At 34.5% G+C, this 72,089-nt stretch overlaps 1 protein-coding gene and 3 long non-coding RNA genes across 5 annotated transcripts; 1 reads left to right on the forward strand and 3 right to left on the reverse strand.

The window, feature by feature from the left end:
• Positions 1 to 12,487: 12,487 nt before the first annotated feature.
• On the reverse strand, positions 12,488 to 15,497 carry LOC112751044 (uncharacterized). The gene is made up of 4 exons (XR_003176417.3): positions 15,334 to 15,497; positions 15,188 to 15,241; positions 14,928 to 15,079; positions 12,488 to 12,789 (listed from the first exon to the last, which is right to left on the reverse strand). It is a non-coding gene; the product is annotated as an uncharacterized lncRNA (long non-coding RNA).
• Positions 15,498 to 23,644: 8,147 nt separating this feature from the next.
• LOC112751821 (uncharacterized) lies at positions 23,645 to 28,468 on the reverse strand. The gene is made up of 3 exons (XR_003176548.3): positions 28,074 to 28,468; positions 24,179 to 24,383; positions 23,645 to 24,050 (listed from the first exon to the last, which is right to left on the reverse strand). It is a non-coding gene; the product is annotated as an uncharacterized lncRNA (long non-coding RNA).
• Positions 28,469 to 51,921: 23,453 nt separating this feature from the next.
• Positions 51,922 to 56,233, reverse strand: LOC112800805 (uncharacterized). 2 transcript variants are annotated; one of them, XR_011862086.1, is made up of 3 exons: positions 55,166 to 56,233; positions 54,942 to 55,029; positions 51,922 to 52,576 (listed from the first exon to the last, which is right to left on the reverse strand). It is a non-coding gene; the product is annotated as an uncharacterized lncRNA (long non-coding RNA). The 2 variants fall into 2 exon arrangements; XR_011862085.1 differs by lacking the exon at positions 51,922 to 52,576 and having other exon boundaries at positions 54,788 to 55,029; positions 55,166 to 56,220.
• A 6,812-nt stretch (positions 56,234 to 63,045) lies between these two features.
• On the forward strand, positions 63,046 to 67,983 carry LOC112800817 (ERAD-associated E3 ubiquitin-protein ligase HRD1B). The gene is made up of 8 exons (XM_025843221.3): positions 63,046 to 63,219; positions 63,676 to 64,214; positions 65,283 to 65,459; positions 65,588 to 65,737; positions 65,814 to 66,022; positions 66,461 to 66,623; positions 66,835 to 67,114; positions 67,512 to 67,983. Exons 2-8 carry the CDS (start codon positions 63,682 to 63,684, stop codon positions 67,656 to 67,658), a joined length of 1,659 nt encoding a protein of 552 aa, XP_025699006.1. The 5' UTR covers positions 63,046 to 63,219; positions 63,676 to 63,681; the 3' UTR covers positions 67,659 to 67,983.
• Positions 67,984 to 72,089: the final 4,106 nt, after the last annotated feature.

Here is a 72,089-nt window from a genome sequence, read left to right on the forward strand (position 1 = left end):
CAAATGCAATTACCTGAGAATAAATGCGGATAGTCCGTTCGCATCTCCGACTCAAGTTCCCAAGTATGTTCCTCAACACCGCCTCGACTCCAAGCCACTTTGACTAATGAAACCTCTTTTCCACGCAACCGTTTGACACTAGTATCATCAATTCTGACTGGAGCCACTGGAAGCGTCAAATCTTCCCTTAACTGAACCGACTCAGGTTCTAACACATGGCTAGCATCAGGAGTGTACTTCCGAAGCTGTGACACGTGAAACACGTCATGCAGATTTGAAAGATGAGGTGGTAGAGCCATCCGATACGCCACCGGTCCAATCCTCTCCAGGATCTGAAATGGACCAATGTATCGAGGATTCAACTTCTTTGCCTTAATTGCCCTACCTACTCCCGTAGTCGGAGTAACCTTAAGGAAAACATGTTCTCCTTCCTCAAATTCTAAGGGCTTTCGCCTCTGATCGGTGTAACTCTTTTGACGACTCTGCGCCGTAAGCATCCTATCACGGATTTTCTTGACTTGTTCAGTAGTCTCAGCTATCATTTCCGGCCCCAACAAGCTTTTCTCTCCAGCTTCATACCAACATAGTGGAGATTGACATTTCCTCCCATACAAGGCCTCATACGGAGCCATTTCAATGCTCGCATGATAGCTATTATTGTATGCAAACTCCACTAATGGCATATACTGATCCCAACTCACCGGTTGGTCCAAAACACAAGCTCTCAACATATCTTCTAGTGTTTGGATCGTCCTCTCAGATTGACCATCTGTTTGAGGATGGTAAGCCGTGCTCAAGCTTAATCGGGTTCCAAAAGCTTTCTGAAATGCACCCCAAAACCTTGAAGTGAAACGAGGATCTCTATCAGAGATTATAGTAGCAGGTACACCATGAAGTCTCACAATCTCCTTTATGTATAACCGTGCTAGCTCCTCAAGGGTGTAAGTCATACGAATGGGTAAAAAGTGAGCTGACTTCGTCAGTCGGTCCACAATCACCCAAATAGCATCAAAACCAGCCCTAGTCCTTGGCAATCCCGACACAAAGTCCATTGCAATACTTTCCCACTTCCATTGTGGAATCTCTAAAGGTTGCAACATCCCGGAAGGTCTTTGATGTTCAATCTTTACCTTTTGACAAGTTAAGCACTTTGAGACATATTCCGCCACATCATTCTTCATTCCCGGCCACCAGAACATTACCTTTAAATCATGGTACATCTTAGTACTTCCCGGGTGAATGGAGAATCCGCTTTTGTGTGCCTCCTTTAAAATATCTTGCCTCAAAGTGACAACATCCGGCACAATGATTCTACCCTTGAATCTCCATAACCCATCTTTTTCTTCCGACACTCTCCACCGTTTTCCTTACTCAATAGCCGGTAACACCTTCCATAACGCTTCATCATTTTGATGAGCCTTTAGGAGTTCGGACTTAAAGTCACTTGAAATTTCTAATCGGCTCAAACACAAAGTTCCGGATACTTCTCGAGCACCAATTTTCAGACTCTCAAATCCCTTGAGCAACTTCTCCTCTTGAAGCATCATCCAAGCCGCATATAATGACTTCCGACTCAACGCATCCGCCACTACGTTCGCCTTTCCCGGATGGTAATGCAACTCAAAGTCGTAGTCCTTCAACAATTCCATCCACCTTCTCTGTCTCATATTAAGCTCTTTCTGATCAAAGAGGTACTTCAAGCTCTTATGATCAGAGAAAACTTGGAACTTAACCCCATAGAGGTAATGCCTCCACACCTTCAAGGCAAACACAACTGCAGCGAGTTCCAAATCGTGCGTAGGGTAACTAACTTCATGAGGTCTCAACTGTCGTGAGGCATATGCCACCACATTATGATGCTGCATCAGCACGCACCCTAGACCCTTCAATGAGGCATCACAATACACCTCAAATGGCTCATTCGGCTCGGGTAACACTAACACAGGTGCAGTGGTCAACTTTTTCTTCAATGTCTGAAAGCTCTCCTCGCACTCAGGAGTCCAAACAAATGGAGTGTCTTTGCGGGTTAACTTTGTCATTGGCAAAGCTATCTGTGAAAAGCCTTTGATAAACCTTCGGTAATAGCCAGCTAAACCCAGAAAACTCCTTATCTCCGTCACGGTGGTTGGTTGCTTCCAATCCATCACAGCCTCCACCTTAGTTGGATCTACGGCTATTCCCTTCTTACTCACCACGTGACCCAAAAACTTCACCTCACTCTTCCAAAACTCACACTTAGCCAGTTTTGCATAGAGTTTCTTCTCCTTTAGAATCTGCAACACGATCCTCAAGTGTTCCGCATGCTCTTCTTCAGTCTTGGAATAAATCAGTATGTCATTAATGAAGACAACAACGAATTTATCCAAAAACGGACGGAAAACTCTATTCATGTAATCCATAAACACTGCAGGAGCGTTCGTCAACCCAAAAGACATTACAGTGTACTCGTAATGACCATAACGAGTCCTGAAAGCGGTCTTAGGGATATCCTCACCCCTCACCCTTATCTGGTGATAACCGGATTGCAAATCGATCTTGGAGAAAACTCCGGCTCCTTGTAACTGATCCATGAGATCATCAATTCTCGGCAATGGGTACTTATTCTTTATTGTAACCTTGTTCAGCTGCCTGTAATCCACACAGAGTCGCATACTCCCATCCTTCTTCTTTACCAGTAATACTGGAGCACCCCACGGAGAGACACTAGGTCGTATAAAATTCTTTCCCAATAAATCCTCTAACTGAGACTTTAGCTCGTTCATCTCTAACGGTGACATCCTATAAGGAGCACTTGAGATTGGTCCCGCCCCAGGCACCAATTCAATAGCAAACTCAACCTCTCGGTTAGGTGGAAACTCATCAATATCATCGGGAAACACTTCCGGAAACTCACACACAACCGGAATCTGCTCCAACCTTTGATCATCACCCGAAACACCCGCGGCTAACAACAGGATACCCTGACATTCAACACCAGAACAGTTCACCATCATCGAATTCAAATAATAATTATTCACCACGACCGGCCCTTCAGTATCTTCCGGCATAAAGTACACCGACTTTGTAGAACAATCTAGCAGAACATGGTTCTTAGATAACCAGTCCAATCCCAAGATAAGATCAAGACCAATCATCGGTAAGCAGATTAAATTATGAACAAAATCACGCTGCTTGAACCTAAAGGAAATTTCCGGGCATCCTAGCCTAGTTACCATGGCTTCATGGGTAGCATTATACACTCTTAGATCATAACCTAAAGTTACAACCTTCAGTCCTAACTCATGGGCTTTCTCGAATGCAATGAATGAATGTGATGCTCCCGAATCAAATAAAGCATTTAAGGTTTGACCAGCTATTTCACAGTTACCTCTGATGAGTGTCTCAGATCCCTCAGCTCCTACAGCTGAAGTGGTGAACACCCGACCAGTCTGTTGTGCTTTCCCAGCACCTTGTTTTTGCCTCTTAGGACAACTTGCGGCTTTATGCCCCGCCTTTCCACAAGTGTAGCACAAACCCCATCCGGCCTTGCATGGTGCTCCCGGATGGTGACTCCCACATCTAGTACAAGCTTGATCATGCTGAGGCTGCTTCCCAAACTTCCTCCCTTGGGAGTTGTTGTTGTTGTTGGGCCTCTTGAAAGAGCTTCCCCTCTTGAAAGACGGACCTCTAGGTGCAAAACTCTTCCCTCAGTTCTGTGGGAATGATCCTCTGTGAATCCCTTTCTCGGCAGTTGCCCTTTTCACACACTCTTCAGCAGCCCTACACTTGTTTACCAGCTCGGAGAAGGTCCTAATCTCCATTGGTCCCACTGAACTGAAAATATCACTCCGGAGTCCTCCTTCATACTTAACACACTTCCATTCCTCATATTCCACCGGAGTCCCTTGGCACATACGAGAGAACCTGAACAACTCCTCAAACTTGTCAGTATACTCTAATATGGACATAGTACCCTGCTTCAGCTGTAACAATTCAAGTTCCTTAGCCGTCCTAGCAGAAGTCGGAAAGTACTTCTTATAGAACTCCTCTTGGAAGACATTCCAAGTGATATAGTCATCACCCTGCTGCAGAAGGCGTCGGATACCTTGCCACCAATGCGACGCTTCACCGACAAGCATATAGGTAGCAAACTCGACACACTGTCCTTCAGGCACCACTTGTGCTTGCAGTGCTCGCTCTATAGCCTGAAACCACGTATCAACCTCAGTCGGACTAGTAGTTCCCTTGAACTTAGGCGGATTAACCTTCAAAACGTTTGCCAGTGTCATCGGGCCCTGAACTCCACCTCCATCATTACCATGGTTGTTCATCTGTTGGCCAAGAGCCTCAGCAGTGGCTTGCATTGCAGCAGCCATGTTCTCCAATGCAGTCATAAAGTTCACCGGGTCATTAGGGTTATTCTCCGGTGCACAAGTATTCATACGACCTCTCGCACTACCTCTACCGCGTCCACGAGGCGCCATCTGGTTCCTATACATACCAAACAATCGATATTAAGTTGATCAGTCTCAATATCGGAAGTCTAGTACTTCAAAGTCCCAAATGCATGCTCATGAACGTTTATGCCAATTATATCAAGCAGATATACTAATAGCACATAACACACACACAGAGAATGCACAGAAGCATAATCAGTCCATCCCTCAGGCTCTACAGGAACGAACTGCTCTGATACCATAATGTAACACCCTACCATACAGAGTCTTATGCTTAAGTCATAATTCAAAGATGGCAAGGTATTACGACCTCTAAAATAAAAATTTAGTACGTATAGTAGTATGAATGATTGATTATAACTAGGAGCCTTTGTAGAAAAAGGGATAAACAAAAACCGCAACTCAAAAGCGCAACACTCCGATCGATAACGTAACGAACAAGGATAAACCAACGTGAGATTATATATATACAAAGGAGTGTCAAAACCAGGAATATCAAGACTCAAGATCCGGCTGCGAAGATAACCGATCCGAGCATAACAATATATACATATGATATAATAAGGAAAACCCCAAAGGAAACCCAAAGGGACACAAATACATAAATCCTATTCTCCGAAATTCTCCCATAAGAGGAGTCATCACAGTTTGTATTATTTAATGGAGATAAAAGTATCTAAGCAAAACATATAAACCAAAACATAGCCCCGAGAACAAAGGATCTTCGCAAGTATAGAAGTCTCCAGCATGCCTCAGCGGGAAACCTCACGTCCTGCATCTGAAAACCACAAAATCAGCATGGGTGAGAACCAGAGGTCCCCAGCATGGTAACAGCTTCCACATATATAATACATAATAATGGAGGAAAGCCAAAGGCAATCCTAGAACTTCCTCCAGATAATATCAAAGCTTATAAACAAGCTAAACCATAAAAGGGCATCTGACTAAAGATTCTTCAGTCTAACTAATACTTCCCTTTCCAATCCCTTCAAACCTCCCAACCACCAGCAGGATATAATGTAGCAAACACAGTTATATCAAACAAGAAATGTACAAATAGGAACAAGTAAGACATTTAGACAATTAGCAAGTTATATGCAGTCAAATAGGCAATCTCAAACAATTCATATAGTATGCATATGATGAATGCCTGTCCCTAGTGGCTGATGATATCATCTGTCGGTTATAGAGCCAACCCGACAAGTCCTGGTAGCTAACCATTGGACTGTCCCTCTGTCATGCATCCCCAACTCGAGTCATACTCATCATAAACTTGATCATAATCATGATCTATATCCATCACCCTCACTGGTGAATATTTACGGGGGCGAGCTCATCCGGGTCTTTCACAGTGCCCGGCCACACTTATGACATAGGGTCAAAAGAGCTTCGAGTCTCAACCTGGAGCACGTGGTGGCTAGCCACTGCTACTACCCAGGGAAACTCGTATCTCCGATAGTGGAAGTGCAAATCACAATTATCAATAATTTAGCATAAACATGCATGAATTCTCATCCATATCAGCCATCCGGCTCACGGTTAAATCCATAACCAGCCAATATTCATAGCATACACAGCTATTCCGGCTCACTGTTCAATCCAGAACCAGCCAATATTCATAGCATACACAGCTATTCCGGCTCACGGTTCAATCCAGAACCAGCCAATGTTCATAAACAATTACGGCCCTTCGGCCAATGGCATACAAGCACTTCCACCACCATCCTCCACATCTCACATAATCATCAATGATCCTCATTGATCATTCATTTTCCCTTGCTTCACTCGCAAGTTACCACATTCACTAGCCTTTCTTCTCATAGCTAGACATATCATAATGATTCAAGATATAAGTGGTGAGATCGGAGGCTTAGAAGTATGAAATTTGGCTTTTAAAACTCAAAAATCAACTTTGGGATGAAAACAGGTCCGCGTGTACGCGCACTCCACGCGCACGTGTGGATGGCCTCAAAAACTCATCGACGCGCAAGCGTCATGCACGCTAACGCGTGGATTAAAACTTTGCCAATCGGCGCGTACGCGTCAACCACGCGTACGCGTGGGTGTTCTCGTGCCCCAGGCACAACACTGGCACAGTTATGGCATAACTCTCTGGAAAATGGCTGGGCATCAGGTGCAGCACAATCGGCGCGCCCGCGCACATCACGCTCACGCGTGGATGGCATTTTCAGGAAGAACGGCGCGCACGCGCCAAGTGCGCCCACGCGCAAGGGGTCATTCTGCTAAAAATTTTCTAAGTTAAAAGCTGCAGAATTCACCAATTTAAACCCCAATCTTCCAACGGACATAACTTTCTCATTTTAAATCGTTTTTCACCCGTTCTTCGAACGGCATGGACATCCCGGATCCAATTTCATTTCTAAACAGATTTGGCACAAAACAGAGATCCGTAGTCCAAGTTATGTCCCACCAAAGTATGCCCAAAAATCATATTTTTCATAAAAACCACAAAGTGCCATTTTCAAAACAAGCCATTTCCAACTCTTTTCTAAATCAATCAAAACATGCCATTTTCATCCCTTTTTCTTGAAATCAATCAAAATACATCAATTTCAACATCAAGCCTCCTCAACTCACACATTGACACTTTACCACAAATTACAAAATCACTATCTCATCATTTTAACCCACTTCACCCAAGTGGCTCAAACTCAAACATATTGACATATCATATACTCTTCCTCATGCCAAATCCAACAACACCAATCCCAATAATTCATTATTATACACAATCAACATCATGCCCACCATAAACATGGTTCAACCCACAATTCAACCATAACCAATCATCAAGCATATATCACAACATGCATATTTCTCATACATCATACCACCAAGGCATCATTAATCATCATCACATATATGACCACATCACATATCTCAATCATTCAACAACATCAACCATTCAATGCCTATCTTAGGGCCTCTAGCCTAAGTATTTCCTACCACATTACATATTAGATACGGGAAACCGAAACCATACCTTAGCCGACTTTCCCAAGCTCCACCGGAGCACTTCCAAATCACTTATCCACAAGCTCTCAAGGCCTCACACCTCCAAGAACAGATTTTTCACCACCAAGTCCTTTCCAAGCTTTTCAAAATCACCAATCAAGCTCCAATATCCACACATACACAACCTAAGCCACAACCATCATACCCATACACAACATCTCAAAACCCAAGCATCATAAAACAACAAAATACACTAGGGTTGAGAATCTTACCACACCCAAGATCCAAGGAGACAAGATTAACCTTCTCCTTCAAGAGAGTTGGGTCCTATAACATCAAAGAACCCAAAATCTCAACATTTCACCCATGAAACTCGAAAATAAGGGCTGAAATTTCGAACAGCAACACGTGGCTTACCTCAAGATTGGTTGTATGGGTTTTGTAGAGCTCTCCGCGGTGAACGTGTGGCCACAAACGGAGCGGCAATCGGAGCTCTAGATCAAAAGTTATGGTGGTTTGAAGATCAAGTGAGAGAAAGAAGTTGAGAGAGAGTTCTTCCCTTCCTCTCCACCATTTCAGCGTGTTTGAGTGTGTTGTGAGGAGAGAGAGTGCTGAAAACTAGGGTTTTGGTTAAGTTATGTTGGGCCAAGGGCCCATTTTGGGTCCAATTGGCCCGGTTTGGCCCGTTTGGTCCAATCTTGGTCCGAATTCTATAAAATTGGTACCAAAATTCTCGTCTCAATCTCCTCTACCACATTTAGCCATAAAAATCACATTTTAGGCTTTCTAGAATAAATTCTCATTTATGGGTTAATTAGCCGTTAATTAACCGGGTTTTACAAATGTGATTCAAAAGCGGTGGTGGAGAGCATTTTGAGTCACAAGGAGAGGACGGGTTCGGGTTCAGCGCTATATCATAGAATAAGAACCCTTATCGATGGAGACTAGGAAATTAGATTCACACATATCTATCGAGAAGTGAATAGATATGCAGATTGGCTTGCTACCCATAGCCTGAAACAGACCTGGAGATTAGATACTGGAACTCACCTCCACCCTTGCTTAGTTCCATAGTTGTTGATGATGTTTTTGGGACTTCTATGCCTCGTAATGTAATCGTTTAGTTTTTCCTTTATCCTGGACTTTTGGCCCTCAATCTACCAAAAAAAAAGTATTCAATTTTAAAATTTTTAAAAGTAAAATTAAAGCTACAATAAAGTTTATGGCTTCTAATATGTAATTTGAACAATTTACCAACGAATTAAAAAAAAAAACAAAACCAACAACCCAAAATCAAATCAGATTTGTAATCACTCAACATAAACATATATACTTCATGTCCAAAAAAAAAACACATACACTTGAACTGTCTATTATTATTCCTCTCCCATAGTGCTTCACCTTACTTCATCCTCTCAAAATTCATCTCCTCTTTATTGAATATTTTATTATTCCCAATTTTCCATATACACCAAATAACAGCGAAAAAAATCATAATAAAATAAAAAAATATCGATACTTCTTTCATAATTTTATATATACATAAATAAATACGTATATGAATAAAATATCAACATGTATATATCTTAATAACAAGTAAATATTTTTTTCAACAAATTATCAACGTGCATATAATGGTAGAGTAATAAAATAAATAACCCAGCCACACACATATATATATATAATAAAATACTAAATATTTATATATACATATCAATCAGCCAATTTTAATTCTGTAGCATGTTTAATATACACCAACAAAAAAAAATTAAAAATCAGATTATGCATCAAAACATGTCATACCTACTCTTTATATTTTGTTATAATTTTTTCCCTGTTATTTGGTGTATATAAAAAATTAGGAATAATAAAATATTCAATAAAAAAGAGATGAACTTTGAGAGGATGAAGTAAAGTTATATATGCACTAGGGGAGAGGAATGAAAATAGAATAGTTCAACAACATTGAACAAAGTAGGTGTATATGTTTATGTTGAGTGGTTACAAATGTGATTTGATTTTGTGGTGTTGGTTTTGTTTTTTGTTTTTTTTTTTTTCATTCGTTAGTAAATTATTCAAATTACATATTAGAGGCCATAAATTTTATTACAATTTTAATTTTTTTTTTGGTAAAATTACAACTTTAATTTTACTTTAAAAAAATTTAAAACTGAATACTAAACCTGCATAATAAAATTCTAAAAACTCTTTTTCTATTGTTTTCAAAGCCTTTTTGTAAAAACATCAAAGCTCATCAATGACTAAGTCCAACACCCAATAACAATCCATTATTAACTTTAATCTCATTCAGTGTCATTACGATAATTGTCTATTATTAATCTCAATTCACTCACGTGATGAAAGTTGGACAGCTCCTGCACTAGTTTTTATTTTTACTGTTTTTGACAGAAATGGTCTCTGAGAGAGACACTTGTCAATTTTTAGTAATGCCAGTATCATTCTACACATATAGAAAAAATTCATGCTCTACATGATAGAATTCACCTTTTATTCTCTCTTTTTAAGGTTTTGTTTGGTTGGAAGGAAAAAAATAAAAAGAAAAGAAATAGAAAGGAAAGAAGAGAAAGGAAAGAAATTGAGTGGAATTTTATTTTTTTAGATATGTTTAGATGAAAGGAAAATGAGAAGGAAGAAAATAGTATATAATGTTATGAAAAGACAATTTTATCCTTAGATATTTTAAAATATATTAAAAATAAAGGGTAATATTGGAATATTGATACAAAATATATTTTCCTTCGATTTTTCATCCATTATTGGAGGGAAAAAATTTTCAATGGGTCCCACCCATTTTTTTACACTATTCATTTTTTTCCTTTGACTTTTCCATTCAACCAAACAAAGGGAAATAGTTATTTTCCTTCCAATTTCTTTCCTTCCTATTTCCTTCCTCCCATATTCCTCTCAAACAAACACACCCTTAGGGTTTAATAGACAAGAGATTTCTTTTTCACCATACTCTATCAAAAAAATGTTTCACCTGAAAGTTCTCTCTAAAATCCCAACCTTCCAAATATTATAGAGTAAATGACAAATAGGTCTTTGACCTTTTTTTCGCGAACATTTTTGTTCCTGATCATTGAAAAATACTTTTAAGTCCCTAACGTCCTTAAAAGTTGGACGGATCAGTCCCGTCGTCCGAATGCCTCCATTAGATCTAACGGAAAAATTTGATGTGGCTCCCATAATGCTTATCATGCGTACGCGTCGCCTGACAGATTTCCTCTCACGCGTATGCGTGTATCGCCATGAATTCAGCAAATCTTTATTTCTTTATGAATTCTCCACTTTGCATATTTTTTTTTTCATTTCTTTCAAGCTATTCTTGCCTTCAAAAACTTTAAATCACTCAAACAAACATATTAAGAGATCAAATGAGAGAGAAGTAAGAATGATACAGCCTCTACATGATTAAAGAAAGTTATAATGATGAAGCTCTCAAAGTTAAAAGTCACCGTTACTAACATTTTTTGTGGGCTTTTTTTCTTTTTTTATTTTGGGTCATCATCATAGCCTTGCATTGCGAGTTTTGACATCAAAATGTTAATTTAGTATTCTTTTATATCGTACTCTTATTCTAGTACTCTTAATAATCTTATTCTTAATATTATTTTAGAATCCAACGTTTATGATTATATTATTACCTATAATTAATTTTTATTTAATTTGTCTTTTTAATAGATCATAATTTATATTATAAAAAATTATACTAAAAATAGTACACGAGAATTACAATTATAAAATGGAGTACTAAAAATAATAAAAATTAAATATTTATCTTGATAATGATGGAAATAAATCTAAAAATTTTTTATGATATTTTTATATAGATATTTTTAGTACTCTTAGTACTCTTTTTTAGTATGCTATAATTTTACTATTATTATTCTATACAAAATAAATAGGTAAAAAATGTATATATACAAAAAAATAAAAATTCTATAAAGAATAATAATATCCATGAGAGAGTACTAGAAAAAAATATTATAAAAAATAACAAAATTAATTATATGAAAAATAAAGGACAAAATTGAGAGATAGAAAATAAATTTATTATATGCGTGAGGTGCGTGACGTGATAGTAAAGAGATGGAGTTCAAACCCCCCTTTCCTTAAGGATATGAACGGTAGCCTTAACTACCAAACTAACTTGCTTGTTATTAGTATATATGCAAATTAAAATACATATTGATATATTTCAGCGAATAGTTTACTTCTATTTAATTTATTTTTATTTTAATTATAAGCTCACTCATTCTTAAATTAATTATGTTTTTATTTAATAGTAATTATAAACTTATTTATTATTTTTTTCATATTTATATAATATCTATTAATATTATTTTTTAATAAATACTTGTAGTATATAATAGTATAATAGATATAAACTAATTAATAAATTATTAAAATTAAAAAATAATAGTTATTTTAATATAAAAACAAAATAAAAATATTTATGATAGAGTAAAATTAACAAAATACTTATTGTTTCTGTTCCATGTTGTTTAGAATAGTTAGATATTTTTAAAATAATAGTAAAAATATGTATTTTAAATTTTTAATTCTAAATTTTTGACTATATTTTGTTTTTTATTTACATAGGATTGGGTCAATCGGTTTAACTAGTAATCTACCGGTTAAACCAATAATCCAATAATCCAATAACTTAATCGGTTCAATCACCAATTTGATTTTGATAACTATACTTTACTCAATATTTTATTATAAAATTTAACGTTCAGAAATATTAGAATAGCAGTGTAACACCCTACTATACTAAATTTTATGCTTAAGTCATAAGACTGAGATAGTAAGGTATTACAACCTCTAATAATAATAATAATAATAATAATAATAATAATAATAATAATAATAATAATAATAATAATAATAATAATAATAATAATAATAATAATAATAATAATAATAATAGAAAAATAGATACTTAACTAGGAGCCTTGAAAAACGGGTAAAACAAAATCGTAAAATAAAAAGCGCAACGCTCGGGAAATCGAATTACTTGCCTGCTAAGAAACCTAATAGGAAATAAAAAAGATAAACAAGAGAGTAAAGGAAAGTCAAGGAAATATCATAGCTAGCTCCTGACTCAGCCTGCGAAGCCAAGGCTGGCCGGAGAATATATATATACATACATATACAGATATCTCAAAATACCCAAAATACTGAAGTAAAGTCCTAACTCTCCTGTAACCTCTACGAGGAACAAAATAACAAGTTTCTTGGAGAGCAAGCTAGTAACTAAGTACATAAATACATAAACTGATAAACCAAAACATCCCAGGGACTACTCCGCTTGAAGATCCAGACGCCTAGCGAGGAGCCTTTCGACTTGCATCTGAAAAATAGCAACACAGTATGGAATGAGAACCGGAGGTTCTCAGCATGGTAAAAGTGCCACGCGCATAATAAATAAGGTCCTGAGAATTCCATAGGCAATCCTAGAACTCCATTATACAATTATCCAACTTAATTACTAAACAGAAGCTATAACAAGGGTAGGTATTCTAAATCTACTTAACTTACTCAATTTCAATCCTAATCTAACACCAAACCATTTCTCCTTTTCTTCCATCCCTCCCTCATTCACAATGCAACAGAGACAAGCAACCAAACAAGTTCACGCACAAGTAATGAGCAGATAGTACAAATAGCAAGTATAGCAGGTAGCAGGTGATATTAATCAATTAGGCAAACCCAGAAAATGCATAGCAATCAAAGCAAACAAATGCATATGATGCATGCCTGTCCTATGGCTGATGGGACCCATCTGTCAGTTATCCAGCCAACTCGACAAGTCCGAAAACCTTAGATTGTCCCCCCGTTGCGTATCCCCAAGAGTCTATGTATAGAATTCACATAGATTCATCATATAATCACTCAATGGGGGTTATCCATACCCGGAAATTTATACGTGCCCGGTCACCCTTACGACGTAGGGTTAACAGAGTATCGAGAATCAACCTGGAACACGTGGTGGCGAGCCACAGTTTTTACCCAGGAAAACTCGTATCTCAGATATCATCATTCATAAGTCATTTCATAATCATAATCATTATTTAATCATTCATCAAGCCATGGTAGGTTAACTCCTTTTATCAACAACTTCCCTTTCACATTTTTCATCATCATTCCCTTATAATTCATTATGTTTACCCTTTCTGGGTCCTGACCAAACCATTTATCAACCTCTTCTCAACTTTTTTAATATCAATTAATCTTAAAATCAACCTAACTTTAACATTAAATCATTCACATAACACGAAGATTAATCTTTGACTTCTCAGACCCATGACTATCACTAAGAAATCCTCGACACTCTATTTTCTTTTCTGTTTTTAATATAGCAAATAAACTCGGAATTATGCAAGCTTTATGTCCAGGTGTTCATCTTGAAATAAGATTTCTAACAAACCAAAGATCATAATTTTCTAATTTCTCTAGTCTCAGGAATAAAGGAAAAACCATTACTGCTCTGCAGTGCATAAAACCAGAAAAATAGCAGCAGCATGTGATATTCAAAATTCAATATAAAATCCAAGTTAAATCCAATGACTTTAAAAATTAATTTAAATCAACTTTACTCATCCAGGTTTTGTTCTCAATTAGTTCTGAATTAATATCATTTTTAATGAAGAAGTTACATTACCTGGAAGTTAAGTAAAAATGAGTCAAAATCTGTTTTAGAAACCAACAAGCTTAGTACCTTTCAATTTGAATAACTTTTATTACAAAATTTCAATTAAGCTAAATTTTGGTTTGGAAACTTCTAACTCATGCAGAAACAAGTGTGTCTTAGTTTCAACCCAATTGCTATTCAATTCTAAGAGTTACAAGCATTGGAAGTTGATGCATAGCTTGCTGAAATCTGTTTCTTTTCAGCTTTGACTATCAACATTCAAAAATTCACGACTCCCAATCCTTAATTCTTAAAATTCTGAAGTTTTAGATAAATAAAGCAAGTTAATCAAATTTTATAACAAAATTGGTTTCTCTCCAAAACTCAACTCGTAGAAGTCGCAGCAAGATAAACAAGTTGCTGCCATGTCTGACCTTTTCTGCTGCAGGACAGATATAACAACCTAACTTTAAAAATTTGCCATAAATTGTATATTTAACAAAAAGGTCCCAAATTTTTCAGTTTAGTTCCTTATATTCCCAAGTTTAGCCCAAACTTAGTCTCATGCAATTCCGCTCATTACATAATTAGTTACAGCATCTGCAATACCACCACAACACAACTCTACATCCTTATTAACAAACACCAATCCTAATCCATCATTAATAAATATAAGAGCATACCATTAATAACTTCCACACCTCATAATTCCAATATATACCCACCAACAAATCTATTCCAACAATATTACAAGGCTAATCATTAAATACAACAAACAATTCAACTTATCCTATAGTTCATCTAACCTAAGTTTTCACAACACCGTAAATATTAAACGTGCGAAACTTAAACCATACCTTGGCCGATCACTTAGTTCACCAAAGGCAGCCTCACAACTCAAAATTACAGCCCCTCCAAACTCAATCAAACAGCCCCAAAATAAGTCTTGGTCACCAACAAACCTCCAAGTAATCCCAATTCAATTCCAATGCATAACCACCCACTTAACCTACACTTAATACATATATATATATATATATATATATATATATATATATGTTCCAATTCAGTTCTCCATTACCAAAACAAGATTGAGCTAGGGTTAGGGTGTTCTTACCATACCCATATGCTCAATAGCTTGAGCCCACAAGTTCTGGAAGCTAACTTGAACCTAGAACACAAAAATTGGACAAGATTCACCATAGGTTTTCAAGTTTACCAAAGAAAGAGGGGTAGAGATTCTGAACCTAATAGGAGGTTTACCAGTAAAATTATTCAGATAGAAAGGTAGAGCTCGACGCGCTGAGAGCGTGGCCGCGAATGGTGCAGCGATCGGAGTCCAGACAGAGGAGTTATGGTGGATCAAAGGTCGTGAGGGTTGAGAGCTCCTCCTCCCTTCCCCAATTCTGTTTGTGTTCGCTGGATGCAATGGGGAAGGAGAGCTACTGTTTTGTTTAAATGTTTAGGTCCGGTTGGACCCACAGGCCCGGTTTGGACCCCGGTTCAACCGGTTCAGCCCTTTCGGTTTAATTTTGGGCCAAATTATCGAAATTGATATCAAAATTTTCGTTTTGACGAACTCTATCCTATTTTAATATCAGTTTTGTGTATTTAATTTTTCTAATTAAAATTTGATTTATTGACTAATTATTTACCGATTTCAGTGAGATTTACAAGCAGTATACTACTAAAATACACTAGTATATGTAAAAGTCTTCTTCTCCATTTAATCTGTAATTTTAGAATTTTGATACACAACGTTTCGTTTAAAAAAGAACTTAACATTTAACACAATCGCAAATTGCACATAAAATTTTATAACAAAAAGAAAATAATTCTTTTAGTTTCCACAATTAGTTGTGGCCTAAAAACTAATATTCCAGGACAGGACGGAGTTAGATAGTAGTTTTGGTGAAGAATTGGCATATTTGAGTTAATTTTAAATAAAATTATTTCTTTAGCTTATAAAATATTAAAACATTGATACCTTAATTATAAAAGGATATTATAGTGTTTCAATAGGACGCGATTAATTTACTAAGAAATTAATTATATACTATTATTATTTTTTAATAAAAGCTATTAATATAATAACGAGTTGAATATTAAAACACTTAGACTGTTATAAAATAACTAAATAAATAAATAAGGAAGAGGTAATAAATAAAATAAAGAAATATAATTAGAGAAAGAGAGAAAAAAGAGTGTTTTATTACTTTTGTTGTAGACTTGTAGTGTAAAAAGTCTCTGTCTATGTCTCTATTTATACATGGGTAAGGCTTTACTTTTTCAAACTATATTAAATACAATCATCCTTGAGAATGGGCATCCACATAAGATGTGATAAAGCATTCTTATCATAACACGCCCTCTTGGATGACCATTTAGGATTATTGCCTCATTAAAACCTTACTAAAGAAAATCCAATGGAAAAAAATTTTAGTGAAGGAAAAAGAGTACAATATCTTTTGTGATGGGGACTGCCTCATTAAAAACCTTGTCAAGAAAAATCCAATGGGAAAAAAAACTTGATCAAGGAAAAAAGAGTATAGTCTCCCCCTCTTGCCGACATCATTTAATGTCTCGAAATCGGCGCATCCCAATCTCATGTATCAATTTTTCAAAGGAGGATTTTGGGAGTGACTTTGTAAATAAATCTGTCAGATTATCACTTGAGCGGATTTGTTGGATATCAATTTTCCTTGATTTTGAAGATCTTGAGTGAAGAAGAATTTGGGAGAAATATGTTTTGTTCTATCACCCTTGATATATCCGCCTTTAAGTTGAGCAATACGTACTGTATTATCTTCAAACAGGACAGTTGGAGCTATCTTATGGTCAATCAGTCCACATGATGACAGAATATATTGGATCAAACTTCTGAGCCAAAAACACTCGCGACTAGCTTCATGTATTGCGAGTATTTCAGCATGATTAGAGGAGATTGCAGCAATCGTCTGTTTCGTGGACCTCCATGATATAGTTGTTCCACCATATGTAAACAGATATCATGTTTGAGATCTCCCTTTATCTGGATCAGACAAGTAGCCAGTATCTGCATAGCCAATTAGTTGTGACTTGGATCTATAGGGATAAAACAATCCCATATCAACCGTTCCATGAAGATATCGAAAGATTTGCTTGATTCCACTCCAATGTCTTCTGGTTGAAGAGAAACTATACCTTACTAGTAAATTCACCGCGAATGATATGTTAGGTTGTGTATTATTAGCAAGATACATTAGCGCTCCAATGGCACTAAGATATGGTACTTCAGGACCAAGGATATCTTCATTCTCTTCCTTAGGATGGAATTGATCCTTTTTCACATCCAAAGATCTTACGATCATTGGGGTACTCAAGGGATGTGACTTATCTATATAAAATCTTTTCAAGATCTTATCTGTGTATGTTGTTTGATGAATAAAGATCCCATTTTTTGTATGCTCGATCTGTAGGCCGAGACAAAATTTAGTATTTCCAAGATCTTTCATCTCAAACTCTTCTTTTAGAGTTTTTATAATTGTTGGAATCTCTTCAGGAGTTCTAATGATATTTAAATCATCAACATACACAGCAATTATAATGAATCCAGATGCAATTTTTTTTATGAAAATACGCGGGCAGATATCATCATTCTTGAATCCATTTTTGGCCAGATACTCAGCAAGACGATTATACCACATTCGTCCAGATTGCTTTAGACTGTATAAAGATCTTTGTAATTTGACTGAGTATAACCCTTGTGAATATTCATTGGATGGTTTAGATATCTTTAGTCCTTCAGGAACTTTCATATAGATATCTCGATCTAATGAGTCGTATAAGTAGGCTGTTATCACATCCATTAAATGCATATACAGTTTATGATATGCAGATAAACTGACCAAATAACGCAATGTTATCGCATCCACTACAGGAGAATACGTTTCTTCATAATCTATACCGGGCCTTTGTGAAAAACCTTGTGCCACAAGTTGGGCTTTGTAGCGGACAACTTCATTTTTCTCATTTCATTTTCTCACAAATACCCACCGGTAGCCAACAGGTTTTACATCTTCTGGTGTACAGACTACAGGTCCAAAGACTTCATATTTTGCAAGTGAGTCTAACTCAACCTTCATGGCTTCTTTCCATTTTGGCCAATCATTCCTTTGTTGACATTCTTCGACTGATCTTGGCTCAAGATCCTTACTTTCATGCATGATATTTAATGCCACATTATATCCAAATATTTCATTGACAATTGTCTTATTTCGGTCCCATTTCTTTTCTGTAAAGACATAATTTATCCAGATCTTGTCATTTTCACAATTTTCAGGTACCTGAACGTCTTCTGGCGTTAACACTATATCAGAATTTTGGACAACTTCAGGTGTCTCTACTATATCTTTTTCAACAGGAATAATATTTACCTCTTTTTTCTTTCGAGGATTTTTGTCTTTGGAACCGACAGGCCTGCCATGCTTCTGGCGTGTATTTACGTCAGTGGCAATTTGTCCAACTGGGACATCAATTCGAATTGGGGCATTTTTCACTGGTATATAAGATTTGGTTATCCTCTTTGTATCAAAAACTGCATCAGGCAATTCAGTTGCTATTCTTTGCAAATGTATAATCTTTTGAACTTCTAGTTCACATTGCCCTGATCGAGGATCTAAATGCATCAACGATGATGCATTCCAATTAAGTTCCTTTTTAGGAAGCTTATTCTCTCCCTCTAATGTTAGAAATTTTGATTCATCAAAATGATAATCCGCAAATCAGGCTTTAAATACATCTCCAGTTTGTATCTCAAGATACCTCACTATAAAAGGAGAATCATATCCAACATATATCCCCAATTTTCTTTGGGGTCCCATTTTGGTGCGATTAGGTGGTGCAATGGGAACATATATCGCACACCCAAATATCCTTAAATGGGAAACATTTGGCTGCTGGCCAAAAGCTAATTGCATAGGAGAGAACTGATGGTAACTCGTTGGCCTCAAACAAATAAGTGCTGTAGCATGTAAAATAGCATGCCCCAAACCGAGGTTGGGAGATTTGTTCTCATAAGTAAGGGTCTAGCAATTAATTGGAGGCGTTTAATAAGTGATTCTGCTAACCCATTTTGTATGTGAACATAAGCTATTGGATGTTCAACACTTATTTCATTAGCCATACAATAAGCGTCAAATGCTTGGAAAGTAAATTCACTAGCATTATCAAGACGAATTGCTTTGATTAGATTTTCTGGAAATTGTGCTTTTAATCGAATAATTTGAGCCAGTAATCTCGCAAACGCCAGGTTGCGAGAAGATAATAAGCACACATGTGACCATCTCGAAGATGCGTCTATTAGCACTATAAAATATCTAAAAGATCCACATGGTGGATGAATAGGTCCACATATATCACCTTGAATCCTTTCTAGGAATTCAAGGGACTCAAATCTAATCTTTACTTGTGATGACCTTAAAATTAACTTCCTTTGAGAACATGCAGCACAACAAAATTCACTAGAGTTAAGAATCTTCTGGTTCTTTAGTGAATGTCCATAAGATTTTTCAATAATTCTCCTCATCATGGTTGTTTCCGGATGACCCAATCTATCATGCCAAGTTATGAATTTATTTGGGCTAGTAAACTTTTGGTTTACAATGGCATGTGATTCAATTGCACTAATCTTGGTATAATACAACCCAGATGAAAGTGAGGGTAACTTTTCTAATATAACCTTTTTATTTAAATCATGAGTTGTGATACATAAATACTCATGATTTTCCTTATTCATTGTTTCAATATGATATCCATTTCGGTGAATATCTTTGAAACTCAACAAGTTCCTCAGAGACTTGGTAGATAATAGTGCATTATTTATTATAAATTTTGTTCCTCCGGAGGAAACAAAATTATAGCTCTTCCGGAGCCTTCTATCACATTGCCTGAGCCAATAATAGTATTAACATATTCTTCTTTTGGCACAAGATGGGTAAAATATATAGTACTTTTAAGAATAGTGTGCGAACTTGCACTATCTGCAAGACAAATATCTTTAGAATATGTCCTTGCCATTTTTCTTCAAAAACAAATTATAATAATAGTAAAATGAGTAGAAGTACATGCACAGTAAAATTATTCACATGAATACTTAACAAACACATATATCAAACTATTCCATCATTGATCAAATAGCCAATATTTCCTTTAGAATCCTGAAAGAAATTAGATACATCATAATGAGTGGTAGAATTTTCATCATTTGAAACAAAATTTGTTTCCTTTCCTTTGTCATCCTTTTTCAAAGATGCTTGATAAAGATCAACTAGGTGCCTTGGGGTATGACAGGTACGTGACCAATGACCCTTTCCACCACAACGGAAGTATTTATCCTCAATTGATATACTTTACCCATTGTTTTTTTCTTTATCCCACTTCTGGTGAGATCTTTTCTTGTGAATATAGTTTTTTTCCTTCCATAATTTTTCTTATTATCAAAATCTTGCCATTTATCTCTTCTGGGGTTATAATTTGCCGCATTTGCTTCAGAAAAAGGGGCGGCACCAGCTCGGCGCACTTCATGATTTCTTAAGAGCAACTCATTGTTGCGTTCAGCAACAAGAAAGCAAGAAATTAGCTCAAAAATTTTTAAATCCTTTTTCTTGATACTGCTACTGCAGAAGCACATTCGAGGTATGGAAGGTCGAAAAAGTTTTCTCTAATATATCGGGTTTGAGGAAGTATCACCGTCTTTTGATGATTGTACCTTTCTTCAAGGTCTTTCCACAGATTTGCAGGATCTTTTAATGTGGGATATTCATTTTTCAATCATACGTCAATATGACGACGAAGAAAAATTATGGCTTTGGCTATATCTTTTTGGGATGTATTATTTTCATCCTTAATGGTATCTCCAAGATCCATTGAATCAAGATAGATTTTAACATCTAGTATACATGATAAATAATTATTTTCAGATATATCAAAAGCATTATATTCAAGATGAAAGAGATTCGACATAATAAAAATTTGTTACCTGAAGTCTTCCTAAAATTTCATTAGAGCTTTGTGCTGATAACGTGTTATAAAATAACTAAATAAATAAATAAGGAAGAGGTAACAAATAAAATAAAGAATATAATTAGAGAAAGAGAGAGAGAAGAGTGTTTTATTGCTTTTGTTGTAGTGTAAAAAGTCTCCGCCTATGCCCCTATTTATACATGTGCAAGACTTTACTTTTTCAAACTATATTAAATACAATCATCCTTGAGAATGGACATCCACATGTGAAGTGATAAAGCATTCTTTTCACAATATAGACTAAAGTAATATTGAATTTTCTATTTTGACTAACAATTTGTCAATATTTTGCGTTGTTTAATGACAAAATTAAAAATTTATTATATCTATTATATATTTCTAATTTTACAATTAAAATGTGCCACATGTCACTTTTTCATTGTAATTGGAATTAAATTTTTTCCTCCAAAATTAAGGAATTCTTCCCTCTTCCATATTAATTTTATAACCAAAATGTGCCACATGTCATTCTCTCATTGCAATTGAAATTAAATCTTTCCCTGTAAAATTAAAGAGTTCTCCCCTCTTCCATACTAATTTTACAACCAAAATGTGCCACATGTTACTCCCTCATTACAATTGAAATCAAATCTTTCCCTCCAAAATTAAAGAGTTCTCCCCTTCTCCCTTTTCCTTTCTCTATCTCTCTTATTTCTTCAACCACTCTATCTATTTTATATATTATTATTAATATCAATGACTAATTACTAATTTGACAATCAAAATGTGTAACATGACATTCTTTAATTGAATTAAAATTAAAATTAAAATATTAAAATTGAAATTGAAATATACCTATATTATGTATCATATATTACTATCTAATTTAATAATCAAATGTGTCACATGACACTCTCTTATTAAAATTGGAAATATTTTTTTCCAAAATCAATAAATTTTCTTCCTAAATTATTTCATCTACCTCTCTCCATTTTTCTATTTCTCTCTATCATTGTTACTCTATATATAATTTATATTTTATATTAATAATTTTGACAAATCAAAATATGTAATCCGATATTTTTTATTACAATTAAAATAATTTTCTTCCAAAATTAACAAACTATCACTCTCACTCTCATTCTTCATCTTTATCTTTCTCTCTCTTTTCTTTCATTCTCTATTTTTTCTACCTTTCTGTTCTGTAGAAAACAAAATTAACAAAATAATATAATTCAAATAAAATTATTATTATTATATACATATTTTCTTTAGTTTTAAATATTCACCACTTATCTTTCTAATCTATATTTTCATTTTTCTTCTTTCAAATATTTATTACATATAATTTGAAAAGAATACTAATGTATAATTAAACGTTAGAATCAAAATTCAATTGTTTTAAAAAAATTAATTTTAAATTAATTTTATAACTATTAATATAACTTTTTTATGCTAATATCTAATTATATTTTTATATACATAGTGAAAAAAATATTATTTTTAAATAACAAGTAAAAAAATTAATTATTTCTATTCGTACAACAGACTTAATACTTAATTAAATATAAAAGTATATACGTTAAATTGTTTCAAATTTTAGATAACGAATATTAAAATTAATTGTTAATAAAAAATTAGATATTTTCATATAAAAATAATAACTATAGATATCTTGGTCTTCTTAGTTAGAGACTTTTGTCAATATACGACTTTTTTTCGTAAAAGTAATTTGATTTTATAAATTTTTTGTGTCATGCATAATCTATACTATTAAAACAAAATAGACTATAATTTTAAAAAATATATATTCCCATAATATTATTATGGATAAAAATACTAGTATAAGATTATGCAACGAACTTTCCCACCTTTATTTGCAAAATCGATGAAAGCGGGAAAATTATTTTTTTCAGAAAAGCATCTCAACTTCTAAGTTTAAATTTAAAGTTTATTTAAGAAACTAAAAGTATGTTTAGTTTATATTTTTATTTTTATTTTTAAAAATTTATAAAGAAAAAATAATACGTAAAATATAAAACAGAATTATATTGTTTGCAATGTTTTTTCTTTTTTTATAAAATTTAAAAATATAAAACAATGAAAATAAAAATAAAAAATAAAAACAAAAACCAAACGCTTAGAAAGCGGTTTGAAAAATCTTTTCTCTAATAACTAAAATAAAATACCGCACAAAGCTATCGTTCTTGAAAAAAGGTGGGGACACAAATTAAAGGTAGGATTTTTTTATAATACAATAAAAAATTAATTTTCAAAAAAAATAATTTTCACTTTATTTGCAAGAATATAATTTTTTTTTTATTTTTGGAGTATGTAACGACTCAATTTTGACATATCATAATTAATACTAATTATTTAGGTGTTATTTATTGTGTGGACACTTAATTCTAGACTCCAAATTTTATTATTAGGTATTTCTAGAAGTCTTTATCGAATTAACGTGATTAATAAAATCGTTTCTGTTGTAGTGTGGTAAAGCATTGAAATAAATCTTTCGCAAATTCATAATAATAGTTATAATAATATCACAAGATAGATAGACATATAAGGATAGACAAAATACATAACATAGGTCGAAAGACATGCCAAATATCTAAAATACAAAGTAACTACATCGAGTATATACATAGACAAGATATAAAAAACAGTCTCAACCCACACACGAGTCCCCTAAGTTAGACCAGATTTACTAGAAGTTTCTATCTCTCTAAAATACAATAAAAGTGAGAAAAAATGGCACTATATATCACCAAAAGAACAAAAAGTCAGTTACATCAAACTACTGAATAGTCTCCAACCTCCTCGGAAATAGACTCCTCATCAGACTCTAAATCTACTTCTAATTGCTCAACCCAGGTGGATAGTACATCAGAAGGTTCAGCCACTGTAGGATCAGAGTGTGCGGCCTGAGCAGTTGCCACATGGTGCCCCCAAGGGTTGTTTGGCATCGGCTCAACCTGTAGTAAAAGAATCGAAAAATGTTGAGTAAGATATGAACCAGCCTCGTGTACGTACAAAAAACCCAAAAATGGTACATTGTAATACGATTCTACCATATTGAGATGATGAGGAAAAGGAAACAGACCTCCAGCTGGATGTAGCTCCACTAAGGTAAACTCGTATGGCATGTTTGGATCAAAATACGAGCTATGTACAGAAAATCTGAAACCATGATCGTGTAAAGCATAAATGCGGGTTCTTGGCATGCCTCACATGAAGACTCCACGTCGCACGGGGTCTTCATAGCTCAAGATAAGAGGAATCTCAAAGACGATCACTGTCGATCCCATCTGAAGAGAGAAAAAAGAAAAGAAAAGAAGGGTGAGAACCTAAGGTTCCCAGCACAGTGAAAGGGATCCTAGGGTCTTAATTTCTATGTTGTCGTCAAACAGAAAGTAAAAAGAAAACACCCGAGTAACATATTCATTTATATATAATAGAAAACAAACATATACAATTAGAGTAATTACAATATCAAACACAAGTTTGCAAAATGCACAACCAACATGATGCATGCATGTCTCTAGTGCAGACCATGAGCTCACGCGTTGATTATCTATTGATGAACCACTATTTTATGGTTTATTTTATACTGAATTGGGTGGATTTTATCCATTATTCTCACACTTATTCATAGAATTTGCATGTTTTACATTTTTCTTCCTAATCTTGTGCTATGATTGAAAACATGCTTCTTTGGCCTTAAATTTGATAATTTTAATCCTCTCTTATTACCATTCGATGTCGTGATATGTTTGTTAAGTGTTTTCAGGGTTCATAGGGCAAGAATGGCTTAGAGGATGGAAAAGAAGCATGCAAAAGTGAAAGAAACACAAGAAATCAAGTATTTCAAAATCTGGTATCAACGCGCACGCGTAGACGACGCGTAAGCGTGACTAGTGCAGGAGACAAGAGATGCGCATGCGTGGATGACGCGTACGTGTGACCAGAAATTTCTTCAGTGATGCATACGCGTGGTTGACGCGTACGCGTGTTGAGGGTCATGTGCTGCAATTTACAGAAAATGCTGGGGGCAAATTTTGGGCTGCTTTTGACCCAGTTTTAGGCCCGAAAATATAGATTAGAGGCTGCAGAGTGGAGCTGGAAAGGGGATCCATCATTCACAATTCATTCATACACTTTAGGTTTTAGATGTAGTTTTTTAGAGAGAAAGGCTCTCTCCTCTTTCTAGGTTTTAGGGTTTCTTTTAGTCTTAGTTCTTCTCAAATTCAGATTTCTACCTTATTTTAATTTAGTTTTCTTCTATTTTTATTTGTTCTAGTATTTTAGTTCATCTACTTCTCTTGTTGATTTCTTTATTTTCCCAATTTAGTTTATGAACCCTTATTGTTAGATTCAATTTTCTTTTAATGCAATTTGAGGTATTTCATGTTTATTGCTTCTTCGTTAATTGTTGTTATTGATTCCTTGCTATTGTTAGTCTTAGATTTTATATTCTCTTATTACTTTTCTATGCTTTTATTTTGTGCCTTCCAAGTGTTTGATGAAATATTTGGGTAGATTTTAATTTAGATTTTATGTTCTTGACTTGGATTGATTATTTAGAGACTCTTGAGTTATCAAAAGTCATTTGTTGATTGGTGATTGAAGATTGCCAGTAAGTTTGAACTTCACCAAAGCTAGTCTCTTACTATAAGTTGACTAGGACTTGTGAACTCAAGTTAATTGTATGCACTTGACCTTCCTCCATTGGTTAGAGGTTAACTAAGTGAAGGCAATTCACATTTACTATCACAATTAACGATGATAATGAGGATAGGACTTCTAATTCTCAATCCTTGCTAAGAGCTTTCGTAGTTATTACTTTATTTTCTTGTCATTTTTACTTTCTTGTCTCTTAATTCAAAAACCCCAAAAACGTTTTCCCATAATCAATAGTAAGTACACTTCCCTGCAATTCCTTGAGAGATAACCCGAGGTTTAAATACTTCGGTTAATTTTATTGGGTTTGTATTTGTGACAAACAATTTAAACATTGATTGAGGTATAATTGTCGGTTTAGAACTATACTTGCAACGCGATATTTTTTTTGAAAATCTTTATCGACATTTTTCCTCCGTCATCTATCCACAGCCCAACGTTACCCGAGGTTACGCTCAGATATAGTTTCTCAACTCAGTCAGTAATGCAACTTAATATTATGTTCCTAGAAAAGAAACAATTTGGCATCCCTACTCCACACGTTCTTCCTTCTCACCAGATAATCTGCTTTGGTTTTGTTGGAGCAAACATCACCCCTTCTCAGCAGACAGTCCACTCTGGGTCCATCAGGACTACCACTAATTTATATAATTAATTTTGGTCTTTCCCAGAATATTCATACTTCATTTTAGCATAATTACTTTTGCTAAAGTCTTCTTAGTATCTTGGGGCTTACTTTAAATTCGAACATGTACTTCTAGACTCTTCTTAGAATATTTACTCTAATGTCCTCTAGCGACTGATTTTTTTTTATTCAATAATTAATATAATGAATGGACTCGGAATTATGCAAATTTTATATTCACGTGTCCTCGATGGACTGAAGTTTACGACGATGCCATTTATGCATGTTTTCGATGCATGTACCTATAATTATGCATGCAAAACAATGAATGCTATATACAGATCACCAACCAGCACCTATTGACTTTTTAAGGCACATATATATTGTGAAAAACTCACGCACGAGACCTTCACTTATACAAGGTGATTTTATAGATCTAAAGCTTTAATTTAAAACGGGTGTTGAGGCAATCCGATTAAAATTTAATTTTACAATAATTTTCAAAGTTCTGCTATCATTTAAAATATATAGAAAAATAGCAGAGAGCAGTAATTTTAATAAATTCATGAAAAATCTAATTTTAACCAATTATCTTTCAGATTGGTGGCATCCTAGTAGACTCGCCTATCTTTCAAACAAATCAAATTTTAGATCAATATCATGTCACATGAAAAATATATATAGCTAGGAACACAACCCTATTTTAGAGAAAGTTATTTTTTAAAATCAGTGAGCTAGTCACCTCCCCATCTGTATATTATTTTGTCAAACATGGCATTGGTCTGAAATTAAAACTGGATGTTATAGAAATAAAAAGCTTTAAATTACCATTGGTTTCAATTTAATTACTTTTCAGAACCAAAAGTTAAGTAGGTTGGAAGTTTATGCTTTTACAGTAAAAGAACAAACTTTTCTGCAGAAATCAACAATTTTGAAAAATCCATTCCTCTCAATCTAATAATCAATAAATTCTGAAATTTTATAGGACATTCAAGACATACCAAGTTTTCATAAAAAAATAATTTTATCCAAAACGGTGGTCTAGATTGCTCCCAAAGTTTGTTCCAAGTCGCCGCCAAACATGCAAAAATTCCGCATCAAGCAATTTAACAACCTCATATTCCAAATTTTATATCTATGCTTATAAATCTTATAAAACTGTAATTCTATCTTCCTTTTGATTAAAAAAAGTTGTTAGAATGTTTATTACGGCCCCAAGAACTCACAATCATCAATTCACATTTTTATAAGTGCATGTACATAGTTAAACATTCACTTTTCTACATCATATCAAAACAGAATTCAAAATACACTTTTCATTAATCAAATATGTAATGAAACATCAATCAACACAAGCAAAAACAACAGTAAACATGACATTCTATCTATCCTATCTTTTACCTATTTGATGTCAATATCTGATAAATTTTTTCTCCAAACACTTTTCTCAGCTACACAGCTAAAGCATCTCAATTCAATTTCTATCATCATCATGGCCTTAGGGGCAGAATTCATGATCACATGTGGGAAGAAGATGAAGCACTCACTTCTTTGAATTTCAAGAGTTTAGTTGCTAGGTTGATGTTGAAAAAAGTTAAGCAATTGCTTGAGTTTAAAGGAAGAACTTAATTGAGGTTACACAAGGAAGAATTAGAACCGAATTGATGAAGGAAGGAAAATTGAAGTTTCTCACCTTATGAATAGATTCTTGACAGCCAAGAAAGGATAATGATGGAAGGAATTCAAGCTTCTCAACCTCCTAAGGAAGGCAAGAACTTGATGCAGATGGCATGGTGTCCGATCTTCCTACTATCAGTTAACTTGCTCTCTTTCTTTCTTTTTTTCTTCTTTGGTGTTTCTCTAATCTCACAACACTCTCTTTCTTTTTCTTCTTGAAGATCAGTTTAAGGTAGGCTTTATAAAGACTATTGGAAGAGCTAGGTGTAAGGATGCATGGCTTTGGCACTTTGTTGTTGTGGTGAAGGATTAACATGTGTGATAGTCATTAAATGAGTTAATAGTACACTAAGCATCCTAACCAAATGTGTGATCATGGTTGATGCATGGTGGGTTCGGTGATGAGGGGGGAAAGAGAGTGTGATCAGGGAATTTAATCATGGTTGGCCTAGTGAAGGTGGCAAAGGTTCGGTTAGAAGAGGAAAAAATGATATGGTAAGGATTTTAATTATGGTTAACTAATCCTAATGATATATCTATACTTCTTTTTAATTAATTCATTATATAATTAATTATAGAAGTGAAGAAGTGATGATTAACTTGTAAAAATCATTATTCCATAGAATAATTAATTATAACAATAATCCTTGAATTATCTTATCTCGCCATAAAAAAATTAAAATAGAGAAATAAATTTTAACTATGCGAGTGAGCTTAAATTATAATTCTTCGATCTTAATGTTTATCTAACACACATACATATATATTTATTTTATGATAAAAAGGTTTTTGGAATTCACTCGGAATATTTGGAGTAGAGAATTGGGTTATTACATTCTACCCTCTTAAAAGAAAATTTTGTACAAAATTTGTTACCTGTGAAAAGATGCGGAAAATTAGCCCTTATTGTGGATTTTAGTTCCCAAGTGTATCCTTCTATGCCTTCTTGTCCCCATTCTACTTTTATCAAAGAAATTGACTTTTCATGTAACTTCTTCGTACCTTGTTCGATTAACTTCACTGGGGGTACACGGAATGTGAAGTCATCTCGTAACTATACGGTTTCTGGTTCTAAGACATGACTTTCGTCGGGATTGTATTTCGTAACTTGGGAAACATGGAACACATTGAAGATTTGACAGATGTAGAGGTAAGACTACTCGATATGCTACTGGACCGATAAGGCTATGGATTTGGAAAGGTCCTATATATCCAAAGCTTAACTTTTTGGCTTTGAGACTACGACCTATATCGATTTCGTGCAGTTAAGATCCTATTGCGAATTTTCCTAATCTGCTCTGTAGTTTCCTACACCAACTCTAATCCTAAGGCACTGTATTCTCCTCTTTCGTACCAGCATAGTGGTGACTAGAATTTGTGGCCATACATTGCTTCATAAGGTGCCATCCCGACGCTTACTTGGTAACTATTGTTGTAGGAGAATTCTATCAGAGGCAAATATCTATTCCAGTTCCCTCGTTGATCCAAAGCACAAACTTTTCAGCATATCTTCCAAGGTATGAATCATATGCTCAAACTGACCGTCTGTCTGAGGGTGTTACATAGTGCTCATGTGTAAATTAGTTTCCAACGTTTTTTGAAATACACTCCAAAATTTTGAAGTGAATCTTGGATTTCTGTCAGACACAATACTAGAGGGGATACCATGTAATCGTACAATCTCTCAGATATACAAATGGGCGAGCTTCTCGAGTGTAGAGTCCATCTTGATAGGTAGAAAATGAGAAGACTTGGTCAACTTATCCATTATCACCCATATTGTATCATGTCTGGTCATGGTTCTTGGTAGTCCAGAGACAAAGTCCATTGTAATCGCCTCCCATTTTTCTTGCGGTATCTTCAAAGGTTGAAGAGTTCCAGAAGGCTTCTGATGTTCAATATTCACTTTTTGGCAGGTAAGGCATTTTAAAATGAACGCCGCTATATCTTTCTTCATTCCCAACCACCAGAACATCTACTTTAAATCTTGGTACATCTTGGTTACTCCTAGGTGTAGTGAGAATCTCCCTTGATGAGCTTCCCCAAAATTTCTTGGTGTAGCCCTTCATCGTTTGGCACACAGATTCTCCTCTGTATCTCCATATTCTTTCATTATCCTGTTTAAGTTCTCCTTACATTTTCTTGCCAACATTCATTAGAAGTTTGTCATTTCAGTTTTCTTTTTCTAAGCTTGCTGAATAGCAGTCTTAAAATCAGGCGTTATCTGCATCTATGCCAAGCAAACTCCTTGCAGTGTGTCCTTCAAGTCTAGTTTGAGTTGCTCAAATTCTACTACAAGTTCTTCTTCTTTGATCATTATCCATGTCACACTTGTATTTTTCTGGCTTAGTGCATCGGCCACCATATTTACTTTTTCGGGGTGATAAGTTAGCTTGAAGTTGTAATCCTTGAGAAATTCTATCCACCTTTGTTGTCGCATGTTGAGTTCCTTCTGATCGAACATGTACTTCAGGCTCTTATGATCCGAGAAGACTTCAAATTGTGCTCCGTAAAAGTGATGTCTCCAGATTTTGATAGCAAAAACCATTGCTGCTTGACGAACTGATTTCTATCGGTAAAGAAATTCACAAATATAATCGCGTTGTAAGTATAGTTTCTAAACCAACAAAGAATCCTTTCGTATAAAAGTTTGGTTGTCACAAGTAATAAAACCCAATAAAATTTATAACCAAAGTATTTAAACATCGGGTCGTCTCTCAAGGAATTGCAGAGAGGTATGATTTATTATTGGTTAAAGAAAACAGTATAATTTTGGGTTTTTAAAATAAGGAACAGGTTATTTAAATGGCAAGGAAAATAAATTAATAATTATAAAATCTCTTGGCAAGGTATAAGAAATTGAAGTCATATCCTAGTTATCCTTATCAGGTGTGATGAGAATTGGACTCTGCTCCCACTTTAGTTAGCCCTTACTAAATAAAAGAAAGTCAAGCAGACTAATTAATTTGATCCTCAAGTCCTAGTCAACTCCTATGGAAAGACTAGAGTTATTGGAGTATAAATTAATCAGCAAAGAATTCCAATTTCAATCAACAGCTGAGTTTGATAACTCAAGTGTTACTAATTACTCAACCAAGGCCAAAGGGTGTAAAAAGCTAAATTAAAGTCATAAATACGAATTACCTCAAATTGCATAAATAAGAGAAATCAAGTCTGACATAAGGGTTCATAAATTAAAGTAATAGAATAAATAAAAGTAGAAAATAAATTAAAGGAACATTGAACCTGTGATGAAGAGAAGTAGTCTGAACATAATAGAAATCCTAAATCTTAATCCTAAGAGAGAGGAAAGAACCTCTCTCTCTAAAAACTACATCTAAAAACCTAAATTTGTGAATTTGTATGAATTGTTCCTGATGAATGGATGGATTCCCCATTTTATAGCCTCTAATCTGTGCTTCTGGACTTGGATCTGGGCCAAAAGAGGGTTCAGAAATTGCTAGGAGCGTTTTCTGCAATTTCTGCACGTGGCATCTGTCACGCGTACGCGTGGGTCACGCGTTCGCGTCAACTGAAGTTTTGCTCTTCCATGCGTCCGCGTCAGTCACGCGTCCATATCAATTGCGTTCTACTCAAGGCATGCGTCCGTGTCGTCCATGCGTGCACGTCGTTTATGTCTTGCGCTAAGCACGTGTCCGCGTTGTCCATTCATTTGCGTCGCTGCTTTTTCTTCAAAACTCCATTTTTGTGCTTTTCTTCCAGTTTTGTGTGTCTCCTTTTTGTCTTCTAAGTCATTCCTGCCCTATGAAACCTGAAAATACTTAACACACAAATCACGGCATCGAATGGTAATAAAGGATAATTAAATTTAATATTTTTAAAGCATAGGAAATATGTTTTCTCATGTATCATAAAATAAGGAAGGAATAGTAAAACCATGCAATTTGCATGAATAAGTGGGTGAAGATTTGATAAAAACACTCAATTTAAGCACAGGATGAATCATAAAATAGGGGTTTATAACTGCTAATTCTAAATCATGTGTTGGATAGTCCTTTTTGTGGGATCTCAGCTGTCTTGAAGCATATGCGACTACCTTTCGGATTTGCATCAATACACAACCTAATCCATTGTGTGAAGCGTCACAGTATACTGCATACGGTCCTAGCGGGGTTGGCAATACAAGAACTGGTGTTGTCATTAACCTTTCCTTCAGCGTTTCAAAACTTTCCTCGCACTCCTTCGTCCAAACAAACGACACTTCTTTCCTTGTAAGCTTTGTCAATGGCAGTGCTATCTGAGAGAATCTTTCAATGAATCGTCTGTAGTAACTGGCTAATCCCAGAAAACTTCGAATCTTCGTGACCATAGTTAGTTGCTCTCAGTTCAATACTGCTTTAATCTTCGATGAATCCACACTGATGCCTCCTCGGGATATCACATGCACCAAAAATTTCACTTTTTGTGCCCAAAAATAACATTTAGATAACGTCGCATACAGCTTCCGCTCCTTCAGGATTTGCAATACCATTCTTAGATGTTCTTCATGTTCTTTCTCGGTCCTCGAATAGATAAGAATATCGTCGACAAAACTATATAATCCATGAAGATGGTAAGAGCATGGTTATTCCAAACGACATAACTATATACTCATAATGATTGTACCAAGTACGAAATGCAGTCTTAGGTATGTCTGACTCTCTGACTCAAATCTGGTGATACTCGGACCTCAGGTCTATCTTTGAGAAAATAGTTGCGCCTCTCAGTTGATCCATTGAGTCTTCAATCATCGGTAGTGGGTACTTGTTCTTGATTGTAATCTTGTTTAGCTATCGATAATCCACACACAATCGCATCCCTCCGTAATTCTTCTTTACTAAAAGAACTAGTTCTCCCCATGGCGATGCGCATGGGTGAATGAACTTTTTATCCAATAATTCTGCTATTTGAGTTTTTAGCTCTGCAAGTTTCAGATGTGACATACGATATGGTGTCGCAGAAATCGATCCAGCTCCAGCTACCAAATTAATTGTAAATTCTACTTTGCATTGTAGGGAAAACTCCAAAATATCTTCAGGAAAGACTTCGAAAAACTCTTTTACTATTGAAATTTGCACTAGGTCTAGTTCAACTTTAGTCGAGCTAGCTAATAAGAGAATAAAACCCTTACATTCATTTCTGTTATGGTTAACTACTATGAAATTTAGATAGAACCCTAACGATCTAATTGGTCCCGTAGACACACTATCTGAGGGAATCAAAGTGGTTCTTTGGAAACAATCTAAGAAAAAATAATAAGTAGATAACCAATCTATTCCCAAGATAATATTTATACCATGAAAGGGTAAACAAATTAGATTATGCACATATGATTTATCACGAATATTGAAATGACCACTAGAACAAATTGAACTAGTCATAGCATTTTGGGAAGTGGGTGTATGAACAATCAAATCATAGGTCATTTCAGAAACGACTAATCCCAACTTATACACACAATCTAAGGCTATAAATGAAAGTGAAGCACCTAAGTCGTATAGTACAGTTAGGTATGATTCTTGACAGTACACGTACCTCGAATGAGTGGATCAGCTTCAGTGACATCTTCAGTTTGCACTGTGAATACCCTTTTTGTTGTCGCTTATAATGACCCAACTTTCAGTATCTCACGATCGTACCAAAAGTAAGTCGTTACTAACCTAATTCCTTTATTATCTATTTAATATTGAGCCTTTACGCATTAATCTATCGATTGTTTTACTAAAAAGTTAAAACTTTTTAATCAAGAACAAATAACACATATTCACATACTTAATATTAATAATATATTATAGCATTACATACAAAACAAATTACAAAACCTACCCCTCTGAATAAAAACTTTGACTAACGAGGCAAGGGAATAAAATAAATTCTAACAACAACTCAACTTGCGAACATATTCTTCTATGCTCTTGCAACTTTGCAATAAGCATTGCACCTATAGCTGAAAGGGGTGGAAATAAGGGGTAAGAACTTCTTACTAGGGCCGGGTTGGATAGTTATGTCCATTTTATTATTTATTACACAATAATTTCACAATAGAATGCTTACAATCTTCAGTAGATAGCCAACAGCAACATACCTCAGAATACAATCAACTTAAACAAACCAAAGATACAAAGAAAATCACAAGTCAAGAAGCATACACACACAATTACAGAAACACATATCACGTAGAAGAATGCGCAAACAAGTATGATGCATGTCTTTCCTATGCAGGCCATGAGCTCATGTGTCGGTTGCCTACTCGCTCCCGATATTACTCAGGTACAAGTCCGGGATATGACTTTCCTGATGCATACAGTGTGCATATAAGTCTTACGGTCAGGCCACATAAAATGTGACTTTTAAATATGTTGTAATATACTTACATATAAAAATTAGTTCACAATGTATGGGCATCCCCACTATACATTTGGCCCTAAGGCCCAAACAAAGTTGCATCTGCTCTCATATGGCAGACAGTCTTTTAAAAATTTTTTATATTTTCCCTCTGCTCTCATGTGATAAAGATCCCTTTAATTAATACATTTTTTTCTTTTCTGTGCTCTACTCTATAGTGGTAAAGGTTCATTAGAATATTTTAGTCTTTGCTCTCTGCTCTCCTATGGCAGAGATCCCTTTAATTAATATATTCTTTTCTTTTCTGTTCTCTGCTCTCTTGTGGCAGATATTCCCTTTAATTAATACATTATTTTCTTTTTTTTCTTTTTTTTTATTATACTTTTATTATTCTTTTTTTAATACCACAAATCATCTTCACACTCTTTTCTCATCTCCCTCTAGATATTTTATGAAGAGTGAATCATAAGATTCTCAGCTTAGGTTCGTTTTTCTACAACTTTTAAGTAAGTTACTATTTAACTCTTCTATTTTATTATAATACAAATTACTAATGTATAACATTTTAAAAAAATACATAGATAATAATCTTAATACCGGAGTAAGAGTAGTATTTTTTTTATTACCCAAATCTTATTAACTTGAACTTTAAATAATCTTATTATTCAAAACTTATTAACTTAAGCTTTATTATTAATCTTTTATAAATTATTCTGTATCTTTGAACTTTTTAAAATATTTATATTTTTATCCCAACATAGTTTATAAATTACTAAAATATCCTTATATATAATATAATTACCAAAATAATCTTGCACCTTTTATAATTACTAAAACTAACTTCAATTTTTATTAAATTACTATTTCACTCTCAAAAATAACTTTTTATTTCCATAATTATAGCTTTACCAAAGGACTGAACCCCATTCTCAATTTTTTTTCAAGTTTTTTGCTTCATTTTTAAGTTCGTTTTCGAACTTTACGGTTATTGATTTTTTATAACTTTTAATTTAATCTCTCAACCATCAAACCTTACCAATATTTTTCATCAAGAAATTTTCATTCACAACCGCCCTAAAATCATCAAAACAACTTCAGCTGGGCTGTTCTTCATAGACGAACTAACAGATCACAAGCAACAACAATAATTCAACATAAACTTAATCAAACTCAACTAATAATCAATCAAACCAATAATCACTTATCACATTAATATTTAATCGGTGTAAAATTATCAAACCCTACCTCCATACAGAAATCACCAAACCGAAACACCAAAGAAGCTTTCTGAACGAGAAATCAAAGAAAACGTCAAAATCGACAACTCCACCTCTGGGGTTCCCTCGACCGAATCTTGCATGGAGGAACAATAGCTCCATTGTTGATTTTTTTTTCTCGAACAAAAGTGACGTCAACGTGAATAGGAGGAAGATACAAACACTTTAATCGAAATAGATTTTTGATCGGTGTTATGGAGCTCGAAAAATCGAACACCAAAGATTAGAGGTTCTATGGTTTCTCATTCTCTCTCTCACTCATGGCTTCCTCTTTTTTCTTTCTTTCTCTCACTCACAGCTTCCTCTTTTTTCTTTCTTTCTTTCTTGGTTCCATGATGATTGGTAATCCTAATTAAATGACATTGATGATGTGTCAATGGGTGGGATTGGGTGTCACAGTTTGAAGCTGCTAAATCAGCGATTCAAGTTATAAATATCTTAAACGCATAACTATGAAAACTGGATATATTAAAACACAAGTAATATACATATATATATATATATATATATATATATATATATATATATAGGGTTAAATATATATGAGTTACTAATATAAATAACATTAGTAACTTAATGATAAAAGATATATGATGAAGTATTAGCAAATCTAAGTTCACCAAAAAGTACCAATATTTACTCATACTAGCAGATATGAACTTAATAATAATATTATTAAACAAATTCTTATTTTAATTATAGTGGTTAATAATAATAATAATAATAATAATAATAATAATAATAATAATAATAATAATAATAATAATAATAATTCTTTTATCTTTTTCGAAATATCTCATTATAATAAAAATTATTTTAAAATCCTAACTAATTCAAATTTCAGGTATCAAAAAAATCAATTATGTAAAATATCTTATTATAGCAAAATTATATGATAATCTTAATTAATCTAAACTCAAATGATAATAATAATTATAAAAAATTAATTTAATTTTTTCCTATTAAAATAGTTTCTAATAAATAGTTCAAACTAATAGAATAAATCATAATTAAATTAGACTTCAATAATCATAAAATTCTATTCAATTACTTTTGGTAAAATAATTTTCTTAAAATAAAATCTCAACAAATATAATAACTCATAAATAACTTAACTATTTACTTTTCTAAAAACTCAGGATGTTACATTGCTGTCTCAGAGGATTAGTCTCAGTCTTTTGTTGTGGACAAAACTTAGCAATATTCCCTTTCTTGCCATACTGAAAATACATTCCTAATCCTACTAAGCATAGTCTGCCTATATGACTCTTTCCAAACTTAGAGCATATAACACCTAATTGGATTTGCTGTGGTCGCCTTCCCAAATCTGGGTGTTGGTGATAATTACTCATGGCATTACAAGGAGCAAAATTTCCACGTTGTAGATTTTGACGAGGGGGTTGTCTTACTGTCTTAAAGTTTCTTCTTTGTGGAACAAGATTACGATTGTAATTCTACCGAGAGGTTTCGACGATTCGCTCGAGCCATTGTTAACTTCTTTACGCATTACTCTGCTAGTTGACTTTTGTTGACCAACTCTGCGAAACTTTGTATCTCGATTGGGCCTACATGGGCTAGTAATTTCTCTCGTAGTCCTCCTTCGAACTTGATACATTTTCATTCCTCAAATGCACCTGGTGCTCCTTGATAGACTTTCAAAAATTGGCATAATTCTTCAAACTTGTGGGTATACTCAGTGATTATCAGATTTTGTTGTCTTAACTGGAGTAACTCTAGTTCCTTGGGAGTACGAAATGACTAAGAAAAATACTTCTTGTAAAATTCAGTCAAAAATTTCTCCCCAAGTGATGTTGACAGCTTCTCTCCCTAGTAGTTGAAGTACTCCTTGGCACCAGTGTTGTGCATCATTTCTTAGCATGTAAGCAGCAAATTCCACATGATGTCTTTCAGGGACTATTGTGCTTGTAAGAATCGCCCTATTTCCTTGAACTAATCATTAGCTCATGTAGCACTTGTGTTTCCGTTGAACTGCGTTGGATTTATCTTTAAGAAAGAAGCTAGTGTCATTGGTTGGATACCGTTGCATTCCCTGCCTTCACTTTCATCGCCATTCCTGTTTTCTAGTCTAGTCCCATGACTACTTCCAGCTCCGTTATGATGATCGAGACATTCAACTACTCGATTGGTAGCAGCTACTGAATTGTGTACATCAGCGGCCATAACGTTTACAAATTCAAGGATAGTCGTTGTGTTAAGAAAAGTCTCCTCACTCGTTTCCTCTGGTCGAGGGTGTCTTCATCTGTTCGCAACCATTTGAGTCCTATTGATACCCAACAATCAATATTAAGGTGATCAATTTTAACATATCAAAATTAAGTATCAATATTACTAAAATAGATATTCATAGACCTTTATGCAAAATATATTATAGAATATCCTAACTACATGGAATAAAAATTCAGAGTATGCAACAAAGCATAATTATTACATCCCAATGCTCTAAGGACGAACTACTATGATACCAACTTGTAATGACCCAACTTTTGACACGTCAAGACTAATGCCAATCGTTTAGGTGTTACTTGTCATACGAACCTACTTGGCTCTAGACTTGAAATTTATTATCGGGTATTTCTAGAAGCCTTTGTCAAATTAACGTGAGTAATAAAAACCATTTCTGTTTTGGTGTGGTAAAGAATTGAAATAAATCTTTTGCAAACTCATAATAATAGTTATAGTAATATCACAAGATAGACATATAAGGATAGAATAAATACATGATATAGGTCGAAAGGTACATGCCAAATATCCAAAATACAGAGTAACTACATTGAGTATATACATAGACAAGATATGAAAAATAGTCCCAACCCTCACACGGATCCCTTAAGCTAGAACAGATCTACTGGAAGATCCTATCCCTCTAAAATACTATAAAAGCGAGAGACAATGTTACCATAGATCACCAAAAGGAACAGAAGGTTTGCTACATCAAACTCTTTAATGGTCTCCAAAAAACTTTCTGATAACTAGTTGAACCGCCTTGGGAATAGACTCCTCATCGGACTCTAAATTTGCTTCCAATTGCTCAACCCGAGTGGGTGGTACATCAGAAGGTCCAACCACTGCAGGATCAAAGTGTGCAACCTAAGTAGCTACAACATGGTACCCCCAAGAATTGTTTGGCATCGGCTCAACCTGTAATGCGAGAATCGAAAAATGCTGAGAAAGATCTGGATCAGTCTCGTATGTGTACGAAAAACCCAGAAATGATACATCATATTGCGTTCCTACCTTATTGAGAGGATGAAAAAAAGGAGCTGGCTTCCGACTGGATGTAGCTCCACTAAGATAAACTCGTATGGCATGTCTGGATCAAAATATGGGCTATGTACAGAAAACCTAAAACCATGATCGTGTTAAGCAAAAATGCGGGTTCTTGGCGTGCCCCACATGAAGACTCCACCCAGCACGGGGTCTTCATAGCTCATGATAAGAGGAATCTCAAAGAAGATCACCGCCTATTCCATTTGGAGAGGGGAAAAAGAAAAGAAAAGAAGGAAGATAACCTAAGGTTCCTATTTGGGTAAAAAGGATCCTAGGGTCTTGGTTTCTATGTTCTCATCAAATGAAAAGTAAATAGAAAATAACCGAGTAACATATTCATTTATATATAATAGAAAAAAACATATACAATTAAAGTAATTACAATATCAAACACAAGTAATTTGCAAAAGCTCAACCAACATGAAGCATGCCTATCCCTAGTGCAGACCATGAACTCACGCGTCAGTTGTCTATCTACAACCCGACGTTACCCGAGGTTATGCTCGGATATGATTTCTCAACTCAGTCAGTAATGCAACTTGGTGGTATGTTCCTGGAAGAGAAACAACTTTTCTGATAGGTGTCCCTACCCCATACGTTCCTCCTTCTCACCAGATAAATCGCTCTGGTTCCATCGGAGCGAACCTCACCCCTTCTCACCGGATAGTCCGCTTTGGGTCCATCAGGGCTACCACTAATTTATATAATTAATGCTAGTCTTCCCCAAAATATTCACATTTCATTTCAGTATAATTATTTTTGCCAAAGTCTTCTTGGTATCTTGGGGCCTACTTTAAATTCAAACATGTACTTCTAGTCTCTTCTTAGAATATTTAGCCTAACGTCCTACTGGCGACTGATTTTTCTATTTAATAATTAATATAACAAATGGACTCAAAATTGTGCAAATTTTATATTCACGCATCCACGATGGACTGAAGTTTATAATGATGCCATTTATGCATGGTTTTGACACCTATACGGCTATACCTATAATTATGCATGAAAAATAGTGACTGCTATATACAGATCACCGACGTAGCACCTATTGACTTTCTATGGAACATATATATTGTGAAAAACTCACACACGAGACCTTTACTTATACAAATGATTCTGTAAGTCCAAAGCTTTAATTTAAAACTGGTGTTGAGGCAATCCAATCAAAATTAAATTTTATAATAATTTTCAAAGTTCTGCCATCATTTAAAAAAATATATAAAAAATAGCAGAGAGTAGTGATTTTAATAAATTCATGAAAAATCTAATTTTGACCAATTGTCCCTCAAAGTTGGTGACAACATAGTAGACTCGCTTAGTTTTCAATAAAACTAAATTTCATATCAATATCATGTCATATGAAACAGATACAACTGGAAATGTAGTCGTGTTTTAGAGAAAGCTCTCTTTAGAAGTCAATGAGCTAGTCAGCTCCCCATCTACATATTTATTTTGTCAAACATGGCATTGGTCTAAAATTCAAAATGGGTGTTATAGGCATACAAAGCTTTAAATTTCCATTAGTTTCAACTTAATTACTTATCAGAATTAAAAGTTAAGTAGGTTGGAATTCGATGCTTCTGTAGTAAGAGAACATACTTTTCTGCAGAGACCAACAATTTTCAAATATCCATTCCTCTCATTCTACTCATCAATAAATTCGGAAATTTTTATGAGACATTCAAGACACAACAAGTTTTCACAAAAAAATAATTTTATCCAAAATGGTGGTCTAGATTACTCCCAGAGTTTGTTCCAAGTCGTTGTCAAACGTGCAAAAATTCTGCATTAAGCAATTTAACAACTTCAAATACCAAATTTTACACATACGCTTATAACTCTTCGAAAACCATAACTCTATCTTTCTTTTAATTAAACGAAATTGTTAGAATGTTTATTACAATTCCAAGAACTCAGAATTATCAATTCACATTTTTACAAGTTCATATACATAATTAAACATTCACTTTTCAACATCATATCAAAACCAAATTTAAAATGCACTTTTCATTAATCAAATATGTAATGAACCATCAATCAACACAAGCAAACATAGCAACAAATATGACATTTTATCTATCCTATCTCTTACTTGTTTGATGTTAATATTCGATAAACTTTGTCTCTAAACTGTCTTCTCGGCTATACACCTAAAGTATCAAAATTCAATTCCTATCATCATCATGGCCTTAGAGGGTCGAATTTATTATCACATAAGCAAAGAAGATGAAGCATTCACCTCCTTGAATTTCAAGAGTTCAGTTGCTAGGTTGGCGTTGAAGAAAGTTTAAGCAATTATTTGAGTCAGAAAGAAGAAAGTAATTGAGGTTACACAAGGAAGAAGTAGAACCAAATTAATGAAGGGAAGGAAATTGAAGTTCCCACCTTATGAATAGATTCTTGACAGCCAAGAAAGGATAATGATAGAAGGAATTCAAGCTTCTCATCCTCCTAGGGAAGGCAAGAACTTGATGGTGTGGCATAGTGTCCTATCTTCTCTCCTCTCGGTTAACTTGCTCTCTTTCTTTCTTTCTTTCTTTCTTCTTCAATGTTTTTCTACTCTCACAACATTCTCTTTCTTTTTACTCTTGAAGATCAGTTTAAGGCAGGCTTTATAAAGGTTGTTAGGAGAGCTAGGTGTAACAGTGCATGGCTTTGGTGTTTTGTTGTTGTGGTAAAGGATTAACATGTCTGATGGTTATTAAATGAGTTAATGGTACACTAAGCATCCTAACCAAATGTGTGATCATGGTTGATGCATCGTGAGTTCAGTGATAAGGAAAAAAGAGAGTGTGATCAGAGAATTTAATCATGGTTGGTCTAGTGAAGGTGGCAAGGGTTCAGTTAGAAGAGCAAAAAATGGTGTGGAAGGATTTCAATCATGGGTAACTAATCTTAATGATATATCTATACTTCTTTTTAATTAATTCTTCATCTAATTAATTAAAGAGGTGGTGATTAACTTGTGAAAATAATTATTCCGTATAATAATTAATTGTAACGATAATCATTGAATTACCATATCTCTTCGTACAAAATTAAAACAGAGAAACAAATTTTAATTTGGCAAGTGAGGTTAAATTATAATTCTTCGGTCTTAATATTTATCTAACACATACGCATATATTTTTTTATGATAAAAAAGTTTTTGGAATTCACTCAAAATATTTGGAGTAGAGAATTGGGTTCTTACAGAGCAAGTTCACCGCCCCTCATTTTTTGTGAAGTTAGCCGAGGGGTACGGCGAACTTGCTCCTAATGCAAACAAAAAATGGATTCTGAAAATTAAAGATGGTTTATTTTTGTCAAGAGTTAATTTTTTTATTTAAAAAAGAATGCCATTAAAGGTAATTCAACTTTTTTATACTACTTTAAAGAATGGTAAGAAATAGAAACAAAGACAAAATAAGAATTTTTCAAAGAATATTTAACGCTCAAAACTTATATAAAGTTAATCCAGACTGTTAAAGAACATAGAAGAATAATCTTTGAGATCGAAGTACAACAAACATTTCATATCATTTGTTTTTAATTTATTCTCTTCTTTTCCTTTTATATTAGAAGAAATTTTTTATCTTCAAATTAAAATCTAGTCAATTTTTCACTCCTATCTTATAACTGATTATATCTTGTAATTCTAAAATATGTTTATATTTAGTTCTATCTCCCTAGTACAATCTCAAAGAATCTAAAAACGATTTGTCAATTTAGTTGTAAAAGTTATGAATATCTTTTTATTGGTTCTCCCAATAAATCTTTAAAACTCGTACCATTGATCATTTCGTCCCTAAGGTCTGGGGTGAAAATCAAAATCGTCCCCGACCTTTTTTTGTTATTAAAATCATCTCCAACGTTACAAAACGTTATAAAATCATCCTTTTGTCCATAAATAAAATTTTTCGGACAATTTTGCCCTTAAACAAAAATTAAAAAGTCTCTCCACCTTCACCACTACCCTCTGCATTATCATCACCATCACCATCACTACACCATAACCACCAACAATCCAACAACACCAACAGCAACAATAAAAAATAAATCAACAAAAATTTCAAATTAAACAATTCAGCAATCATCAACTATAATTTCAGATCCAAAATTAGCAACAACATAAATTAAAAAATTTTAAAAAGAAGAACTCATATGTTCTTCACAAAAAAAAAGAAGAAGAGAGAAAGAGAACAACACGAAGAAATTGGGAACAAAAACTCAAAATTGCAGTATCTCACATCACAAAATAGAAGTAACGGATTAAATTTTGAGTTAACCAACATGATCTCACTAACGAAGCTATTATCCACTGCCACCAAAAATAGCCTTGAGCTTCTTCACTTCAGAAAGATCAAGTAACGTAGTCTTAGTGATCAAATCAGAATTCAAGTTACTATCAAACAACGCAACGTCAAGAATAGACATCATCACCATTCATATATAACAGAAGCCTCATCATTCTCCTCTTCACCTTCCTCACCCCACCACCACCCCCACTATCATCATCAACACCAGAACCCACCACCATCCCCACATCAAAAAATCATAACTCAGAATAATCAATAAATTCACTTTGAACAATAATCAACAAATTCAGCAACAACAATATTCTAAATTTAAGCCAAATCACAAAAAAATAAATTATAGATATTCCATAACAAATTTCACTAAAAATTCAGAAATTCTACAACAAAAATAAAGTTCAAAGAAGAAGAAGACGAAGAAGAAGAAGAAAAGGGTGGTGAGGGCGATGAGGAGGAACAGTGGCGGATCACAAGAAGAAGAAGAAGAAGAAGAAGAAGAAGACGAAGGAACAGTGGCGGATCACAGGCGGCAGGACGGCGGTGCAGCGGTGCGATGGGGTGGTGGTATAGCGGTGCGGCTTCCCTTCCCTCCCCCTCCCCCCACCCCTCACCCCCCTCAACGGCGGCCCTGGCGGTGGTGACGCTCCCCTCGGTAGCTCACTCCCTCTCTCGCGCTGTCTCTCTTCTCGACTCAACTCTGATTCGCGACGGCACTCTCTCTCCCTCTTCCCTTTGATGGCGATGATGACAAGCAAGGCAGCTGGGCATAGCGGCGGCAGCGCTGGACACGGCCTCCCTCTCTTCCCTTCTCAGCTCTCCGTCACTCTCTCCCTCAAGCCCTCACCGTTTCTTTCTTTTTGTTTCATGAAGCCGTTTCTCTCTTTCCTTTCTTTCTTATTTATTTTATTTTATAATTATATTTATTTTATTTTATAATTTTTTAATGAGGGATAATTTGGTAATAAAAAAATAAAATTGGTAAAAATGATGATTTTAAAGCGTTTTTGAACATTGAGGATGATTTTAATAAGGAAAAAAGGTTGGGGACGATTTTGATTTTTTCCCCTTACCTTAGGGACGATTTTAGTACTTAACCCAAGTTTTTTTTCTAAAAAAATCGGAAGAATATCTAAGGTTCTTAGTTAATGGGTATCCAACCGTATAGTCACTTCTTAGCCTAAAAAACATAATACTCTTTCTGAGAACAAAAATTATTGTATAAAGTTACAATGAGATATAATATTTAAGCATAATTATACAAATACAGCTATTAGGTCAAATATAATATGCTTAGTTTTCAACTACAAATATAACATACTTTACAAAAGTATTTATATAAATCTATAAGTTATTTATACACAATCTTGTGGAATACACACATTTGAAAGAGTCTTGTCTTCCACGAATACTTACTAAGTTAGATCAAAAACCATATATATGTACACACAGTGAGAATTTAAAATTTTTAGTAGATATAAGAATTTTTTTATTTATGTTAGTTTCAGTCATTTGTCACGAAAAATATTGTGGCTATTATAGTTATATAAAAAAAACACACACACACACATATATATATAGTGAGAATTTAAATTTTTTAGTAGATATAAGAATTTTTTATTTATGTTGGTTTCAGTCATTTGTCACAAAAAATATTGTGGCTATTATAGTTATATAAAATAATTTTTAATGCAATGCAAATATGTCTTATATGATATCTTTACTTTTCTTTTTCTTTTTTCTTCATCTACTTGTCTTGCACAAAAAAGATTTTTTAGAAAATTCACATATTTTGGTTTTTTTCATAACACTATGACAACAAAATAAGAATTACGACATACCAATCAAGTTGGGTCAATTATAAACAACGCGATGATGGTGGCTTTTTTAGGGAGGTTGGTGGTTGATGCATGCGTACCTTTAGTAATTTCTAGTTGTTATTTCTTTAAATAAAGGTAGTGATCTATTACTTTTAGTAGGATTTTTATGTTTTTAATCTATGTTCCTTAGAGTTTCTTTCATTAAACTAAGTTAGAGATTTTTCTTTCTTTTATTGAGATTTCTTGGTGATTTGATCAATACTTTTTGGAGTTGCTTTGTGCTTTCAAGTGTAGGAAATGATTGAAATATGTTAGGCAAGAACAAAGAAAGAGATGGACAATTAAAGAGGTTTTTGGAGAAGCAAGGAAGTTAGCAAAAGTTGGAAACAAGCCCAAGAGAAGTTCAAAAAGAATTTGCAATGCTAACCTCTTCATACTCCAACAAAATAATTTGAGCTACAAAGCTCCAAATGAGGTGATTCTTGTGCCATTAGAAAGTAGACATCCAGAGCTTTCTAATGATATATAATAGTCCATAGTGAACACTGAATTTAATGGTGCAAATCATCATTCTAAGCCAAGTACTAAAAGGAGTAAAAAAGAGATGTCATCTGTACGCATGAATCCCAGTTCGCGTGCAATGTGGAGAAAGTGGCATCCAACGTGAGTTGCTTGGCAGCCTGACCACTTCACATTCAAAGGTACATAACTTGAGCTATAAAGATCCAAATGAGTTGCTTTTAGCGGCATTAGAAAGCTAACTTTAAGGGCTTTCCAACAATATATAATATGCCATAGTTGATATGAGTCTCACACAGCTTCCTCATGCATTAAAAGCATGCCATAAAATAAGCACTTTGAAGTGCAAATGGTGACATAAGGAAAATCATGCGTACGTATGACCCTCAGTTCATGTCCCATGCTAGTTTCTTGGTGTCAATGGCTGTAGCAATACAAAGCATATTTTTGGGCCAAGAATTGAAGCATAGTTGCAGGCATCCCACGGCTCCACTTTGGCGTGCTATGGAAAAGGTAAACAGAGGCCAAATTTGGGTCATTCCTTGAGGACAAATTGTGCCATCTAACTTGGTTACTCTCAGTCCAACTTCCAATGCTCCAATTCCTTCTTTTATTTCTCAATCCTCCAAGCTTCTAAGTGAAATCAAGCCCAATAAATCAATCTTAATTTAGCTTTAAGTTTAATGTAATTTGAATTGAATTTGAATTTTCTTGTAAGAGGCTATAAATTGAGGTAGGAGGTCACTATGCACAGACAATTCGAGGGGAGTCTTTGGACTCCCTTCTCACTTTCTTCCTTTTTTTTCATTTCCTTTCATACCCATTTTGTAATTCTTTAGTTATGAGTTTCTAATTCTCTTCATTGGGGGAAAAGAGCTCTGTTGCAATTCAATGGATTAATATGTTTGATTCTTTGTCTTCAATTCTTCTTTCATTGTTTCTTAGAAAGAATCTTCGTTCTTCATTTCAAGGATTCAAATGTCTTGAAAAAGAATTTGACTCTAACTTGAATTACATAAGAACTTGGAAAAGGGATTATTGGAATTGAGCTTGAAGATCTTTCTTTCAATTCTTGTGATTCTAGATTTGGATTTGATACGTGACATTTAATCATCCGACATCTAGATTCATAAAATTTTGTGGTTCTAAATCAAAGAACATGCTTCATCTCTTCTCATGAGCAATTAGATCAAGGAATTGATAATTGATCAAGTTGAGAGAGACTAAATTACCAAGGAATTGAAATTCAATCACTTATGATTTGCCAAGAGATCAATGATTGCATGATTGAAGTTGAGATGAGAGCTATTGATCCTAAGAATGCAACATCTCTTAATCCCAATGTTTTTTCCATTCTTAATTTGTGTCATTTACTTTCCAGTCATTTACATTCTTTCAATTTAACTCCTAGTTATTTATATTCTTGTCATTTTACTTTCTTGTCATTTTTTGCTTTCATTTATTTATTTACCAAGTCAATTTAATTCCAATTTACTTCTCTTGTTCAATCATCATCCAACTGTAACTGTCTAACTAGAATAATCAGTCAATCATTGCTTGCTTAATCCATTAATTCTCGTGGAAATGATAACCCACTCACCGTGGTATTACTTGATGCGATCCGATGCACTTGCCGGTAGTTTTGCAGATATTGGTTTGTAAAATCTGTATCAAGTTCTTGGCGTCGTTGCCAGGAATTAATTATGATTGACAAACTACCGATTGATTGATTACCTAGATTAGACATTTTTTTAGTCATTTAATTGCTTTTAATTATTTTTTTCTTTTGTCACTTAACTGTTTGTCTTATTACCTCACTAAGAATTCCTCAACAGATAATTGGAAGGGAGTCTCCAAACTCTCTTCTCACTTTCTTCCTCTTTTCCATTTCCTTTCATACAGATTTTGTAATTCTTTCGTTATGACTTTCTAATTCTCTTTATTAAGGGAAAAGAGCTCTGTTGCAATTCAATGGATTAATATGTTTGATTCTTCATCTTCAATTCTTCTTTCATTGTTTTTTTATAAAGAATCTTCGTACTTCATTTCAAGGATTCAAATATCTTGGAAAAGAATTTGAATCTAACTTGAATTCCATAGGAACTTGAAAAAGGTATTATTGGAATTAAGCTTGAAGATCTTTCTCCCTTTACAAAATAATATTCTCAAAATTACGGGCAAGTACATCGGATCATATCAAGTAATACTACGGTGAGTGGGTTATCGTTTCCACGAGAATTAATGAATTAATCAATTAACCAGTGGTAGTGGTGGTAATAATAATAAAAGTAATAACAATAGAAATACAATAATAGCAATGATAATAATCACTACAAGAAACATCGTTAAAATCGACGAAAAAGCCGTCGATAATATTAAAAATCAACGGTAAAATTGTCGATATTAGCCGTCGCTTTAAAACGTGTCGATTTTTCAAAAAACTAATAAAATCGACGGCTTTTTCGAGTTGTTGATAAACTTTCAAAAAATCGACAGCTACTGTGTCGATAATATAGGTTTAAGAATTTTACATATTTAATAAAAGTGACACATTAGTTGTCGATAATATTATCTAAGATCGACGACCCTTATGTCGATATTTGATTTATTAAAATTGACAAATTAGCTGTCGATTTAATTATAAAATTATCGACATATTTTCTATTTTCTTTTGTCTATTTTACATTAAAAATCGACAACGTTGCCGTCGATTTTTGTTTATGTTAAATTTAAAAAGCAACAACATTGCCATCGATTTTAATAGCCATATATTAATAGTTTTTTCCATATCTTGTTTCTCTTTATACAATATCTCCAATATATTTTCCCTCTACTATTAATATTTGGATCCATTCCTTGCTTCACTAGTAACCAAAGAATTCAATCATCTTAACATATATAAATAAGTGTGCCCAATGGCTATGTGAAAACTAAGAAGGAAAAAATTAAGATAGATTTTCTCCTTACTATCTACCTAAAGATGATGGTGATTGCAAAAGGAGGAGAAAATTGAGAAAGTAGAAAAGCTCATAACTCTTTCAAAAGAGAAGGGCCATATAGAACCACAAATTGGAATCTACATTCATTAATTTTATATTGTAACAAATTAATAAGCATACACTAATTATGACACTATCAAAGTAATGTTTATAAAAATAAAAAAAGTCTTATAAGATGCAAATAAACTAATCACAAGATATGCTTTTACAAATAATTCAGAATAACCACTTGTCTTTATGAATTGCTCCAAAGTCTCAATGTGCTCCATCTCTGTGTCTTTAGTCAAATATATAGCTGATCTATCTGATAAATTCATCAAATAGATAGGATTTTCTCTATAGCTTTATCTAGCAACTCTATCAAGCACCTCAAGTAAACATATGCTATACACATTTCTAATTTTTAAGACAAACTCAAACCTTTCTTTGTTTGGCATTTAAATAAGAAAGAAACTATTACCTGATCATACAATTATTATGCATATGCAAATTGCAGTTTAAAAAATATTAGTCCACATTGTTGTGTTTATGACATAATTATTTTACTTATTTGGCTTCCTTCCTTTATGCGACAACTTGTCTTTCTTTACTTTGCTTCATTTATTATTTATTTCTATAAACACCAGTTGTCTTTCAATTTCAATTATGATAAAAAAAATTGCATCTCAGAAATATGAAATTGGGCAATCTAGTAGTGACATCAGAAAAACAACTACAAGACAATAGGAATTAATAATCATCCAATGTCTGGACTCTGAAATTTGAGAATCGATTCAAATCCCCCAAGTCTCAAAAATTAGAAATTTGAATAAAAACAGAAAGTACTTGACTTGAAATATATAAATTGAGACTAATTGGAGGAGGTTTCATGAGATAGAAACAAGTAAAGCAAGTGATTGAATAAAAGCAAAAAAAGAATGAAGGGAAGTGAGAGGTGTTACGTTGAAGAAGAAGGGCCAAGCAGTGGATTCTCCCTAAGAGGCTGAAAAGAGATCCTGCCAAGGAACCTGGCGACACAATTACCCTGGAGTATTTGCAATATTTGCATGGCAAGGATGAAAACAGCAATTTTGGCAACCACAAACATGGGCACAAGCCATGATGTCCATTGAGTCTCTGGATCATAAGCAATGAATAAGACCACCACTGCATACAATCTTTGGCATTATGCTTTTCCCTTCCAACCGAGATATCACAAGAAGGAACCCACTTGCTATTTCTTCTTCATACAGTTCTCCTAACCCTGCACCTTCACCTACTGAACCTCTCATCACTGAGTATATCTACATAAAACCCTGCAATAATAATGCTTTAATTAGCAACAAGAACATGTTCTTTAGTTCACACAATTTCACAAGTGCTGCTTACCTCTTCAGTTTGCTTAATTCACAGTATTCGGTTTAATTACATATAGGTGGTTCAACTTTTTAATAAATATCATATATGAGGATAAAAATGATTTGGTGGAACTACACCTAACCAAAATTTTGTAAGAGTAAGGACTTCATGACTAAATTTGAACTTTCACATGCTTTCTTGACATATGCTTTCTCAAAAATAAAACTAAAAAATTAAGGAAGAGAAACCACACACCCAATATAATCTAATCTAATCTAATCTTAATAGTAATCACTACTACTCCTACTAGTATACTACTATTACTAAGTTACCTTAGGTACATGCTATATCACACAGTAGCCGCAGATATTAAAAAGACAAAAAAACAAAAACAAAAAGAGAAGTTTCAACTTCAAGGAAACAAGATAACAAATTATTTACAAGGAAAGAAAAGGAAGGCATTGTAACACCATAACTACCAAAGCTCACGCTTCCGACTGCGCGACTCTGATAGCTTGGACATTACGACGACACTTATACTATTTAATACTAAAATATGAGCCTGTTTAAAACTTTTTACCGCAAAAATCGCTTCCAAAATACTTCATTCGATCACGTACATCCATAGATACTATACAACTTACATAAACTCGTAAAGATTACATCCAAATATATAAATAGTATTACAAGCCTTAACCAATACAATTCCTAATCCTCTTACAGAATATATCAAGATAAGGGCGAGGGTACAATAAATAATAATCTAAAGCAATACAGAGCATCACAACAATAACTAAATAAACTCTTCGCGACATCTGCATCCATATCCTGAAAGGGGAAAAATGTAGGGGGGTGAGAACATCATCCTCGAAAGGGTTCTTAGTAAGGAATTTTTGGGAATTACTGTAATAGGATACGTGAAGATAACCACACCAGTGATTAAGGTTGCACAAAAAAATTATTGAATTGAAATTCAAAGTCCAGAAGGAGTTTTAGAGGATTCAAAAAGGTCCGTTGAGCGCCTATATCTTATGTCATAATAGATTCGAACACTTGCCCCGGACGTTGAAAGTAAAGTCGGAAATATTTTCTAAAAGAGGAACCGTTCAATTCTCAAAAACTCAAAAAGCCTTTCAAAAAGATTTATCTATACTGAACCAGAATAGCCTTTCATATCTTTCTGGTGCACGAAATTGTGATCATCAATGGCGACATCAACATGGTACGCACAATTGTAATCTCAACTCTTTATCACAACTTCGCACAACTAACCAGCAAGTACACTGGGTCGTCCAAGTAATAAACCTTACGCGAGTAAGGGTCGATCCCACGGAGATTGTTGGTATGAAGCAAGCTATGGTCACCTTGTAAATCTCAGTCAGGCAGACTCAAATGGTTATGGATGATTAATAAAACATAAAGATAAAGATAGAGATACTTATGTAATTCATTGGTAAGAATTTCAGATAAGCGTATGGAGATGCTTTGTCCCTTCCGTCTCTCTGCTTTCCTACTGTCTTCATCCAATCCTTCTTGTATGTAGGGTTTCACTGTTGTCAGTGACTACCTCCCATCCTCTCAGTGAAAATGTTCTATGCACCCTGTCACGGCACGGCTAATCATCTGTCGGTTCTCAATCAGGTTGGAATAGAATCCAGTGATTCTTTTGCGTCTGTCACTAACGCCCAGCCTTCAGGAGTTTGAAGCTCGTCACAGTCATTCAATCATTGAATCCTACTCAGAATACCACAGACAAGGTTTAGACCTTCCGGATTCTCTTGAATGCCGCCATCAATTCTAGCTTATACCACAAAGATTCCGATCAAGGGATCCAAGAGATAAACATTCAAGCCTTGTTTGCTTGTAGAACAGAAGTGGTTGTCAGACACTCGTTCATAAGTGAGAATGATGATGAGCGTCACATAATCATCACATTCATCATGTTCTTGGGTGCAAATGAATATCTTAGAACAAGAATAAGCTGAATTGAATAGAAGAACAATAGTAATTGCATTAATACTCGAGGTACAGCAGAGCTCCACACCTTAATCTATGGTGTGTAGAAACTCCACCGTTGAAAATGCATAAGAACAAGGTCTAGGCATGGCCGTGAGGCCAGCCTCCATGATCTAAGATAGCATAAGACTAAAGATAGCTACCAAGATGATAATACAATAGTAAAAGGTCCTATTTGTAGAGAATTAGTAGCCTAGGGTTTACAGAAATGAGTGAATGACATAAAAATCCACTTCCGGGCCCACTTGGTGTGTGCTTGGGCTGAGCATTGAAGCTTTCATGTGTAGAGACTTTTCTTGGAGTTAAACGCCAGCTTTTGTGCCAGTTTGGGCGTTTAACTCCCATTCTTGTGCCAGTTCCGGCGTTTAACGCTGGGCATTCTTGAGCTGATTTGAAACGCCGGTTTGGGCTGTCAAATCTCGGGCAAAGTATGGACTATTATATATTGCTGGAAAGCCCAGGAAGTCTACTTTCCAACGCCGTTGAGAGCGCGCCAATTGGGCTTCTGTAGCTCTAGAAAATCCACTTTGAGTGCAGGAAGGTCAGAATCCAACAGCATCTGCGGTCCTTTTCAGCCTCTGAATCAGATTTTTGCTCAGGTCCCTCAATTTCAGCCAGAAAATACCTGAAATCACAGAAAAACACACAAACTCATAGTAAAGTCCAGAAAAGTGAATTTTAACTAAAAACCAATAAAAATATACTAAAAACTAACTAAAACATACTAGAAACATACTAAAAACAATGCCAAAAAGCGTATAAATTATCCGCTCATCACTTTCCAAACCAGAAAACACAAAATCGAAACCAACCATCGGTCCATCTTATTTCAACCACGGCCCTAGGCCCAATCAATCCAACCATCAACCAATCACCACAATCCAACAAAGTCCCAGATGCAAACACAGATAGGAAGTTCAAGCACAAACAAACAGTTATAGCAAGTAGAACAATTAGCAGTTAATCACAAAGGCAAACCACGTACAATATGCACACCCAAATAATGTCACATAGATGCATATGATGCATGCCTATCTTAGTGGCTGATGATATCATTTGTCGGTTATATAGCCAACTCGACATATCCTGGTAGCTAACCATGGACATAAACACCCATTACGGAGCAAGTAGGTTTGAGCTACAACCCCATTGCTACTACCCGCTCAACCCATAGCCAGTGGAATAACCACTACTGTGGCTACTACCCAAGCGAGTGTTTAAAAGCTCAACTTGGAGCGAGTGGAATCACCACTACTACCGCTACTACCCAGGCATCACAGTCTCTGACCTGGAGCAAGTGGGACGAACCACAACCCTTGCTACTATCCAGGTATCTCAAGCATATATTCATTCAGTCCCAGCCATGGATCAACATCCATCTCAGCCATCCGGCTTAAATTCATAATTTATAGTCAGCCATACAACCCATAACTCATTCGGCAATCAGCCATAAATCAATATCATACACAGCCATTCTGGCTCACGGTTCAATCCAGAACCAGCCAATATTTATAATCATCCACAGCCATTCTGGCCCATAACAAAACAGCACTTCCACCATTCAACATCATCAAATTCATAAAACCAGCTTTTAAGCCATAAATCACTTTTCTCAAGCCATTTCACTTTGAAATCAAATTTCAACTCTGCTCAGTCTTGGCTTTAAAGATCTCATTTCTCAAATCATCTCAGGCTCATAAGCCAAATTTACTCAAAGTGAGTTCCCTTTTTTAAAACAAAGCCACTCTCGGTATTCTCTTTCCAAAACTTCCAAAACCATGGCAAGTTAAGGATTTATTTCAAAGTATTCAAAATCACCCATCCAACAATGGGATTTTATAACCAAAAGTTTCCCGGCAGAGGCCCAAGTCTTTAAGGGAGAATAACATAACTCATTTCGTCAAATTCATTTAAAATCATTAAAACCTTGGCTTTTCGATTCGAGTAATAAAATGGGATCTAAGCCAAACCGAGTCACGTAATCATTTACTTCTTTCAAAGCCATTTTCTTTACTTAGGTAAAACCAACTTCAACCCCCATGATAAATTCTAGAACGTTTCAACTGTTCAAAATTGTTTTGGTCTTGCAAGAATTCAAAATTCAAAGAGTACTTAAAACATTTCTCAAAACATTTCAAAATGAAACTTGTCAATAGACATTCAGGTTCTTTCAAAGTCATTGAAACTCCTCTAATTAAAACCCTCAAGTCAAATTCAAAGGCATTGCCCTTGTCACATTTAAAACATCTTTAAAACATAAGTCTCATCTAAATAACTTCCTCCTGAAAGAGGTACAATGCCTTTCTTAAGAAGCAAAACTAAATTACAATTTCTCTTTAATGATTTATTTCAAAAGCATGAATCATTCTTTTCTTGATAATTCAAATAAAATAGTAGAAGTCTTTTAACTCATCATTTTTCCAGACAACATTCAATAAAGACTCGGATTTTATAGAAATTTCGGCAGCACCTCCCCTAAAACTTGGACTTTTGTCACCCGGTTCGGGTCCCAACTAAACCGTTCCTCATTCCTTTTTAATAACTCAAAACCAGAAATCAATTCAAAAACAAGTTAAATCCAACAGTCACCTCAATGGCATATCTTAAGGAAACTATCAACCGATTTAACTCATTTCCAAAGCTTTAAAGAATCGGTTCAGCAATAAATCATTTATCAAAACCAAATCAATTAAAGTAAACTAGGCTAAATTTTAAGAGTATTCTATCTTTCACATTATCAAGAGAGTCAACTCAGCTCAAATCAATCCCCAATAGATTAAAATCAATTTTCAAATATTTAAAGAATCAACTCCAAACATTCCATTTCACAAATCCGCACAACAAAATCAGCCAACAAACATTCATAAGCTTTCGAGACAATCAAATTAATACATAAGGCCGATACAATCACCAAATACACATTGCCTCACATCAGTATCCATATATAATAATTCCAATAATAAACTATAGTTTTCGGAAAGCACCCCTACCTTAAAACACAAATCCATAACCCAAATGTCTCACAGAGTCCTTTTCGCCTCAACCCGAACTGACGGCAACCAAAACCTCAGCTCCCAACTATTTTCACAATAACCATAGCAACATTAATCGCAACATATAATAATCAGGACTCGATCCCACGTTACCAAGACTCATTCATTAACCAAACACAATAGAATACTAATGCGAGATTATTCGAAACATAATTTCTTACCGAAATAATACAATGAGGCAGCTGCGATTTCGAAGCGGCCCGGCAACAGCTCCGGCGGTGTCCAGAAACTCCGGTGGATCAACTATAAAAACCGCGCAACTTTAAAACCCTCTCGAAATCCAAAAAGGCAGAAACCTCAAACAAAACCCTTACGGGTGGTGGTTTCAGCGGCCATACAGTGGACTACAACCATAGTGGCAGCGAGGTTTTTCGGTGGTCAGAACTCTGGCGACGCAGTAGCAAGGTCCCAAGTGGCAGAAGCTCAGCCCGAAGCTCCGGAGGTGATCCCGAAAGTCACAGAACCATCCCTGGCGGTCAGAAACACAGAGGCGCAGCTCCCTTCTCCAGCAGCAACACCTGCGGCGATGGTTGGTGCAGCAGCTCACAACGCGAGTAGCAGCGGCGGTCTGAACCTCTTCCTTTCCCTCAGACCAGATCGGGCGGATCTCCAACAGTGGCGGCGGCAGACCAGAGCAGCAGAACGGAAGGGATGGTGACTGCTCAGACCGCAGCGACGGCACACGACGGCGTGCGACGGCAGCGGCGAGTGCCTCCCTGCGCGACGCCGACTCCACGCCCCTCTCTTGGTCTCTCGCTCCCCTCTGGTCACGACTCATGGCGGCAACGAAGTGACTCCGACGGCGCACGAATCTCCTTCATCCTCCTCTCTTCAGTCGCGTTGCTCCCTCAGAAGCGTCCATGGCTCGCGCCTCCAACGGCGATAGGCAGATCGACTAGGAGGCCCGGTGGCGTGTCACTGGCGGCGCTGGCTTTCCCCTAGCGATGACAAGGACACGTGGACTACCGCGACGGCGCGACGCGGTGGCGGCGGTAAGTCCAGCACGTCGGTGCGAGTCTTCCTCTCCTCCTTCCTTCTTCCGCAGCAGCTCAGTCTCCCTTTCTCTCTTTGCTTATGTTTCTTTGTTCATGGAAGAAGGGAAACCGTGGGTGAAAGGGGAGACAGGGCATGGGTTCGGTTGCTGTTTGTATTGCTAAAGAGGGTTGGGTGGTGGCTGCTGGGTCATTAGGATTAGGGTTTTATTTTTGAAACTCAGGGTCAGTGACACTTTAGTAATTTTACTTTAAAATAGGGATAATATAGTAATTAGAAATAAATTCTAATTCAACAATAATAATGTATAAAATATTATTCGTTCATCAACTTCACAAATTGTTTTCAATAAAATATTCAAATCCAATAATTGAAAATAATATAATTAAATCCATTATTTTTCCAAAACAACAGTATTACTATTTTAAAATATTAATTTTTTAGTCCAAATCATATAAAATCCTTATTATTTCACAACTATCAACTTTATAATTTGAGTATAGAAAATAATCCAATAATTGTAAAATTGGGTAATTGGATAACAATCTCAATTTATTTCAAATTCAATAAATCAAAACTTGTTTTAATTTTCTTTAATAAAATAACTTCTGAAATTAAGACTATAAATAACTATATGATTTGAGACTTGATCATAAAAAGACTTTTCAAAGGTTTTGGGTCTTATAGGCATGATAGTATCAAATACCATTATCCTTATATATAACTAGTATCATGCAAATTGATCAACTAAAAGAACCTCTTACTTTACTATTTTCTCCTCTGTTTGATAATTGTTTGTTAACTATTTCATCAACATTGCAGTGCAATTCAGTTTGGTAAGTCAGCATCAAAAGAGATTTAAATTTTAAAATATAATTTAGTTTTGCATAAGCAGTCATTTACTAATTAACAACATGATATTTTTCATTGAACTTCAAGCTAACTTAAATATATAACAAATATCCATGAAAGAAAAAAGATAATAAACTAAGCATCCAATATCTTACAACATACAATAATATGGGGTCTTACATACCAACGCAGGATAAGCTAGGAACCGAAAGCCAGATGGAGCCTAACTACAACAAAATATGAGTTTACCAAGGAGCCAAAGAAGGCTTCCTTAGGTAATAGTAGGTGGACAGTATTTGATGCATCACATAGTTGCCGGTATACTTCGATGATCTGGAGAGATAAATTACAGCAATAACCAAATAGGAATCTTACCAAACCACAATGACTAGCAGAAAAGATGAAAATTCAATAAGTAAATCAAAATAAACAGAGCAATTAATATTATGAGCAATATTTAGATTAATTAAATAATACACAATACTTTTCTTACTCACTTGAAATCTGTAACTGAATTTTAAGTTAGTACTCTACCTTTTCCTAATACTAAGCAAGCAAGTGGTTTTTCTTTCTTTTTTTTTTAAAAAAATTTTGTTTTATCTAATTACGTTGTAAAACTGTGACAAACTAGTTAAACTGAAGTAATGTGATGAATTGATTATGCTAATTAGGTTTAACAAACGTAAATTCAGAATTTTATGATAAAAATAGTAGATACAAAAATTGCAAAATTAAATATAATAATTACAGAGAGGCAGAGAGGAACTTACAAGAAGCTGCGACAGTGACATACTCTGGCATCGGGCTCATAGTAACGGTGACCGGCAAAGACATTGCAGCGACGAGTCTGTGGAAGAAGAAGAACTTACATGCAGATTCACAAATCACAATGAGAGAGAGAGAGAGAGAGAGAGAGAGAGAGAGAGAGAGAGAGAGAGAGAGAGAGAGAGAGAGAGAGAGAGAGAGAGAGAGAGAGAGAGAGAGAGAGAGAGGAACTCACATGAAAAGGATGGCGCGGCAATGGGCTTGGCGAAGGAGGAGGAGGAGGAGGAGGAGAAGGATGAGAAGAAGAAGAAGAAGAAGAAGAAGAAGAAGAAGAAGAAGAAGAAGAAGAAGAAGAAAAAGCGCTCTGGTCTCAGGTAGAGGAGAAGAAGAATAAGAAGAAGATCTGCTTTCAGGTGGAGGCCGGCAGGTTTTCTCAGGCATCGGAGAAGAAGAAGCTCTACTCTCTGCCTCTCTACGTGACCGTGATTTCATCTCTGGTCTCTATTCTCAAGTGTTGGAGGAGAAGAAGAAGCCTTACTTTGAAGTCTGAACTCTAATTCTATGAAAGTTTGGGGTTAAATTTTAGGGAAATGAGTGAAATGAGGGACCCGGGAAGCCAAACGCGGGAGTAATTTTTTGTTGATAAAAATCGACGGCTCTTTTGCCGATTTTAGTTAAAATAAAAATTAACGTTTCAGCCATCTATTTTATGTAATAAATCTATACCGTTCAACCAATTTAAAAAAGAGATTTCTATCGTCTAAATTTATTGACGGCAAAAGTTGTCGATATTTTAATTATTAAAATAGACAACTAGCTCGTCGATTTTAAAGAAAAAAATTTTTCATCCACTCTTTTATCAGTAATGTGACGATAATGTTAAAAAGTTAGAAAGTTACCAAAATAATAGACGACATCATCGTCGATTTTAATATTTTATTTCTAATAATCTCTTTTTCATTTTATCGACGACAAAAATATTGACAGAAAACTTAACCATCGATTTTTGGTTTGGATAATTACACTGTTTCTTGTAGTGAATAATTAAATGAATAAATATAATACTAAAAGCAATAAAATAGAAAAATAATATAATAATATTAATAAATAATTATTATGTATTTAAATATAAAATTTTAATAAATAAAAATAAAGACTAAGAAATAGAAAGATAAATAAATAATAAGTAAATCGAAATAGCGGTAATCCACATTGAACCGACGAAGTAGAGTAGAGATGATGATGATGATGATGATGATGATGATGATGATGATGATGATGATGAGCAATTAGAATGTTGGTAATCCACCCTGAGCTAATAAAATAAAGAACAGATAATAAATTAATAATAACAATAATAATAACTTTAATCAAATTTCACATAAAAAAGGTAACACATAAAATAATTAAATGTGAAAAAAATAAAGTAGTAATGATATATGAATAATTATAATAATATATACAATAGTCAACAAATTATGTAAATAAAAAAATTTTATCTACCTTAAATTTTTAGTACTGATGATAATTTCTTTTCCTTTCTTCTTTTTTCTAAAACTCTTTTTTTCTCTTTCTTTTCTTTTTTTTTTCACTCTCCTTTTATCTCTCAATTTTCCGACACTTCCATCGCTCGCTCATATATATATATATATAATCAGGAAGAAAAAGACATGGGCGACGCTCTATGATGCACAAACACGGGACACGACACGATACAGGACACACCGATACGCGAATTTTAAAATTTTATATGACACTGGGACACGCATATATATAAAATATAAAGTATTTTTTAGATAAATTGTAATGATCTTTTGATATTTTATTGATATTAAAATATAAAATAAAATTTTTAATTATTTTTAACAGTGCTTGAAGTTGCTCCTCCACGACTTATGCTCTTTTAGGACTAAGCTTTTGTCATTTCTGCTATATAGGTTGTGAACTTAGGTATCCAACTAATTTGTAGCTCATGAGATCAAGATGAATGCTCGGTATGTTAGAAGCTTTCTAGGCAAAGAGGTCGAAATTCTCTTCTAATATCTGAGTTTGATGAGATCTTGTTTCAATTTTTTATCTAAATAGGCTCCTGCATTTGTGATTTTTTTGACCTCTTCTTCTATTTGCACCTCTTCGATTTTTCCTTCAATTGATGTCTCACTTCTTCACGAACTCGGACACTTTTGAGTTCTATTGAATTGACCTCGTTTTCCTTTGTTCAACCACGTAATTTCAAACTTTCACTGTAGCATCTTCTAGCTAGTTTCTTATCTCCTTTTATAGTTGTTGCTCTCTCTAGGGTAGAAAATTTCATGTAAAGATGGAAAATTGACACAATTACGCAAATCGATTTAAGGTTGACCGACCTATTAGGACATTGTAGGGCTGATACGACATCTACTACGATGTAGTCTATGCTCAGGGTTCTTCCTTTATTCCCTTACCAAAGGTAGTGTAAAGGGTTATGAACCCTAATGGTCGGATAAGGGAGTCTCTTAATCCAAAAAGGGTCTCCGGATATGCCTTCGGGTCCTTTCTTTCCAGACCTTGCTTATTAAAGACTGGCTTAAATAGGATATCAACTGAACTTTCCTAATCTACCAGGGTTCTATGAATGTTTGCATTAGTCAAAATCATGGTTATCACTACTGGATCACACGTCCAAGAATAACACCTCGGACATCTTCTTTTGTGAAGGTTATTGTAGGCAAATTGAACACTTCTTCACATTCTCCGACCTAGTAGATTTCCTTCAGATGTCTTTTGAAAGAGGATTTTGTTATCCTTCCCATTGCAAAGCCATCAGTGATCATGTAGATGTGTCTCTCAAGGGTTCTTTGTGGTTGCTCTCATCTTTCTCTACCTTCTTCATCCTTTTTTCTCTTGTTGGTTTCATCTTATTTTCCATCAAGGTATTTATCCAACCGACCTTCTCTGGCCAATTTTTCAATCACATTTTCAAGTCGTAGCAGTCGTTGGTTGAATGACCATAAATTTTGTGATACTCACAATATTCAGATCGATTCCCCCTTTCTTGCTTTGAATGTGCCTAGGAGGTGGTATTATTTCAGTGTGACAAATTTCTCTGTAAACATCAACGAGGGAGACTCGTAGTGGAATATAAGAATGATATCTCATAGGCTTGTCCGAGTTGTATTCTTCTTTTTCCTTGAGCTCATTTTCGTTTCCCGAGATTGGTACTGATTACTTTGTCCTGAGGTAGGTTTCCTCAACAGTATAATTTCCTCCATATTGATATATTTCTCAGCTCGTTCTTGAACCTCATACAGGTCGGGTGCCTCTTTGAAATGGATTGTGAGAAGGGACCTTCCTTGAGGCCATTAACAAGCCTCATGATCGCTGCTTCAGTAGATAAGTTTTGAATTTTTAAGCACGCCTTGTTGAACCTTTCTACGTAAGCCCTAAGTGATTTGTCGACCTCTTGCTTGACTCCCAAGAGGCTTAGGACATATTTAACCTTGTCTTTCTAGATCGAAAATCTTGTGAGAAAGCTTCTCGCTAAGTCGTCGAAGATGATGACTGACCTTGAAGGGAGATTATCAAACCACTTCATGGCCAGCTTGGTTAAAGTAGTTGGGAAGGCTTTGTACTGAGTCACATTAGAGGCGTCAGCCAAACACATATGGATTATAAAATTACTCAGGTAATGACAAGGGTCAGTTATCCCATTATAAAAGTCCATGTTCGGGCTTTTAAAATTTTTAGGGACTTTAGCTCTCATGATTTCTTCTAGGAATGGATCTTCACTTCCCAAAGGTGTAGCTTCTCGATCTGCTCGAGATCTTCACCCTTTAAGATTAGATTCCAGTTTTTCCAACTTTTCCTCCAAGTCTCTATGTCGTCAAACTTCTTAATGTAGGGCGTGTTCAAATTCACGTTGTCGTTCTAACTCAATTTCGTCCTCCTAAATTTCTTTGCATTTCTGTTTTCATTAGGACCCTCCGTTCTCCTAGGACATGGGGTATGACAATTGCTCGATCGTCATTTTGTTGATTTGGTTTTAATTTTGATGTATTTTGTCCGTCTTTAGAATGGTTATCCACTATGGTTGGGTGCTGACTTCCAAGTCTCCAACAACGGCATCAATATTTTGATGGTTACCTGAAATTGGTGGGATTTGGGTTTGAATGTGTGGTCCAAAATCCTTTAGAGAGATGTTCCGACGTCTCTTTCAGTGAAGTGATGAAGCCGTTCAAGCTTTCCGGAGAGGTTGGGGGTGGTACCTGCATGGGACTCTGATACTTAAGTTAGCAAAGTTTTAGGCAATTTTTTGTATAAGTTAGAGTTCGAAGAATACTTGAGAGTGTTAGTGTATTTATAGTTGTAGGTGGTAGACTAGTAACCACCTATGAAGTAGTTCCACCTTTGACGGTGGATGGTTACCCTCTTTTGTTAGGAAGGTTATTGAGATCTCTTTTTTAGATCAATAAAAGAGATTGTAGAAATTAATTATTTATCAAAATAAGTCGAGGATAAACTTATGTCAATGTGACCAACTTTCGTAGGGTTGGATAGAGGATCTGGACTTTAGCCTATAAATCATTGATAAGGTTTTTAATAATTTTGGTTTCGACTTTTATAATAGTCGGATCCAAAATTATAATGTATATACTTAATCTAAAATAAATATATACTAATGAATATAAAAATAATTATGTTTTAAAAAAAACTTGTGAATCAAAGTTTTATTAAATTCATAAATGTTATTATCTTTTACTTGTTATTCATATATATTAGACATATTTTTTTATTAATTTTAATTATTTTAATTGAACGATAGAATCTATAAATCATCAAATCAATAGAACGGTTTAAGCTTCAGAATATTGTTATGAAGCACAGACACTCTATTGAGTTGTCGTGTTCTCATGTCGGATACATTTTGGACACGACATTCATCGATATTTGTCCAACAGACTAACACGCGTGCCTACTGTATCTAACCGTGTCTTAATGAAAAATAAAAAATTCTTCTCTAGACATATTTGGACACACCTAAATACTATCACATGTTAGCATGTCTAATCTTATTCTTAACATATATTTTTGAAATAAATTTAAATATAATATATATTATTATTTATTAAAACAAAAAATATTTTAAATACTTGATATAATTAAAATAAAATATTAAAATATCATAACAATTTATCTAAAAAATATTTTATATTATATATATATATATATATTCATGTATCTTATAAAATTTTAAAATTTACGTTTTATGTTCTGTGTGTAATGTCCGTACATCATAAGAATATTAAAGACCAAGAAATGTTTAAGTGTTTAACTTGTTAAGATAATATTTTACGAACCCTAATTGGCTTGTCCACGCAGCGATGTACGTGGCAAGATCTGGTTGGCTACGCATACATCATTTCCTTATTTTAACATCAACTATTTAAGACTCAAAATTGTAAATACACAGAGATCGAAAAGAAAAAAACAATTGGAAAATATACACGGAGCTGGTAGCTACCGACGATCGTCTTTCGGTTCCGATTAGGACCTCACCAACACAGTGGGAGAGAGAGAGAGAGAGACAGAGAGAGAGAGAGAGAGAGAGAGAGAGAGCACTCACTTGGTAATTCCTTTCTTCAACCAACGACTTTTAATTCTTTCAAATTTTAGTTATTCTTGAATTCCTTTAACGCCGTCTTGATTTGATTCCAGGTTAGGGCTCACGGTAATGCTGTAATTCATATGCATAAGCCTTTTTCTTATTCTTTTCTTTTGTTTTCTTTTTTCTTTCTATCGATTTGCCATTGAATATGAAGTTAAGGATCATGCATTCTATTTATTTGCATTTTCTCGTTATCTTCTAATGCCAAATAGTGATTGACTAGCTCACTAATTTATGGATTTTCTATGACATCTCAATTGTTCAATTTAGTTTTCTAGGATAAGTTGTATTATTTCGTCTTGTTCATGCTTATTTGTGAAAAATCCAAATGTATATGAAGTTCTAGTTACAGATTTAATTAGCTAATTTAGGGTTTCAGATTTTAACTAAATGATGGTTTATTGTGCTTTTGTGTAGTGCGGAATGATGAGGCTGAAGACATATGCCGGTCTCAGTTTGATCGCAACCCTGGCTATCACATATCATGCATTTAACAGTAGAGGCCAGTTTTATCCGGCAATGGTGTATCTTTCAACTTCCAAGATCAGCTTAGTGCTTCTTCTCAACATGGGTTTGGTTATTATGTGTATTCTATGGCAGTTGACTAAAAAGGTATTCCTGGGTTCTCTTAGAGAAGCTGAGGTAGAAAGGCTTAACGAGCAATCGTGGAGGGAGGTTATGGAAATCCTCTTTGCCATTACTATTTTTAGGCAGGATTTCTCAGTTACATTTCTTGCGATGGTCACAGCGCTATTGTTGATTAAAGCTTTGCATTGGTTGGCTCAAAAGAGGGTTGAGTACATTGAGACAACTCCTACGGTGCCCATGTTGTCCCATGTTCGGATTGTATCTTTTATGGGTTTCCTTCTTCTCCTCGATAGCCTATTCTTATACAGTAATCTGAAGCATCTGCTACAAACATGGCAACCATCAGTTTCGATATTCTTCTCTTTTGAGTAAGCCTTCTTTCTTTTCATTCTCTTGTGCTTAGACAAGTTGCAAAACAAAACATGACTAACGTAAATGCAGAACTATGAATAGTACTCAGCTGAATTTTGGCTTGGATGAGAATTCCTTGACTTAAGAACATGCTCTGTTTCTACCTTGATTCATATTTGAATAAACCCTTGATGTATCAAATTTCTTATTATTGTGGAATCCTTGATTTTTCTTGCAGGACCAAATGCATATCAATAATAAATATAAATGTGAAATTGACCAACTATTTGGATTAATTTTCCATTTCTTGTTTCCATTGTGGTCATAGTGAAATCTCGTGTTTCTTTTTGTCATTTCATTTGCCAATTCATTTACAAAATCATGAAACATAGAATTCAAGCCATGGTAATAGGAAATGAAAACGGAAACCAAACTTACCCTATTTCCTGATCTTTGTTTTGTTTTCCTTTTTCGTTTTTCCCTGAATGTCTATTTCCTGTTATTTGATAAAGCTCTGCATCCTATTTTTGAAATATCATGTAGTTAGCCACTAATATAATTATCAAGTTTGGCTGCGTATATTATACCTTTCGGTGTGACCTTTCGCCAGATCCTGCATTAGTGCAGGATGCTTGTGCACCGGGCTGCCCTTTTTTATGTAGTTAATTGCAAAATTTTAATATGATAGATTCTTAAAAATTCATGATTAAGCTATCTCATTTGCTTTCTTGATTTTTAATCTTGTCAAACAAAGTGAATTTTATATGTGATACTCAGTAAATGTTGTTTTTTTTATTCATATGAATAAATGTAGTTATATGCCTTGTTTGTGTCTCTGATACATATGATTGCATTAATATTTGAAGCTATGATCTTATGAATCACATGGAAAACACTTGTACTATGTTGTAAAACCACAAATAGGATGTATGAAGGAAAAAAAAAATACTAAATAGAAGTGTGTATGTGAGTTTATTCATATGTGCAGTTTCAGTTGTATTTGTTAGCTGATGTATTCTACTAATATTGTGGCGTAATTATATATAATCACAGTTTTCATCAACAAATGATCTTTTCTATCTCAGGTACATGATACTGGCAACGACAACAGTGTCGATTTTTGTAAAATATCTTTTCTATGTTAGTGACATGCTCATGGAAGGACAATGGGAAAGGAAACCAGTCTTCACATTCTACTTGGAACTTATCAGGGACTTGCTTCACTTGTCTATGTATCTGTGCTTCTTCCTCGTAATTTTTGTGTAAGTGATCAGCCGACTCCTCTTTCAATATTTATGGGAGCCTTTATATCTATTCAATACAGAAGCCATTTAGTTTGCTCATTTTTTAGTCTCTTTTAATATTTACTAACATTTGGTTTATCTCTCAGAAACTATGGTGTTCCTTTGCACTTAATACGGGAGCTCTATGAGACATTTAGGAACTTCAAAGTCCGTGTTGCAGATTACATACGATATCGTAAGATCACTTCAAATATGAACGACCGATTTCCAGATGCAACACCTGAAGAGCTTAATGCGTTAGTTCAAAACCTTAATATCTGCTTACTATTTTGAAGTTTATTGTAATAATTCTTTTCTTGAATGCCTAAGCAGAAGTGATGCAACTTGCATTATCTGTCGTGAAGAGATGACTACTGCAAAGAAACTTATATGTGGACATTTGTTTCATGTTCATTGCCTCCGATCATGGTTGGAGCGGCAACATACTTGCCCTACCTGCAGAGCCCTGGTTGTTCCCCCAGAAAATGGGGCAACAGCAACTGTAGGCCAGCAAGGAGCACATCCAGATGGTCATCGACAGGGTAATCATATAGTATAATATTCACTGACAGTTAACCATTACATAAAACATGTTTATAATGCGCAGTTGAACTGTTAGTATTCCCAGGAATCCTGTCTGTCTGGAATCAAAAATGGAAAACTAGAGTTCAAAGTTTGATCCATCAAACTAATGCTTATGTGACTTGCACCTTTTAAACAATTGCTAGTGGAACATATTCATTTTTTAAACCATTTTCATTATAAACCTTTTAATTATGCTTAAGCTCCTTGTTATGAAGTTGTATCCATCATTCATGTTCTGTTTAGGTTTCATGTGAAGCTCATAAAGTTACTACTATATATATATTTTACATTTCATGGTTTAATTTTTTAACCTTTTCTTTGTCCAATTTTATTATTCCTTGTCGAACACAATTTTGCTTACTTCAAGATTAAATAATCATTTTGCTTCGGAACAGGAACAGGGACTACCACTGGAAGCACAGCTCAAAATGAGGTTGGCAGTGGTGGGGCAACTGATAATTTGAGTCAGCATCAAGCCCGACTTCAAGCTGCTGCCGCAGCAGCAGCTTCAATATATGAGAAGTCTTATGTTTATCCCTCTCCAACATCTTTAGTATGGTATGAATTGTGTTTAGACAATATCCCTGTTTTTTCTACACCTGCTTAAGAAATCAGTCTTATGCTGTGCATTTTGCTGGTTATTGATAGTTTTGTCCAATAAATACATGAAAAAGTGTGCCCTACTATTTTTTCTTAATTTTTTTTTTTATTTCGAGGTCAGTTGTAGTTTATAAAGTGTGTTAATACTGAGGTGTTTTCAATTTCACAGCTCTCCTGGGTACACTCTTCAACCCCCAGTTCAGATGTCTATGGGCGAATCTGTTAACATGGCACTCAATGGAGAACAAGCTTCTAGTGAACAGGCACAACAGCAATTTGTTCTCCCTGGTGGACCAATGATATCCTTTCCTCAAATGGGGCACTTCCATTTTCTTCCTTCCCAAACACGCGGAGCCCCTGCGAATTATGGAGTGGAGTTTGGAGTTGACCCAAATATGCCAAGCTCTCACCTGGAAGCTCATAGAAAACTACTTCAATATCAGATTGAGGTACAGTTGTTTCTCTCTTTAAATCAACATCACATTGTAAGCAGTATGTGTAATCTTTGTGTACTTTTTCGTGAATATATAAATAAAATAAAATGAAATGAAATAAGTAAAATTAATTTTGATGATTATAGTGACCATAGAATGAATTTCTTTTCTCACTCGGCTGTCACCTTAAGAAGTTACATTAAGCACTTGTCATAGCAAATAAACCCAAACAAATTGGTGATATTTAAGTCACATTTTAAGATTTCATGGATATCTCTGGATGGCATGTAGTATCCAACATTAATTCATTCTGGGATACCCAAAATGTGGAGTCCAACTACGTGGTATCATATTGTTAACCCATGAAATCAATGTTACTAACTCAGATTTTTCTATCCTTGCTTTTTAACAGATTCTGCAAAATCAGCTCAAGCTTTTGCAGAGGACAAAGGTTGAAACAGGTGTAGATGAGGGTACATCTTCATCGTCCACATCGACAGCAGATAGCAGAGGCAAGCAAATAGCATCGAGTCATGAGATTCATCGTGAAAAAGAATAACTTCAGCCCCTTATTTCTGGTTTGAACCATGATGATGCTGCCAAATGTAGATATAGGGAGGAAAAAAAAATCACAGCATTGCTTGACCTGAATTTGACTGATATATGCTGTTCATGGCGATATACTAATTTGTGAATGCACAGTACCCCCTCAAATTGTTACATTTAGCCCCCTTTTTGTTATGGGGAATGCATTGTACTAGCTTTTGGAAAATCATACTCTTTATTGTATGATAAATATCTGTACTCCTAACATGTCAATTATTGTTATTATTATATTTTGTTGTACATGGAAGTAACAGGGATTAATTTAATATTTTCACCTCTCCCCAGGTCCCTGGTGATTTATCTCTGCATGTTTCGTAGAGTATAAACTTTTTGGTTCGCGCAAGTTCTTAAATGCGCAATTGGTTAAAGAATTTTAGGGACCTAAAAATTCACATCGTGGTATTTTTGAAATAAAACTAAACGGCATCAATTCATTGTTTTTGAACACATCAAATAATTAAGGTTGGAATACGCCCTGAGCATGACTCCAATGAAGTTGGACTATTTGAGCTACTGTTGGGTAGTGTTTGTTTTCCAAGTCTGAAGGAATGAGACTTGGTATTGGGTTTGGTAGACACAATTTTAGTGCGTTTAGTACTTTTAAAATGGAGAAACATAAGGAAATGAAATTTACACATAAAGAATTGAAATTTTTGTAAATTGAAATTAAAATTTTAACAATATTTTTTTTAATAAATAAAGATATTTTAATAAATATTTTTATTTTATTTTTATATTTATCTTGAATTAAATAAAATACTAAGACATAATTCAATTTTAAATACTTTATACTAAATATAATATATAGATTTAAAATTATCTTGAATTATCTTATACGACAATGTTTGGGAGCTAATATCTAAAATTACTTTATGTAATATAATATTCACAATTTTATATATATAACATCCATAATTATATATTTATTACATCTAAAATTACACAATTATTTTAGCGATAATTAATGAATACTAAATAAGATCATTTTAGACTGTTTAGATTAACTTTTTATTGTCTCCCAAATATTATTGTATCTTATAATATAGAGTAACGCATAATTAGAATGTTTTATTTAAGTTGTCTTAGATTTCTCCATTGGAAACGTCTCTTTCAGTCTAATTCTTTCTCTCTCCATTATATACCCTTATTTCTTCTTCTTTTCTTTTCTTCCATTATTTTCTCCACCGATTTGCAAGGTTACGTCTTCTTTCCTTTTTTTTTAAAGCATCTCTATCTTTTGGTTTTTATTTTCGTTTTTACCTATTTTCATCACCAGATTGTTAAAAAAAAGAGAGAGAAAATTTAAAGAAAAAAACTATTGACTGATCATTAGTCGAAAAAGGTTGATTCATACGAAAATGTCAAGTATGAGCCCGTTTCGTGTATCATCTTTCATGATTTAGCCTGTTAATTTGAATCCACGGTAGAAGTAGTAGTTACAATATCTCGAACTAAATTAATCTGATTTTTACAATAAAATTTGAATATGAATTTTTTTTGTGAAAAAAAAAGTGTGATTGACGTTGATAACACCAAAAAACAAACAAAGCAATAGGAGTAGCGAAAGATGTGTGCGAACGTCCTATGCTAGCCTGTATAGTTGCTTCAACAGAGGAGCTATATGGATAAGAAATACAAGACATCATTAGTCACGGCTGTCCTCTAAAAGAGTAAAGACTAGTAAATTGCTATGTCATGATGCTTGTCGCGTGGGGCCTAAAACACGTAAATGAATGTTTTTGTTTTATACCCATCTGAATTAATTAATTCACCACTCTCTATATTTAATGAAACTTGTGGTTTTTGGATTGAAAGCGATTGAGCTAAAGCAGTAAACTAGAGATTGCATAAAGCAATGGTCGTAACAAACGGAGAATAAGAGAGAAGAGAAAACAGATTTGTGAAGAATAGAAGAAAATGAGATTACTTGATTTGTAAGCAATATTAAATTCCTACACTAATGCACCTGAAGAGTGCACATATATATACTGCAACCAGAACTAAGAAAGCCTAGAAGAGAGTCTTGATAATAACCCAACAGATTCATAACAACTCAATATATACATTATAACACTGCAAAACTAGGTTCTGTTTGTTTCTGAAAACAGGGCAAGACAAGACAAAGAACAAGACATAAAAAGGACAGAGATACAAAATTTTGTGTTCTTGTATTCTATTTGGTGATAAACTAGAACAAATTATGAAAATTTAACTTATTTTCATTTTTTTTGATATAATAATAAAAGATATAATTGTAAATAAGTTTTATCTCTTGTTAGTATCCGTGTCCTTCTTGTTAGGATGGACACAATATACACTAATCCAATGTCTCTGAATATAATGTCTCTGTCCAAATCTCCTCTATCAAATACAATTGTGTCTCTGTGTTCTTATCTCAATATCATATCTCTGTAAACAAACATAACTTTCTATCCCTTATATTCCCTCTCAAACTTTGCAGTGGGTGGACTCGCCACTCTAAGTTTGTCTCTGAATTTGGTGAAGAGGTTTAAGGACAGTGGTTTAGCTAGCAAGTTTGCTACTTGATCACTTTCCAGGACGTTGACCATATACAATTCTTTTCGGTTCACCATTACTCTTAAACAATGGAGATAAATTTTCATATGTTTGCACCATGTATGGAGAAAGGGGTTAGCAGCAAGCAAACACACACTTAGATTGCCACAAAATTGTGGGAGCTAAATGGTCGCTTGATTTTGAGCTCCATGAGGGGTTGCTGGGTTGCAATGATCTTTGACTGAGCTGCTACCATCACTTCCCTTCTGAATCAGGTAGATTCATATCTGAAAGAGGTTTACAATAAGTTCTTTCAAAATTGACTATTTGTCCCCCGGAGAATCCAATCCTTAGAATTACTACTGCTTAGCTTTCAATTCGCCTTTGACCATCAAATGGGCAATGTCACGAAATGTCCGCCGAAGTGGACAAATATGGGTACGGATATTTCCAGACAAACCAGTTACAGTAAGACCAACCGAAAATTCAACATTAGTGATGCTCCTACTTATATTAGGTTGTATGTTGCTTCTCCAAGAAACATGTATTATCTACTAATAGACTTTCGATCATCCAAGTCTCTAGTCCAATCATCATCTACAAAAGCCATGATTCTGAAGTCAATTCCTTTATTAAAATAATCCCCTTATCAACTATACCTGTTGCATAAATTGAGCTACTATAGTTACAACATGAGCCAACTCTGGCCTTGATATAGTTAAATATTGCAAAGCACCAACAAATAACAATCTCCCTATAATGTTTTGGATTTTCATAATCTTCAAAATCATTGGTAGTCAATTTAAGAGATGAATCATTGGAGTAGGCATAACATTGCCTATGACCATTTTTGATTTGTTGAGAAGATCAGTAGCATATTTTTGTTGAGTAACAAGCAAGCTACTTCCTAGTAAATGCTTGAATTCTAAACCCAAAAAATAATTGAGTTTACCAGGATCTTCTAAAGAAAACCTTTGGTTAAAATCAGCTAGCTATTAAAGATTCAATTTCAAATGAATTACTCCTTGTGATGACAATATTGTCTATATATACCAAAACAAAATCGGTAGAGGTGTTAGTATATCTAATAAACAAAGAAACATCCAATTTTGTTTTCTAAAGCCAAACTTAAGAAGAGTAGTAGTTAAGGTTTGAAAACAAGCTTGAAACCATGCTCTTGGAGCTTGTTTTCAAGCCATACAAGGCTTTTTTTAATTTAAAAACATGAGTTGGATTAGAGGAAAAATAATCAATTGGCTGAGACATATATACTTAGTCTTCAAGCACTCAATTAGAAATACATAGTGAAAATCAAACTGTCTTAAGGTCTAACTAAGAGATAAAGCAATGGCGAGGACAATTTGAACCGTTGATGGTCAAATTACTATACTATAAATCTCTCGATAATCAATACTTTCTATTTGATAAAACCCTTTGGCTACAAGCCTTATGTAACACCCTTACTATCAGAATGTCACGCTTCTTGTTGCGCCACTTTAATAATGAGGAGTATTACGACGACTTTCATATACTTGATAATGAAATATGAGCCTTTGTAAAACTCGACACCGTAAAAAAAACTATTCTTTTTAAAACTGGAAATACTTTTCACTTGAAAACGCAATTACATACATACAAATCAATCATAATCACTTAAATCTCTCTCTCTCTCTCTCTCTCTCTCTCTCTCTCTCTACCATAACTTACAAACATATATAACTATCAAAACTTCTAACCCTGTTTACAAGATACAATATTAATGGCAAGAAAAAAAGTAAATAATAACTAACTAATAAAACAACAAGACGATCCTTATAAAAAAATAGACCCATCCCAGTCCTAGTCTCTGTCCTTGTTTGTCGTGAGT

This window comes from Arachis hypogaea, chromosome 1 (genome assembly GCF_003086295.3).
Source record: "Arachis hypogaea cultivar Tifrunner chromosome 1, arahy.Tifrunner.gnm2.J5K5, whole genome shotgun sequence".
Lineage (NCBI taxonomy): Eukaryota > Viridiplantae > Streptophyta > Magnoliopsida > Fabales > Fabaceae > Arachis > Arachis hypogaea.

Bases quoted from the DNA above. Each gene is read 5' to 3' on its own strand.
- LOC112800817 (XM_025843221.3), top strand. From the start codon at position 63,682: ATGATGAGGCTGAAGACATATGCCGGTCTCAGTTTGATCGCAACCCTG. The intron at 65,738-65,813 runs GTTAGTTCAAAA...ATGCCTAAGCAG, and splicing joins ACACCTGAAGAGCTTAATGC to AAGTGATGCAACTTGCATTA. The intron at 67,115-67,511 runs GTACAGTTGTTT...GCTTTTTAACAG, and splicing joins TACTTCAATATCAGATTGAG to ATTCTGCAAAATCAGCTCAA.